We start from the raw sequence: 61109 nt of genomic DNA, 5'->3' as shown, positions 1-61109 counted from the left end.
TCGTACATTCTATGTTGTATATGCTCATCTATCAATGCATTATGCATGTGCAACATTTAATAATATTCTATATGATTAAAATGATGAATACATGTATATAGAAGGTTTAGTTCATATCTTAAAAAAAAAAAAATTGTGGAAGATATTTTAGTGTTTCATTATTAAAAGATATTTAATTTATGTTGATTTAAGTATATTATTATCATTATTACTTCATTGGGACATATGTATGGGACTTGGGCTCTGGAACAACTCAGGATGAACAGTGTGCTATTGCGACGAGATGGGCTCTAGCCTCTAGGCTTAGCCTAGATCCCTAGGAGAAAGAGGTCCAGTTCAATGGAAGCGTCTCGCTTGACTAGGAAGAATATAATATCAATTTAGAAAAATACGGTGATACTTTTATAAATATCTCAAATTAATATTACTCGTAATATAAACTTATACACTTAAAGTATAAGTATGTGCACTTCAAAGTTTTCCTTCATTAAGGGGCTTTCATTTGGACATGATCAATGATTGATATCTCACCACAATCTTTTACTTTAATGCTTCTTTTTATTTGATCCAAATTTTATAAACACAAACACATACATACATACATGATCAAATGACAACATAATATTTTTGTAAAAGGTGATAATTGATTTTAGTTGTCCATTAAAATTTATGAATGATTGATAATTTTATTAAGGAATAAGGTTCAAATGGGCCACTGAACCTAGCCTAAAAATGCAATTAGACCACTGAACGGAAAAAAAAATAATTAGGCCACTGAACACTTCAAAAGCGTGCAATTAGGCCACTGAACACTCTAAATGAATGCAATTTCACCGGATAGCAGGTTACCATCAATTTTAACAGATTACATGTTTACGTGGCAGCTGAGCTGGCATTTTAAATAATTTTTAATAAATTTTAATAATTAATTTTAATATAAATTTTAAAAAATTGAAATAAATAAATAAAATAAAATAAAATAAAAGTAAAATAATGGGGTGGCCGGCCGACGTTTTTTCCTTTTTTTAGTTTTTTTTTTTTAATTTATTATTAAAATTTATTAAAAATTATTAAAAATGTCAACTCAGCTGTCACGTAAGCAGGTAACTTGTTAAAATTGATGATAATCTGCTATCTGGTGAAATTGCACGCTTTTGGAGTGTTCAATGGCCTAATAGCAATTTTTTTTTTTCATTCAGTGACCTAATTGTATTTTCATGTGACGTTCCGTGATCAATTTGAATCTTATTCTTATTATTAAATAGGAGAATTAAGGAGAGATTGAAGAGAAAATTGTGGGGGGTAGGGTGTTGGCCCTTTCGTGGCCAGCCTGCCCATGTGATGTGTATAGCTGATGACGGATAAAACACACACCATTATCACACCCAAAACCACTTTTAGCTAGGAGCCATCTTTATATTAAATTGGACCACTTCAAATCATCATGTCATTCTCCAACTTGACAATGCCAAATTCAATGTGATAATGCCATATCACTCGTTACACTACTTTCTATATTATCACGCAATTCCAAGGTTTGGACTTAGTGTAGTTTTATAGTAAAACTATTTTTTTTTTTGGACTGAATGAAGTGTGTTGTTGTTGTTAGATATATTCACGTAAACATTAATATCTGCTAATTAGAGGTGACTACGTACCTAAATCATTGTTTTCTGGAGTAAAAATTTAACGTCTAGTGCTAGTACATTAGACTTTGCAAGTTTTCTTTCTCGCAGAGTTTATCAGGTAGTTGGTTTAGTAACTACAATGTTCTATGTTTATTCATTGTGAGAATTGACTATTGATTTTTTGGTCTGAGCCAGCCAATTATGTGCACCTAAGTTGGTTTATCTCCATATGATCATTTGCTGATTAGGGTTAGAAGGTTGGCTTCACCTAAAACGCACTCTCGAATAGTAGTTACAGGTTTTCTCGTAAATCAAAATGTAAACCAAAAAAGAATCTTTTTGCAAGAAATTACTCGTGATAAGTACCAAATATCTAATAAAAATCTTGGCGTAGATCAACTCATCCAACATGACAAAACCTCATTAGTAATTACACTTTATTACTCGTATTAATTATAAAACCAATAATGATACACTGAGCAAGGAGGTGATCGAATGTGAGCTCTGAATGAAACTCGCATTGTGATTCTAACCAGCAAATGACCACACTTATAACATTAAAATTACCGAGCTAAATTCTCTAACCATCTCAATTGGGATTGCCTCTAGATTCAAACAATCGAAATCCGATCCAGTAGTCCAATAAAAAAAAATACAAAATACCAATCAAACACCCACTATGTAAAACATCAAAAAAAAAAAAAAAAAAAAAAAAAATCTGCAAGCATATGTATAACAAGTACACATAAGTTATAATCTACCAACACAAGATTGAAATGTTGGATTCAAAATTATAGGCGGTCTTGTCACATGTGCATAAAAAGAAATGGAGAATATTTTAATTGATTGCACAATAAGTGCAATCACATGGCGCTGTGTGTGGTCTGTCGCGAAAACAACATGCCATTCCAATCGGCAATCGCCCATTGCCACACCCGCCTTCCTCTGCCAATTCAACGTGATTGATGAAGCAAGTACACTCTTCACTCTTCCCAATTTGAACTTCAATCCCAAATTAAATGACTCCTCGCTACTTCAGTCCTCTAAATAGATGGAGGAGGAAGTAAATCGCATAATATGCTTCAACTGATTTACGGGTCTTCAAATCTTATACATATTCAAATCTAGAACCACGCAGTTATTAACAAAGTAAAGCTAATAAATTTATTTCGAATTAATTAGCTAGTTAAACTGTGCCCTGATGAGCTACTTTATTCTATATATTCATAAGTTTGAATCAATCATTAAATATCCCTCACTATTCCTGCCCTAAAATAGGGTGGAGGAGGAGATAAATTGTGTGACGTGCTTCAGTCTACATGCTCCAAATAGTAACCTTACTTGGTCACTCCTTTTGGAGCTTAAAAATTATATTTATACGTAAGTTGTAACTAAATGATAAAATTAATCGAAATATTGAAACTATAATAATAATGATGATGTGAAATAGACCATTTAATATTTAATAATAATACAAAGCCAAATTGGTATTTTTTTTTGTTAGTTTCACCTTTTGTGCTTTTGTGCCTTTAGCTCTAACTACCACATCCTCACCGCCAATCTGCATTGCTGAATAAGTTTTGTAACTACATTCTACATATATACTACATGCCACTGCAAATATGCATGCGCATTGTCATTCTATATTTCATGTTTTTCTATATTTATAGTACTACCCTAAACTTTATATTAATGATAATAAAATATATTTGTTTTTTCCACCAAAAAGTGTTAATTTAAATAGGAATTAAGAGTTTAAGTCTGGTGAATTAACCCAAATAGGTTTCGACGGGAAATTAAAACTTAATTGAATTAATCTCATCTCATAACTTAATTAGTTCAAACGATCATTTTAAAGTTTTGTTCCAACAATAACGTGAGATTTAAATTTTATTGAAAACTTGAGGTCATTGAGGAGATCCCGTCATTTCGGTGTGCACTTTGTACATGCAGGGTGGGGATATGAGAATTGACGAGTGACCCATAATTTACTTCCTAATGTACTAAAAAAAATTGTACATTTTGTCCCTAAGTTATAGAGTAATTGTAGGATTTGTCCATATTTGTCGGTTATGTTCACTTATCGTCTCTAAGTTATAACTGACATTGCAAATTTTGTATTTTTCTAATAAAAATTAGAGGACGAAATTTACAACGTCATCTATAACTTAGACACGAGAGATGAGTACATATTACAAAAATGACGAAATTTGCGACATCAATTATATATAGCTTAGTAATGAGAAGTAAGCACAACCAAGAACAACACAGAGATGAAAAATGTAATTTTAACAAAAAAAAATTACTTTTTCTCCATTGTAACACAGTAACGGAATTCACCTATTGCATATGCTTAAAACAATAATAATAATAATAATAATAATAATAATAATAATAATAATAATAATAATAATAATAATAATAATAATAATAATAATAATAATAATAATAATAATAATGCACCGTCATGCCTCGTCTATCATATATACTCTAGAACTATAACCGCCCACACTCTGGACAAGACTGTTAACCAACCTCTCAAGTGGCGCGCTCACTCCCCCTTCTCTCACTCTGCCGCCGTGCCGCCCAATCGCCGACGTTCACAAATGCTACCGCCAAAATCCGACCTCCGTGCCAACTCGATGCCGCGTGTGGTTACGCCATCGGAGAAAGTGATCGTTGCAGTGAAGGCGGAGAAGGTGATCACCAAAGCCGCGCTGGCCTGGGCTCTCACTCACGTCGTGCGTCCCGGTGACTGCATTACGCTTCTCGCCGTTTATTCGGAACGGAAAACCGGTAACGCATTTTTCCTCCTAATTTTTATGTTTTTTTTAGTGGTTAACAACTAAGCAAATCAAACGTGAAATAAAAAAGTGTTTTCCGTCCATTTTCACTGTCTTTGCAGAGAGGAAGAGTTTTTGGGGGTTTCGGAAGCTGAAAGGAGACTGCCGCGGTGGTGACCGAGTCAACTCATCGCCGGATCGGATATGTCAAATCACCGACTCTTGTTCTCAGATGGTTCTTCAATTTAACGACCAAATCGATGTGAGTGATGAGTGAATTACTCAACTACCACTCCTTTAGATTCCATACTTTGAACTTCCCCGTTGACTTGCTCTTGGACAATAGAGTAATTTACCATTGCCTGAAATCTGTGAAAATGGTAGAAATGTGTACTTGTGTTTTGTTTTATTATTTATTTTAAAAAAATGAAATCTAGAATAATATTATAATTTCTATACTTTTTTAGATGCAAATGTTAACTTTTGGAGTACTAAAGACAGTGGAGAAAAAGCACATTTTCCATCTTATACCAGATAAAATTTTGAGTTATTTATTTATTTATTAACTCTTGTTAGAAGTGTATATTGTAAAATTATTTATATCGTTTATTCTAAAAAAGTGCATAACATTTTGGGACATATTAAAAAGATAATGTAGATAGTCATATAGCTTAAAATTTGTATTGTCAATTATTCTTTCCTATAAGACAAGCAGGACAACCTAGTCCTTCTGCTGATTCTAGGAAAGAGCAGAGGCATGTGTGCTCTGCTGTAATTTAGTTGTACAACAATTGTATTAGAAGCAAAAACTTGTAGTGTTTATCCTTGCATAATAAACATATCTAATATTTATCATCAAGTGACGAGATATAAGTTGTTGCAATTTGATTACAGGTCAGAGTGCGGATTAAGGTTGTGTCAGCCAATTTTGCTGGTGCAGTGGCTGCTGAAGCGAAGAGCAATGCGGCTAGCTGGGTCATACTGGACAAGTAATTAAATATAAATGTATTTTCTTTTTCTTAGTGCATATTAGCTCATGAGATTCCTCTTCCCAGTTGTGCTTTACATATTTTCTTGCTTTGCTTCCACATCCAAGACTTGGCGGCACAGCAATAAGTTTAGGATTAGAAAGCAACATTTTAACAGAACAGAAAAAGAAGAGTTATTGTAGCCTACTGGTCCTGCCCTCAGAGCCCACTAAGAATTGAAATGTTTGTCAGTTTTTAGATGCCGTTGTCTTTCTGTTGTTTGGTGTGAACTGTCATCAAAATATTTACTGTGTTTAATGTAGATATATAGGCATATTCACAAGTGCTTAACATGCTTGTCTTCTTTCTGTTCACCTATGTTTTATGTGAACTGGACGAAAAATTTCAAACCATTGTACAGTTCATGCAATGGTGCCACACCTCAGCTAGCAATTTAAGTTAGTATTTGCACTTTAGATGGTAGTTAGAGTTGGCAGAAATGTGCCTGAGTATATAATTTATTTTATTTTATTTTTTTATTTTTCCCTTTTTCCACTATTTGCTACTTTTTCATGCTTCTGATCTCATTTTTGGTTTATGTGTTCTCTGAAATTAAAACTACCAACTCAATTTCTTATTTTCTAAGACAGAAAATTGAAACAAGAACGCAAGTTTTGTGTGGAGGAACTTCGCTGCAATATTGTAGTCATGAAGGGTTCCCAGCCAAAGGTCCTTAGACTCAATTTAGGGTGCTCGGATGAACCACAAACCCCTTATGTTTCTGCTGAGGCTTCACCTGTTTTGGATAATCGAAATTCATATGGGCATAGGATGAAACATTCTACTCCTGTAAGCAGTCCTGAGGATCAAAGTCCTTTATACATGAGAACTCCAGTAGAAAATTTTACCAGACAAGACTCATTTCTTTTATATCAGCACAATCCACTATACGAAGGTCCTAATAAAGCAAAGTTCTTGTCAGCCCATAAAGAAAATGAGTATGATGGTCAGCTTAATGCAATGGATTCAGTTGGGGAAAGAATTATAACTCTATCATCTTTCCAAAAGTCTGAAACTGAGAGTCGTGAAAGAATTTTTTGGATTCCTCAGAACCACATAATTGATAAGAACCTTTCAACAGTAGAAAGCCAAATAAACACCTCTGGAAAGGACAAAAATACTATTACTTCCAGAAATGAACATGGTAATTTTTCCCCACACAATCAAGGTTTGATGAGGAGGGACCAAAACTTTGAGATAGATATTGTCAACTCCAGCATCAGGGAGGCAGTCTCTTTAGGTAGAACCTCTTCAAAACCTCCTCCTCTGTGTTCAATTTGTCAACTTAAAGCCCCATCTTTTGGGAAGCCCCCTAGACAGTTTCTTTATGAAGAGCTAGAGGAAGCAACAGATGGGTTCTCTGACACAAATTTTCTGGCTGAAGGAGGGTTTGGTTTGGTTCATAAAGGGATTCTGAGGGATGGATTGGTGGTTGCTGTAAAACAGCTCAAGTTTCTAGGTTCTCAAGCTGATACTGATTTCTGTAGGGAAGTGCGAGTATTGAGTTGTGCACAGCATAGGAATGTCGTACTTCTGGTTGGTTTCTGCATCCAACAAAACAGGAGATTATTAGTATACGAGTATATATGCCACAAGTCCTTGGACTTTCACTTGCATGGTACATTCTGTTTTTCTAGTATTTTTTGCCACTCAACCTACATGTTAGCTTCTAACTTTGAGTTAGCAAAATATAATAAAGATGTTCCAACATATGACAGGAAAAAATAGAACTACTCTAGATTGGCACTCAAGACTGAAGATAGCTATTGGCACAGCTAGAGGCTTACGCTACCTTCATGAAGATTGCAGAGTAGGATGTATAGTTCACAGGGATTTGCGGCCAAAGAACATCCTCCTAACTCATGATTTTGAACCTTTGGTAACTATTAATTGATGGCTCTTGGGAATCATTTTGTTTCTTTAATTAATTGTATCATGTTTGTTTCTAAAGAACCGTTTAAAAGCTATGTGTATAGAAAGACCTATTTAAGGAAAAAGGGTGGTGAAGTCTTCTGCTTTCATCGTAAAATATGTATTCCATAGAAATTGATAGAAATCACATGGATTTAATAACATGTTTCCTCATTTAAGGTTACGGATTTTGGGCTTGCACGGTTGCACAGTGAATGGGTGTTTTCTGATGACAAGCACTTTCTTGGAACTTCAGGGTACATTTTCAATACTAAAGCATATTCTGTTTTGCATATCACTTCAATAAATTATTGGCAATGTTCTCACCAAGCCATTGAAGCATTTTAAACTGGTTAACTTTGATAACATTGTTTCAATACCTTTCAAGGTACCTGGCACCAGAATTCTTCACTGATGGAAAGGTTACAGAGAAAGTTGACATATATGCTTTTGGCCTTGTGTTGTTAGAGCTGATTACTGGGAAAAAAACGAGCGACTTTCTATATTACAAGGGGCAGAGCCTTTTACTGGAGAATTCTTACCCTTCAGTTACGGTGGAACCAATTCATATTTTAGCACATAAGCATCAGTTGCTGGATTCCAATTTGGCGTCAACACAACTTCATAACTTACCCCGTGAACTACAGGCAATGGGTTTTGCAGCGTCATTGTGTTTACAACGAGAACCTGACTTGCGTCCTCCTATGTCCAAGGTTTTCCCATGTCTTTATTCCAAAACAAAAGTATTTACCCTCTGGTTGTTAAACCAGTTTCCTTTTGTTGCGCTAGAGATTTATACAACTATACGGAGTGACTATTCTTTAACTATATTTTTGGGATGAAAAGGTTCACATTTTTTTAATGTTCATATTTAGGTCCTTAGAGTACTAGAAGGAGGAGCTACAGTCCTGCCACTGGATTTAGACTCGAATTTGGTCAGCAATAGAAGTAGCCACATGCAGGGCGTGAACATAAGCAACCGTCCAGAACCAATGAGGCATTCTCGCCGACTTTCATACTGACACAACATTCTGAAAACTTGGTGCTACTCTGAAGATGAGTTGCCTGGTAAGATATCATTCATTCTTTTAGGGATCTAGTTAGGTTGTCATACTTCACTTCTTTTGCAATGCATTGGAGAAGAGGTATAAATGAAATGACTGAAACATTTTCTTTGTGACTAGGAAATACATGACAAAGATATAACTGTATAACTGTATGTAATATTCTGTTCCTGCTGTTTTCTTTAATAAATCCCAGTTTCCAGCCTTCATTACCACTGTGTACAAGTCATTTACACTACGGTCATTTTTTATCTGTGCTGACCAAGTTCCATTCTGGTAAACTAATAAGAGTTTAAAAGGAGTTATGTATATATATAAACATTAATATGCTATTTAGTCATTATCTTCTTGAATCACGGGCATCTTGTCAAATTATTTTATTGGCCCATTGTTGCAGGGGTGTTGTATGGCCCTTAAAATATTTGATCACATGCATCTTGACTTGTTGAGATTTTGTTTGGATATTGTGAATCTTTGACATTCTTCTCCTCTTTGTCTCTTTTCCTTCATTGAAAAAGAAAATGCATTCTTTAACAGCAAATTATGTGAGTGGAGAACCAGCCATGAATAATTTAAACACAGTCATGTAATATAGACATTATTATGTCAATGACAAGTTGTAGGGGCCTCATAGAACATGCTTGCATTACCAAGAATCACATTGACAAATCTGTATTTATTATGATTATAATTGATTGATTTGTCTGCTTTCTCTTGTTCTATATTTCTTCATTCATGCATGATTGTCAGTGTCAAAACATTCTTTAAAAAAAAAAAAAAACTATTACACCTAATTTTGAGTGTGTGCACTGGATAAATCCTGCTTTGTGACACAAAAGATCACAAGGAAACTTTGTGATTCAGTAATTATCAAGTCTGATAAAATTTGTTAGGGTTGTCGTTTAAGTCTGATAAAATTTGTTAGGGTTGTCGTTTGAGTCTGGTTCACTTTCTCTATTATAAAGTTTGGGTGAAAAGGTAAATTGTGAGATATCTTAATAGGTTAATATATACAAAATTAGTATTTAAAAATTGTAATGAAACAAGTATAATTAGAGGAACCAAATTACCTTATATACAAAGAAAAGAAGAAAAAAAAATCTCATATATATAATTCCATTGCATGAAATTACCTACCCTTCAATAATTATGCATGTAATTAGAGATTGACTATAGTACTAGTACAACTGGACGGTTGAATCTTGAGTGTGTACGGACCCAATTTTGAGTTTTGAGTTTTGAGTTTTGATGGAGAACAGAGGCGGTGTTCATGCCATTCCCATCTTCTGCAAATCAGTGGCGGCTTCAGAAACACTCCACACCTTCACAGACTTATCTAAGCTCCCACTGTAAACCACCCATTTCCCGATCGACTCCTGGTCCTCCTCCACCGTCAGGCACTTAACCGGCCCATTGTGACCGGTCAAGATGGAGAGGCACGTATGAACCGACCCCACCCTCCTCCAAACACAGATGGTCTTATCCGCTGAGCCGCTGAAAATGAGGTTCCCGGCCGCCGCGAGACACAGGACGGCGAGCTTGTGCCCCTTGAGAACGCCGCCGTGGGACAAGTGCTTGTCGTGTTCCCAGAAGTTGACGACCCCGTCGGAGGAGCCGCAGTACAGAACCGATCCCTCCTTGTTGACGGCCAGCGCCGTGACGGCGCACTCCTGGTTCAGCAGCGTCTGTAAGTACACGTGCTTGGTGCCCTTCCCCGCCATTTCTCTTCTCCAAACCTTGACGCTCCCGTCGGCGGAGCCGGTGTACACCATCCCCTCCACGCTGGCCACCACCGAGTTGACGGCGTCGTCGTGCGCGTTCACGGACTCCACGCATTTGGAGCTCTCCGTCTTCCACACCTTGAAAGTCCTGTCCCACGACGCAGAGTATAACAGCCCGTCCTCCGTATCCATGGTCAAACTGGAAATCGCGTCGGAATGTTTTATATACACCGCGCTCCGCTTCAACGACGCCTTGAAAATATCAAAGAACGTCGGCATCGTCCCCACCCGTTTATACACTCCCGGGTTCTTCTGGTTCACCTTCCACACCCGAATCTTCCCGTCCTGGTGGCCCGTGAAAATCCGGTCGCCGGATATCACGATGGCCTTCACCAGCCCACTGTTGGATTTGAAAGCCGCGAATTCCTTCATGTCCTTCCACACCCGAATGTTCTTGCTGTCCGACCCCGTGTACAGAATCTTATCCCGGGAAGCCAGAGAATATATATGCCCTTCCTCCCTAACCAGAGACCCAATCAGGCAGTTCTGCGGGAGATTCTGCGCCGCCGCATTGTTCATCCCCATCGCCCCCGCCCCCGCCGCGCTTTGCGATTGCGACCATGGAGACTTGGCGAACGGGGAGTTCTGGTTCCACGGCGACAACATGGTCGGCGACCCATCCACGCTCAGGCGGACGTTAGGATCGTACGCCGAGTAGCTGCTCTTACGCCCGTTAAAATCCTCGTCGGTTTGGCCCACCGGCATGTTGGGATCGGAATGCGCCATTTTTTAGGATATATCTTTGTTCTTCAATTCCTTGCGGTCTATTATCATATACTCCAATCCCAATGCCAATGCCAATTCCAATTCCACCATAGAAATAAAGACAGAAAGATTGCAGGGGAGGGAGGAAGAATGATTGAATGGGAGAGAGATTTTGTAGGGAAGAATAATATAGGACGGAGGCGGGAGAAGATGAATTTATGATGTCGTTGGCAGTTACGTTGACACCTGTAAAATATTTCGATTCGAATCTTTATCAACTAACAATCATCCAATATTTTTAATTTAATTAATGAATTCCAATCCAGTTTATGCACTCCATTTTAATTTGTCCCCCCTAAAGTTTAGTTTATATTTGTGAATGATTGATTTTAAACATTGGAAATTTATTGACCAACAATCAAGCTTAGCTTAGACCCTTTTTTCCAATACATATACACACAATAAATATCATTTGTAAGTCTAACTAAAATGTCCCATATATGCATGATGCATCCCAATCAATAATGTCGTGATGATCTTGTGGATTGATTAAAAATCTAGCATTGTATTTGTCCTTTCTAAAAATAGCAAAATTTGGCATGTGGCATTGTGGACTGGTTTCCGTTTGGCTATTATAGTTTACAAATCAAATTTGTTAAAAAAAATTATTTTAAAAAAATCATATCTTGTTACTTATAAATTATTACAAGTAAAAATAATCACGGCAAACTAATTGAGACTTGGACCTTCATAAACTAGTCAAACACTCATGACTCATGTAATCACAATATAATTAATATAAAAGTGTTTTGAGTTTTTATATTACTGAAAATGTACCATGCCGGATTCCTAATATAGAAGAAAAATTATTTAATGAGAAAGGTGCTTCTTTAATGAGAACTATATGGTAAAGTTCCTAGACAATTATGTTATCATCATACACCACAGGTCCACAACTCATCAAATGAGTACCCTTCCATTTTAGGAATTTGACACCGTGGTGTAGAATTTTCCTAAAGAAAAATCAAATTCATTGCCCCCTCTCCCCTCCACATGGGTCTGGAGACTTTTTTTTATTAATGCTACTGACTCTATTACATTGTAGTATTTGTTCAAATATACTTTCTCAACCTAATAAAGCACAAAGAGTCAACAACATCTCCACTGAAGTTCGATCTCATGACCTCCCACATAAGAAAAGTCAGTACATATCATCTGAGCACAAAATGTTTGGCTATGGGTTGGAGACCTACTTCTATTGGGTATTGGGTAGTTATAGTGAAATTTGGTTTCCCCAGGCACATGTCAGCAGCCAGATTAACCAGCTCCCCACTACCATCTCGTGCTGGCACGGTGTCCCAGGTAGCAAAAACCAGGTGCGACGTTCTAGAAAGACACACCAAAAAAAAAAAAAAATGTTCGTTAACCTGTCGCTATTCTGCCACACGAAAATGTATGTACATTTGACGACTGCTATCAGCTATCCTATGATCGGACGCCGCGTGTGGGGTTGATGACGAAAAGCATTATTGCAGGTACGATAATGGTGGTGTCATAAGTGTGAGATCTAAATATACAGAGCATAATCTACGAGAAACTTAACTCGTAGTAGCGGAAGCGGAAGCACGGTAGATCTCCAGCCATGGTTGATATCTTGTTGTATTGCCTCTTGAAGTAGATCTGTAGGGTTAGCCGTTTTGTCTTATACTTGACTCAGAACCCTAGATGGTGTATTGGTATTTTCTGAGCAGTATAAGTACCATATAATGAATCATGTATCTTGTATCCCATCAATACAAGCTTTATATAGGCACATTGGTGGATATAAGACTTAAACCTAAAGGTCCAACCCAACCAATTACTTAATGGGCCTAGTCCACTTGCACTACATAAGTAAGACCCATAATATATAATATATATTATACGGGAAAGTCTTACAATAAGAAGTAGAAGAAAGTGTTTGATTGAAGTCCGGTTTTGGGATCTTAGCAGTCTTTGTTTTTGGCAATGGGCATGTGGGGCTGTGGGGGTTTTAATCACTTCTTCATCTTTCACTCTACCCATGCTTCTTCATCAAGGAAGGTGAATATCGATCATGTGGGTGCCATGAAGACCTAGATAGCCTTTTTTTTTGACTGCGCGACGATATACAATTGATTTAATTGATGAATAAGTTTAGTGTAAGATCGTCTATGTATATGTAATACTTTTTTGATGGGTTCATAAAAAAAATATTATTTTTTTTTTTTTGAAAATTTTCTGCGGTGCTTCATTAGAAAAATGCTGAAATAATGTCTGGTGGGTGAGTATCCCAGTACATAGTATCAGGTTGCTGATAAGCCGTAGTGGCTAAAGCATGAGCTAAATAATTGTCCGATCTAGAAATATAATTAAAAGAACATGAGTGAAAATAAACGGCAATTTGCCTGCAGCTATCAATGGCATAGCCAACGTAAGAGCGAAACGCAGTGGTTGATGATGTAAGGTAGCGTTGTAGTGTCAAACAATCCGTGTAGATCTCAATATTCTGTTCACCTCGATCCTTTAGCCATGATAAAACTTCCTTACACGCCAAAGCCTCAGCGGCGCCGTACAGGCCGGTAGCGGCGCGGTTAGTGCCGAGAAATAGGCTCCATCTCCATCTAATAAAACGGCCCCTACAGTTGCATTCCCTGTCTCGTGTAGATATCCCGCATCGACCATGCATCTTCTCACTGGCGGCACAGAGGATCCGGCGGCGTCGGCAGCACCGCGGCCGGCGGTGGGACTCGCCTGGGCAGCGTGGCGGTTTTCTGTCGGCAGCGTAGCAGTGGCAGTGGCAGCCACGGCTGGGCGGGACTGAGTCCATGCGGTCTTGGCTGCCGCTGCGGCTCTGAGTAGGGACCCCGGGCGTGGTAAAAACGCCTCCCAAACTGCACCATTTCGAGCTTTCCAAATATTGTATAGAATTGATGCTGCATATAACATTCCATCAGAATCTAAAATATTTAGAAGTTCCCCAAACCAAACATGAAAAATATCCGTGACAATATTGGGGATTGTAAGGTTGGATTGATCCCAAATGTTTCTTGCAAAATCACACAAGACTAATGCATGCATTGTATTCTCATGTGATATCCCACACATAGCACAATATGGGTTCACCTCCACCCTCTTTAAAAGCAAGTTCGTAGTTGTAGGCAAAATATCACAAATAGCTCTCCAGAGGAACATTTTCCACTTTGGTGGAATTTTTAGTCTCCATAAAGCTAACCAATTAGTAAAGGGGCCTTGATTATTCTCATAATCTCCCACCAATCGTCTGTACCCGCTTTTCACAGAATATAATCCTCTCGGGTCCCCGTACCAATACCATGCATCATTATAATCCCGGGATACAGGTACTCTCATAATTCTCTCGACATCCGTAGGTTGAAATAAATCTGATAAAATTTCATTATCCCATGTACCAGTTTGTTGATCTATTAGCCCCACTACTCTGGCCTCTCGTAACTGTATAGGCATCTCTGTTTGTATCATAGGGTCCTGGTCATCCAGTAACCATGGATGGGTCCATATAGATGTAGTTTCCCCATTCCCAATTCTTCGTCTGACCCCACTACAAATTATGCTCTTTGACGCCATTATACTCCGCCAACAAAAACTGGGATTATTTCCTACCTGCGCATCAAAGAAAGTATCCCTGGGAAAATATCGGCTTTTGTAAACACGAGCTACTAAGGAATCAGGCTTAGTGAGCATTCGCCATGCTTGTTTCCCCAACATAGCTAGATTAAATGCACGTAGGTCCTTAAAACCCAATCCACCATACTTCTTAGGAACACATAGCTTGTCCCAAGCCTTCCAGTGAACTCGGTTGTCCGTCCCAGAACCCCACCAATATCTATTCATCATTCTTTCTATAGCCGTGCATACTGATATAGGTAGCAAAAAAACACTCATTGAGAAGGTAGGCATAGATTGTGCCACACTTTTCAACAGTATTTCTTTCCCTGCCTGAGACAATAGCTTTTTATTCCACGACCCAATTCTTTGGCGTATTTTATCCTCAATATATGCAAAAGCTGCCTTTTTATTCCTACCCACAAACGAAGGTAGACCCAAATACTTGCCAAAGTTTGGTGCCTGCTCCACCCCCAAAACTTGGGCCACACTTTCCCTATCCACATTACTCGTATTCCTGCTATAACAAATACTCGACTTGTGGTAGTTAACCACATGTCCCGATAGATCCTCATATACAGTCAGGCATTTCTTTATCTCATTAGCCTCTTCCACATTAGCCTTAAAGAATAAAAGGCTATCGTCCGCAAAAAACAAATGAGAAATCTGAGGGGCACCTCTTGCTACCCTACATCCATGAATTATTCCCGCTCTGTTAGCCTGTTGTAGTAACAACGAGAGTCCCTCTGCACAGATAATAAACAAATATGGGGATAGCGGGTCTCCCTGTCTCAAACCACGCGTGGGTATTATTGGGTCACTCCTTGAGCCATTTATCAGAATACTATAGGAGACTGTGGTCACACATTTCATAATCAAATCAACCCATCTATCATGGAAACCCAATGCCATCATCATATTACGGAGAAAAGGCCACTCCATTCGATCATACGCCTTAGCCATATCCAGCTTAAGTGCACCCCAGCCCCTCAATCCACACTGTTTTCGATTCAGAAAGTGCCCCACTTCTGCAGCTAATAGAATATTATCTGTTATCAATCTATCTGGGATAAAAGCACTCTGTGTCTCAGATATTATTCCTTCCATCAAAGGCTTCATTCTATTAGCCATCATTTTAGCTATTATTCTGTAAATGACATTGCTAAGTGCTATAGGGCGCAAATCAGTTACTAACTCTGGATTACTCTTTTTAGGGATCAACACAATATCTGTCTCATTCAAGCCAGACGGGAGGTCACCTGATTCAAGACAGTTTAGCACAAAACTCGCAACATCCCCTCCTACCACATCCCAGAAATGCTGATAAAAACCCGGATTCATTCCATCCGGTCCCGGTGCTTTATCCGGATACATTGCAAACAATGCATCCTTTACTTCCTCCAGATTAAATGGTCGTAATAGTGAGTCATTCTGCGCCTGTGATACCCTGGGTTCTATCCCCCAAAAAAATCATCTCCAGTTCCCGGACCCCCAGAGCTGAAAATATTCTTAAAATAGTCCAGAATGATATCTCTCATGGGATCCCCCTCCAACCAATCCCCATTGTCATTCATTAATCTAAGTAAAGTATTCTTTTTCTTTCGGTGAGAGGCATACCTGTGAAAGAATTTGGTATTGGCGTCAGCTTCCTTGAGCCAGTGCTGCTTGGCTCTCTGCCTCCAGTATGCATCCTCCTGGGCCTCAGTGCGACTCAGAAGTTGCTCTATTCGCTGAAACTCGACAAGAGAGGCCGAGTCAGTGCATCCTCTCAAACGTTGTTGATCCCGTTTCAGCTGCACAATCTGTTTCCCATACTTATGGAACCGATCCCCACCCCATCGTGTTAACCGGTTTCCACAGTATTGAACACAACCCTGTAAACCCTGCCCTCTCCCTTCCTGCCACGCCTGCTCCACCACACCCCTACATCCCTCATCATATAACCATGCCATCTCAAACCTAAAACCCCTTCTTCTAACCCCATCCCTCCCTACCTCCTCCTGAACTGTGAAAAAAATGGCTGAATGATCTGACTTCCTGGTTCTCAAATTCATAACCTTTACATGGGGAATTATATTGCGCTACTCGTTCGTTACTAGGACCTTATCAAGTCTCTCCTCAATCCAGTTTGCAGTCCCTTTCCCCTTCTCCCAGGTATATGGGTATCCAATCATTGGCAACTGGGCCAATCCACAATCCTCAATCGTCTCCCCAAACCCTCGAAGAAGGCTATTCGGATGTGGATTTCCCCCTCTCTTCTCATACTGGTATAGCAAATCATTAAAATCCCCCACCACCACCCACGGGAGATTCGATTTTGCCGCCAACATTCTCAACAAATCCCATGATTCAGCACGCCTATTACGGTCCGAATAACCATAGTAACACGTCATTCTCCAGGCCGGATTACCTGTCATAGTTACCTCAATATCAACGTAGTTTCTTGAGTAACTAAGGAGTCTCGCCGTATTATTCTTCTTCCACAATAACGCTAATCCACCACTCAAACCATCATTGTCAACATAAAATAAGCCTTCGAAACCGATCGTAACACGAAGACGCTCAGCATGATCTCGCGCTACCTTAGTTTCTATTAGAAATACAAAGTCGGGTTGCTTTTTGGACACCATGTCCACCACCTCTCGAACTGTCCGTGGATTACCCAAGCCACGGCAGTTCCAACTCAGCGTACTCATTAGCGTCGCCAAACAGTGATGATCACCGGAAAAAACGTAGGAAACCGTCGGAAACCTAGCAAACCCTAGGGGAGGAGAAAACTCTAGCAAACCCTAGAGAGAAATTTTTTATAAAAAAAAAAAAAAAACAATTGATGGGTTAGACGGTCTTACATTTTAGCTAGATAAAAAAATATATTACATTTTAGCTAAAGTATTACACATATCATATTAGACGGTCTTACAAGTACAACACTCATTTTTAATGGGTTAACATATTTATAAATTTTTTGCTAATTAGTTTTAACAATTCTATATAGTCATGGGTGAAAAGATCAAAGCTACTAAAGTAACAATTGAAGGGTGAAAAGTGGTTATGAGAAGAATCTAAGACCGGAGTCACTAATATGAAATAATTCAACGAATAAAATGTCATTTTTTTTGAATTATAATGTCTGGTTAATTTCAATTTTGATTTCTTAATTATTGTATTTTTACAATATATGAGATTTATTAAAGATGTTTTCCACTTTATACTCATCAGTTGATACTACCCAACACCTTTTCCACTCCTTAATCACAATGTGTAACTTTTAATCTCTAATTGTAGTTTGATTTACACTATCAACCTAGTTAATATATCATTGTTGGATTAAAAACAAATAAACTCAATCCATACCATTAACAGTTAATTAATCAATTAAATCTTATTTTTAAATAAATATTCGCTCAAGCATCAAAATGCCATCCAAAAAAAACAACTTCAAACTTACCTAGATAAAATAACATAGATAAGTTTCACAATAATAATAATAATAATAATAATAATAATAATAATAATAATAATAATAATAAATATATAATGGCCTCTCTCTCCCCTTTGTAAATTTGCAGCCACATGTCACCCTTTAAAAAAGTGTATGTAGGTTTTGTAAAGAGGGGAATCCCATAGATGCGAATGGCCTAAGCACTAGCTTTCCATGTGCTTCAATTTCCCATAAATTGGTCCAAACAAACTTGTCATATATACATTCCTCCTATATAATAGAAAATTATTTAAAATGAAAAAAAAATCAAAAATAATAAATATAATTAAAAAAAAGTGAGTGTAATGTTACTCACATGTAATGTTATCCTAATTTAAAAGTACCAATTTGAAAACATGGTACTTCACCAATTCACCTCTCCATAGGTTAATTATTAATTATACAAATATCAGTGTATAATAAAATCGTGTACATAAATCCAATAGGGTAGCTCAAGTGACAAATGAGCTCTCTTTGTAAGAGAGAATTCTGGGATAACCCGGGTTCGATGCCCAACTAGGAAAAAAAATCGTGAAATTTACCCCATTGTAATGAAGATCATACATAATTTTCATACCTGAAGATCATGAATTAGATTATATTATTTTCAACACCATTTCAATCAAACTCATGAAACTATTGAGATTTGTCTCTAGCCCATAATTTCTTGGATGAAGTTTCACTTTCACCGCCCCTTTTGATAATCTAATTACTAAATTAGAAAGGTTGTCTGTCCTCCATGGAATCTATCCACCGACCAGTCTGACACACTTACTTTCTTTGTCGTCTCCAACAAGATTCCTTATTTTTGTATATATCTATCTGCTTATATCCAAACCCAAACCTCTATGAACTACTATACATACTCCCACTAAAATCTGATATCTGATCTATAGATTATATTCTTCCATATCTTATCTCAGAGAAATAGAAAGATGAGCTCCATAGTCGACACCAAGAAGAAGAAGCAGATATCTGCAGAAGAAGAAGAAGGCGAAAACAACACCCAGAACTTCCGCGCCGCCGCCGCAGTGACAAGCCATATACAGTTGAAGCAGCCGGCGGCGAACTCCGGTGACACGCTGGACAAAGACGTGGTTCTCCGGCGCATCCGTCACCGGCGGAGAGTGAACAGGCTGAAATCCACCGTCAAAGCTTTTCTGGGCTTCGGGTCATCCTCCGCTTATAACAAGGATAAGCATAATAAGCAGAGTGGTGTTAATCCTCCTCCAACTTCTCAGATGATTAGCTGGGTTGATGATGCTTTTGCAGCCCCTTAATTAATCGTTCTTAATTATGTATCATAGTTAATTAATGTTTGTAATATATGTTTTGAGTACCCCTTGTTATGTTTTATGTGAGCATTTGTTGATTGTTAGTGGTAGGTATAGAACTCAAAAAGCTAGTTTTGTGAATTATGAGTAGTTAATTGTAAATTTATTTGTACATATAATTGTAAAACATATGAATAGATATTGTGAAAGGTGATCGGATAAAGTATGGAATAAGAAGGAAGAATAAAATAGTAATTAATTATTGGTCACTCGAGGTGAGCCAAGAACAAAGCATATTATTTAAGCTGGCAAAGTATTAGCTCCAAGAAAATTCATAGTTAATACTGGAAAGGTGAACTCTAGATGAAACTCGCATTGTAATTATAGTCGACAAAGAGTCATAAGGAGGTAAATCAGTATCTGTAGGTTGATCGGTTGTTGTTTCTTGTGAACTGTATGCTGGCCCAACTAAGTACATGAGTCTGGCCGGTGCTCTACTTCAGTACTTGATTGTTACGCAGCCTAATTTTTTGTATGCGGTGAGTTGGTTGCGTCAATATATGCATGCACCCACTGATGCTCATTGGTATCAGCTTAAGCGAATATTGCGGTATGTCAAAGGCACTCTAGATTATGGTTTGCGATTGCGCAAGTGTGTGGCTTCAAGCTTGCATGCAAACTGGGCTGGGTGTCCAGTTGGTCGTAAATATATCAACTAGTGGTTTTGCTTTGTTTTGGGATCGAATTTGATTTCCTGGGTGTGCAAGAAACAACGAATTGTTACTAGGTCGTCCATTGAAGCTGAATATAAAGCGTTGGTTGATGTGTCCAATTGAGCATTGGTTGTTGCTAGGTCATCCACCGTTCGGTTAATTCGATTAACCGAGATTTTGTAAATCCTTTAACCATTAATCGAATCGAAATTTTTTGATTAAAGAACGATTAGTCAAAATAATTCTTCGATTCAGTCGGTTAACCAAACTTTAACCGAAATTTGCACACTCCTAACTAGACGTTATCAAGAAGTATGCCATATCATGTGTAATACGATGGTTGTGTCTCACTGAGTCGCTGTAGACGTTTGTTTATGAGAATATAGGGGTTAGTTATAAAAATCTCATGTCTAAAGAGTAGTAAAAAGATTGTTTGGGATCAAAAGTCACGAGTAACATGATTCAAGGCTGGGGCACCTAGTTCACCTCATGGACATGATCGATTTGGGATAAAACTGATGAGTTTTAAGATTAATTGTAGATTTTTTTTTTATTTATTTCTTAAGTAATTAGGTCAAAAATTAATATTGAACTCTCTAAAATTTAAGATTTTGTGTTGTTACTCATCTTACACGGCCTAAAATCCGGTCATCGGTATAAATCAATCTTTCCTTCATACCAAGTGACAGTAGTGAATGATAATAAGTCCAACAAAGTGGGTATAATATTGAAAGAGGAAAGGGAATAAATTCCCACGGATGAAAGTTGTGATTATAATATATTTGTATAGGAAATCTGCAAGCAGTTTCCGTGAGTAATACCATAAATATTTTAATGATAAACATTTTATATTATACATTAAAGATTATAACAAAACACAAAAGAGCAATCTTTAATTTATTCTATCCAATCTGGAATTTGGGATTTGTCGTAATTAAGAATTTTGTGTTGACAAAGACTTCCCCCCTGGAATTTCGGGTCTGGTCGTCCTCCGACTTCGGAAATGTTAGGTTGCTGCCATTAAAGCTAAGCTTGAATTCTCAAGTTCTACAAAGAGCATTAAATATCTAGTCATACTATAGTAACTATACAGATGTATATTTCAAAAATATTTTACTCATGTCACAAGCGTATGCGTAGTGGTAAAGGGCGATCGAGTATATAGATTATATTCTTGTAAATTCACAATTAGTTCGATGTGTATCATGTTTAATGCAAAACGTCATAATTTTTTTAGTATTATCGGATGTATTACAAGTAATATATGTTTAATGTTTGATCCTGTGACATTCTCTCACGGAGAGGGACAAATGTGTCAATTGAGCACAAGGTGCTTACCAGAAAATGTTATAATTAATTAACTACAGAGTATTTAATTAAAAAGTACTCATGTATAATGATTTCACAAACAACATGGCATGTCAAATAAAATTTGTGTTCCCTAACTTAATGTCACGATTGAAGGTAGCAGTGTGAGCATTCAAATTTCACTGGAAATATGAACGAGAAAAAGGTTCACGATAATGGAAGGTGTGAATTAGATTCCTTGTTCGCACATGAAAATTAAGGTATGATTGGTTGGCTAATTGCACGACTCGTGATTTACCTCTGCAGTGACTTTAGGAGTAAGGGCATGTGGTCTATGGATTTAGGATTAGTTCGGCAAATTCGGGATTACACAAGTATAAAAATAAAAATAAAAATAATAACTACTTTATCATTTTTCGTTCATTCACTGAGCACTGTACAGAAAATGATGCATAAAAAGCTTTTGAAAAAAAAAAAACAAAAAAACATTGTTTTAATTAATATTCTTGTAAACGAAATTATATTAATTGTTCACCTTACCATACATTAACAACTTGTTTTAAGCATTTAGTGTGCATGTACTAAATATTCTGATTCGATTTAGGAGTCACAAAATATTCTTTAAAAATCTTCCAATTCATTCCCCTTCTCAAGCAAGATACCATACTCCTAACAAAATAATATTTTTTAGTAAGGCGTATAGTTTCGTGATGATATGCCTTATTTTTAACTCGAGATATATTTTTCATACGTTGTATGTATTTTTCTAATTAAACGTTAAATATTACACCCAAAATGAACTTATAACTAAACAATTATTTGAAACGTTGAAAAAGAAAATTGCTTGCTAGTATTATAAAGCCTTTGTGTAAAATGTATTTGTAATTCAGCAAAAATAAATTTTAAAAATAAAGAAATAATTTTTTACAAATACAACAAATAAAATAAAAGAAAGATCAGGCAAAGACATTACCCTCAAACAAAAGAGCACAACCCCACAACGAAGCCAATTAACAACAAAAATATACTTTGAAATGCTGAAAAAGAGATGTGAGCGCACGAACATTATACAATATTATTAAACATCATAGGACATGAGGTATCTTTTCCCAAAAGGTTGAATCTCCAACCCCAGTCCGACAAAGCATTTGGGAGAATGTAAATCATGGTGATTCAATGGCTAATCCAAACACACTGCCGCTGCCGAGGTTTGAAACTTGGTCTCTTCTCCCAAATACTGCCTACTGAACCTGTGAGCTAAGCCTGTGCGGGCAGAACATGAGATATCTATCATGATGTAGTGACTTAATTTTATTTATTTTTTAATGAAAAAAGTAGCAACTAGGGTAACTCCAGCCCACCCCTCGCCAAAAAAATAAAATAAAATAAAAAAATTCATGAAAGTGAATTGCAATTACCCTTTCCTTGAGGACAAGGTATTTGACAAGCCAAAGGTATTCACACCATATTTTCAACCTTTCCACACGGGTACAATTACATACATAAAAATTACAATCATCATTACAATTTTAGAATGTAAATCCACCTCTTATTTTTGACTTTGAATGTGACACAAACTAATTAATATTTAATCTAATATCCAAAAGATTAATTTCTCCACTTTTAATGTTCACATCTTAATTAGTTAGAATGATTTTTACTGATCCCAAAAGTAATAGCAACTCTTGTTTTTAATTGAAAATCTTCAATTTCTTACCACTTTAAGAATTTATAGCTGTTATTGACTACTTATGTATTATCGATCTGATGACTTCATCATGTGTTAAAAAATTAATACAGTAAAAGAACTTTAAAATGGGTAGTCAGATCAGTGCAACATTATTCTCGTACCAGAAGATTATGAGTGTGCTGTATTATAAAAACTTTGATTATGCATCATTATATATATAATTACGTAATGAATGAATCAAACGGTAGTGGGACACGACACAATAGACGACTATAGTTGTAGCCTAAATTTGAATGCGGTTTGGTCAAATGACCCATAATTTTGTTCTGTTACCCCTGTGATTATGCCGTCCATATGTTTCTGATTTCTTTTTGTCTTCTTCATCCTCTTTTTTCCTCCCATGACTAAACTGTTTCAAGAATGATACTAGGTTTCATCGTTTTCTTGATTTTCCGATCAAACGCCGTTTCCGCCGCCTGCAACAGATCATGCGGCCATGTTTCTCCTGCGGAGCTTCCGTCCCCGTTTGGGTTCTCCTCCGGCTGCGAAATCCGCCTGAACTGCACATCCCGGGGAACTATGGCGGTGGACGACTTCCCGGTCTACGACGTGACCGCCGACAGTATTCTGATCAACCTTCCGGCGAAATGCGGGCGGCCCATTGCGGCCGCGGGGGCGTTGTTCACGGCGAACTACGCGCCCACCAGGCAAAACGACATTCTCCTGCAGAATTGCAGCTCGCCGGAGACCGATTGCCGGGTCCCGTCGACGGAGATTGGGACGCGTTTCGACCTCCTCGATTGCGGGAGCGGAATGGATAACATTAGCTGTTATTCGGAGAAAACTAAACGCGGAAAGTTTATTCATTTTGACGGATTGATGAAAACTGGGTGCAAATCTCTGTTCTCCGCCGTGGCCGTGAAGTCTCTGGGCAACTCGCCGGCGGTGGCGATGGATATTCAGGTGGTTCAGTTGGAGTGGTGGCTCACCGGAAAGTGCCGGTGCTCTAAGAATGCTAATTGTACTAGAATCGGGCGGGTGGGTTATCGGTGCCAGTGCTTTGAAGGGTTCGCCGGAGATGGCTACCAGTCTGGATCCGGTTGCCGGAAAGGTATTTATAGCTCCCAGAGTCTAATTATTTTAAAGCATTTAATTTTGTGTTTATTCAATTCATTTCAATGGCTTAGGGTTGGATCTTGGCTTAATTAATGGATTAGTTGATGAATTAAATTAATTAATCCAGAGAATGATAAATACAATTCAATTAAAAATTCTAATATATCACAAAATAGGGTTAATTTATGTTTTAGTAGCTCAACTATTTTTGTATTTTCCTTTTTCATTTTTGGTTATTAATTCTAAAATCAATCAATTTTTTAACTAAATTTTGATTTTTTTTTAAAAAAGAAACACGGTCTAAAATTTAAATAAATATAGGTTTAACAAGCCGCAATATCTCGATTCTAGAGTAAGATGGTGTTTGATTTCTTAAGGAAGAGTCTCACAATCTAAAGATCATTAAGACATAATATTGAAAGTTGGACAATCAAGACTATTAAAAGTAATCAATTTTACCAAAAAGTGTTAACTTAAGTGGGAGAAATTTGAATCATTTAAATATAAAATCCATTCCCTTAGAAGACTAAGTTAAATTAGTCTTATTTTAGTGAAATGAGAATGCTAGTTATTTTTTTTTTTTTTTTGAATGTTACTGGCCCTATTACATTGTAGTATCTGTTCATATACTTTCTCAACCTACTGAAACACAAAGAACCAATAACACCTCCACTGAGGCTCGAACTCATAACCTTCCAAATGGAAGTCCAACCCGGGTACCATTAGACCACATAGTCTTGGTGAATGCTAGTTAATTATGTAAAGAATAATGTCATGAATGTATTTTATATAATAGGGAATACCAAAAAAACATATGACATGACTTTATTAATTGAATGGATGGTACAAGACTAAGGCAGAGCGGGGCGAGCCAACCTATTTTAGGCCCGTATTTTGACGGGTTTTTTATTCCGCCTTTATTATATGACGGGCTTTTTATCTCGCTTTTATTATATGACGGGCTTAGGCGGTCTATATGTCCGTTTCGATAGCTCTAAAGATATGTGATATAGTGTTACAAAAATTACGCCTAGACACCGATTAATCAGCGCCTAGGCGCTGGCCGTGCTGCCTAGAGTATCACCATAATCGGTGGTCTAGGCAGCTGACTGGCTAGGCAGCCGATTAGGTCGCCTAGGCGCTGACCGCTTAAGTCTCTTAGGCGCCGATTAGCTATTGTTCTCTTCTTTTTTAAATTGATTATTTCACTCAAAACGATATCGTTTTGAGCAAAATAACCGTAAACTGTTTAAACTCTAGATGTTTTTTAGGTTAATATTTAATATTTTAGTATTAATTATCAAAGTATTAAATAGTTTATAATTATCAAGTCTTAAAAATTAAATAAAAACTTAAACAATTTTTTTTTTAAAAAAAAGATACACAAGTACTTAGGAGTCGATTAATCACCATCTAATCGTTTTTCGAATGTCTAGCAATTTTTTCAACCATGATGTGCCGCGAAAGGCCTAAAGGGGTGTGAAAATTGGGTTAAGTTGACAAAAGGCTCATAATTGATTACAAAATTGGTGGGGCAAAAGCCGCTTTGGAAAAAAGATTGGGGAAAGGGAAATAGTTTTAAAATTGAGTGCACCACTATGCTCTTGTCCGTTTTTGGTACTCTTTTTCCCAAAAATCGTTAGAAAATGATGAAGCTTGGTCCCAAAGGAAAATGATGTATAGACTTTACAGGGGTAAGAAAAGGAAAAAGGATGAAATAAGCCTCTATAAGTGAAACAAAAGTATAATTATGTTCTCTAATTTTTTTTTTTAAATGTTTTATTGAGGCTCATTAAATCAGTAAAAATTTGTAATTAAATTCTAATATGACTTATTTAGCAAGTTATCAATGATTTGGTGTTTATTATACTTTCACATGAGTTATTATTTTGATGTGACAATTACTTGGCATACAATATGACAATGATTTGAAATAATTTAAAAAATATTAATAACTTAAAAAAAAAATAAAAACATTAAAAAAAAAGTTTTTAAAAAACTACCCGACAAAGACTTCCCGTCTTCATCCGGCAATTATTTTTATTACTCTTTTTATTTTTATTTTATTTTTACTATTATTTTAATCTTAAAATACTGTTAAGTAATTGTCATATTGCGTCACTACATCATAATAATAACACACGCAGAAGCTTACTGTAACATACTAAATAGTTAAAATTATAGTTCAATTGTACGTTTTGTATGTGTCACTTCGTAGTTAATGTGTAAATAGTGTTTGTAGTTTATCATTTCAATTATGTTTAACAATGTTTTACTCAAACTAAACGTGTGTTCTTGTCCAAACAGAGATCACAAAATGCAACCCTACTAAGTACCTCTCAGGCAAATGTGGAGGAACAACCAAAGTAGGTGTTCTAGTTGGAGGTAATTAAAAAACTTTCATTTCTTTAACATTCATATAGAGTAGGGATGACAATTTCAATCCGACCGTGGATATCCACCCGAACCCACCCCGCATGGATTGGATTTTTTTGGGTGATGGTGGGTGGTGGATCGAGGGTGGGTCTTAAAAAAGTAAACCCGCGGTGGGTCGGGTTGGATTTGAATTCTATGTACAAGACCCGCCTAGAACCCCACCCGACCCACCATGTGTGTGCGTGTATATATATATATATATATATATAATAGTAAAATAAGTACTAGTATATAGTTATTTATAAAAGTTTATATAACTTCGTGTATCTTTTTACTATTTTTTTTATATCAAAACTACTAAGTTTATTTTTAAAAATTAACAATTTAGTTATTATATTTAAATATTTCTATTATTTATATTTTAGTATCACTAATGGATTTTATTTTATTTTTTTATTATATGTAAATAATTTAAATATTATTTTTTGAAAAATATAATAAGATGATAAGTGGTGGGTACCCATAGTGGGCACCCGCACCCGGTGGAGGTGGGGGTGGGTTTTGAAAAAGTCCACCCGATGCGGGTTGGAGGTGGGGTGGGTGGAGAAAATATAAAGTGGGTCCGGTGATGGATGTAGCCCTCCCCGACCCACCCGACCCATTGCCATCCCTAATAGCAGTATTCTTGTATGCGCATGTTACAAGGTGTAATGAATAGACCCTAACTGTAGAAGACACATTTAAGCTCGTATCATACCCAGACTAATTCCCGTTCGCACCGGCCAACCCAATTAAGGGGCAAAGTGTTGGCAGATTGATATATACTGGATCATGCGGACATAGCTTCCCGTCTGGTCGATGCGGATTGCACCATCAAGTATGCATAAATACAATATATATTGTTCGAAAATGCAGCATAATTATCGTGCATTTTCGAACATTTTGTGGTGCATTTATGTGTACCGCATGGCTGCACGGTGAACTTGACCGTTTTAGATGGAATGATGGAACAAATTCTTTAATTCTACAGTGTTTCTAGCAGATCCCAAATCCTTATTTTCCCCTAAACCATGAATGCAAAAACACCAACATACACTACATTTTTGCAGCATTAACTTAAGCAAATCTTCTTTTCATGCTTTCCTGTGTTCCCAGGAGTTGTTGCGGGTGCTGTGTTAATGGTGACAGTAGGCCTAATCTGCTGCATCATTCGCCGGAGAATCACGCTGCACAACCGGAGCAAGAGGAGGCGGGAGCTAAGCGTGACGACGGGGATCACAATTCCGGTCTATCCCTACAGGGAAATGGAGAAAGCCACAGACTTCTTCTCAGACAAGAGGAGGCTTGGCAATGGAGCTTATGGCACTGTGTATTCTGGGAAATTAACAGACCAGGAATGGGTTGCCATCAAGAGAATCAGGCGTAGAGGCATGGACAGCAATGAACAAGTTATAAATGAGATCAAGCTTCTTTCTTCTGTAAACCATCCCAATCTGGTTCGCCTCCTGGGATGTTGCATAGAGAAAGGGGAGCAAATTCTGGTTTATGAGTTCATGCCTAATGGCACTTTATCCCAGCATTTGCAGGGAGAAAAGGGCAGTGGCCTTTCGTGGGCGGTCCGCCTTAAGATCGCCTCGGGAACGGCCCAAGCTGTGGCGTATTTGCACAACGCAATGCACCCGCCCATCTACCATAGAGACGTCAAGTCGAGTAACATCCTTCTGGACAACCAGTACAAGCCTAAAGTCGCAGACTTTGGCCTGTCCCGCCTAGGCTTGACCGAGCTCTCCCACGTCTCGACCGCCCCACAGGGCACCCCGGGGTACGTTGACCCACAGTACCACCAGAGCTTCTGCCTCTCAGACAAGAGCGACGTCTACAGCTTCGGGGTCGTTCTGGTCGAGATCATCACCGGATTGAAGGCAGTCGACCTCACCCGCCCCCAGGACGAAGTGAACCTCGCAGCCCTGGCGGTTGAAAGAATCCGAAACGGGTGCCTACACGAGATCATCGACCCATTGATCGAGCCACACAGCTGGTTCTCAGTGCACAAAGTTGCAGAATTGGCTTTCAGATGCCTGGCTTTCCACAGGGACATGAGGCCTTCAATGATGGAAGCCGCAGTCGAGTTGGAGCAAATCAGGCTAAGCGTGCAGGCGTTTCGCGAAGATTACAGCACTGCAGCTTCATCATCTGAAGCTTTATCCTCGCGTTCATCTTCATCAGACGACGCCAGTGATAAACCACTGAGTGTCAATGGAGAGGGCGAGCCTCGAGCATAACATATATAAATAATAAACGTGCAGTCTCACTATTGGTTTAACTTTTTAGTCGAGACAGAACGTATCCGATCCTTTAATTGCCAGTGTATATTTCAAGGTCTCAGTTTAGGATACATGGCAGAGTGAACAAACCTCTCCACAATCAACAATTGTAATACAACATATATTGATTGAACTTATGAACTACTATTTCCACTGCAAATTAAAGTTGTGCAGATTACTTGACTGCATTTGTGTTTGTAATTACCAATAATCTTCTTTTTTTCTTTTTATGACTAAAGAAAACTCGCAATTACTATCTGAAATTGTGCACGGGATAAATCCTGCCTTGTGACTCTAACCTGCCCAGGATACACCTAACTTCGCCTGGGTAGGATAGGCTGCGTGGCCCTATAAGAATGGGAGGTACAGTTTGAAATTGCACCCTTTGCTTCCAAAGGACGGCACTTAGGAGAATGTGGAGAAGAGGGGCACATATTCAAAAGGCTACAATGGGATAAGTGGACCAGACTAACCTACTAGTATAAATAGACCATTAGAGAATCGAGTTTTATTACATTTACTCTCAAATTCATTTGTCTATCAATCATATCGTGTAACCAAGAAGTGTAACATCAACCAATTGGAACTTGTTACATAGCACAAACTGATAGGATTTACTATAATATGCTCCACAATTTTGCTACCCATACATCTTCGTTAGATTCTAATCTACATCTCCACATTTTGTAATAGCTCTTTGCTAATTGGAGTAGTCCAACATCCTTGGTGGACTCTTCTCCTAGTCATCTTGTAAATAAACCTTACAAGGATTCTATTATTGTTCTTTAATAATAATAATATACTACGTAATAAAGAATACTTATTGATGGATGAGATACTAAGACCCAACTGACCAGTTAAGTACTGATCGATTAGACCCTTCTCTCGGTGGCTAGTCAGTGGCACGGGCTTTGGCTTAGGCATGGTATAGGCGACTTTAGAGGACTAGCAGGCTATGTAGGCAAGGTGAGGCTCACAGTCTATGGCCTAGTTCGGGCGAGAGTGGGGCAGTTCATACTAACGCGAGGTCTAATAGGACCCAACTACCTATTCCAATGTAATAAGGTATCCTAATGTGAAAGATCTTAGGAGTTAGCTTCCTTTTAGACCCCGAGTCCCCTTGTATAAATATCCTCTCTCAAAGGGTAAAAAAGATTTGATTTTTCCTAATAAACACCATTCTCTCGGTATTATTCTTATACACTCGCTGTATTAACTTTGGTGTTGGCCCATCATCGACTGTCAACACTTATTATCTCTTACATCTTGTTTTATTTATTTCAATCTATACATAATATATAAATAAGAACTAAATATGGCCATTAAATAAAAATATCTTACATGCATGTCTATTCTATCAAAATCTCTCATATAATACTCTTTATAATTATGTAAGATGCCCCTTAAAACCACTCATATATCACCCCATCTTACAAGACACCATTGGCAAAATATGTGCTGTAATCCTCACGACATGTATCATCATTGGCAAGATTTTTGATGTTATGTTTCACCATTCTTTCCAAATAATGTATAGAGATTTATCAAACGTGGAATACATGTGAAATGACTTTAGTAATGGGTCTAAAAGAGGATGGAGTTTCAGCCTTTGGTAAAGTATGATACCATCTTTTTCATGCCTAGTGCTATACCATTGAAGACATGAGGTAGACACTTCAAAATATTCACTTTCTTTGTACTATTCATAATCTTTATCCAATGCCTTTTCAAGGTATCTAATATTATTATCAAGGGAATGTAAGCTTTGAAATGTTACATTTGCATGTTCAATTCAGGTTATATTACTTTCTCAAAGAAATACAACATGCCCTCCACATCACATTTTGAAGGGGATGTGATTCCCTCCCAAACCTTGGTTTTTTAAGATTCCCAAAAACATTTACTAATTTTGCCCTTTTAATTCTAATCTTTATCTACTAAGAAATATATATTATATGTTAGCTTATTATATGTATCATATTTAATTATTTTTGCAATCATATGAGAAAGGTTATAATGCCAATTGGCACCATGTCTCTTTGTACAAAATCAAAGTTAGAAACTATGAGGATAAAAGTCATGGGTGCTGATCGATACCTTAAAATTTTTCATATACATGCGTGTTAACATTACATACTTCAGAATTAATCAAACACATTTTAATATCAAGAATGTAATCTGACATTTTGTGAACCAAAACTCTCTCAAAAAGCCTAAATCATTACATTGTGGGCTCAACCTCGGACCTTTAATTTGGGTTGCAAGACATAGTGGCACACTCATCCATCAATTCACATTACATGTGTCCACGAATGTCATTCATTCTTTTATACAATATCTTCAATACCATATCCTTAAACCTCAAAATCTTCCAATAGAAGAAGTATATAACTATTAGCTAGCCAATAAGGGCTTGTTTGGCTGCCAAGCACAAAAGTATCCATCCCCCATAAATCATTTTCCAGAAATAAGTAAAAAATAAATAAAATTATAAACTGACAAAGAAAAACGAAACAAAAAAACAAAAAAGTGGGCACCAAAAACCTTACTCAGTGAATTAGCAAACAAAATTTAACGTCACTAACAAGAGATACATAAATGTAATGTCTTTGCCAAATGCCAACTGAAGAGAATAAATTAAAACCAGAAAAGAAATGGTCAAAATGTAGTTTAGTTTTCCAGTACCACTGCCATTACCAGAGTACCAGATAGCTTATACTTATTGGAGGGCCCCGCCACAACCTCGAACCACCCTACTTAATGTTTGTTTCAACAAATACGATGTTTACCAATTCTCCCGCCCAAAAGAAGTGTCTATAATTCAGTTAGGGGATTTGTTACTGTGTCTGATAGTAAGTATATTAAAAAAAATTGTTTAACTTTTAGCGATTTATGAACAATCTAAGCTGATTTATTTTAATCACGTCTCGTTATATATAAAAGAAATAAAAATTATGATTTCATTAAAAAAAAAAATTAATCCCAACATATTACAACAAGGATAATAAAACTGTAGGCAAATATACCACGTCAGAAACTGGCTCTCTTCAGTGACGTTACGGTGACGGAAGCACCTAACGGCGACGTTCCCACCTCGATGTCGAAAGAATCGTACCGGAGGAAAAGTTCGACGACCATCAGCCGTGAAACCAAGACGACGAAATCCTTGCCGGCGCACTGTTTGTTGTTCACGGTGGGGCTCTCCGTTTCCGGGCCGTTAGACCATAACACGTGGCTCAAGAGTTCGTTTGCGTTCTCGCCGGTGAACCGGTCCGGCACGAACTCCTCGGCCCGGTCGAAGATCTTCGGGTCTTTTGTGGCGAACGGTTGGAACCCGAATAGCATCTCCCCTTCCTTGACTTCAAATACGGCGTCGTGTGACTCGACGACGAAGTCGCGTTTGGCCCGGCCGTATTGGGCCGGGACCGGCGGTTCGATCCGGAGGGCCTCGTACACCACCGACTTCATCAACGGCATCTGTTCCATCCCGGCCATCGTGACTTTCCCGCCGTTGGATTTCACGACCGACCGGATCTCCCGCGCCAGCTGCGCGTGCAGCTTCGCGCCGCCGCGGCCGATCCACTTGATCATGTTGGGGAAGAAAATCTTCATACCTCCGAACGAGTTGAAGCACGTGGCGAAGAGGAGGTTATGACAGGCCTCCTCACGTGACAGCCCGAGATTCTCGGCCTCGTCGAGAATCTCCGTTGAGTTGGCGTAGAAGAACTCATAGAGCCTCTGGTAATCTTTCTTCACCAGCGCCGCCGGCAACCGGAAAGTATGGAGGAGAGCTTCCTCTAAACCCTTAGGGAGCCCGAGAACTAATAAAGGATGGAGATTAAACACTACCCATTTCCCGACGAGATTAGGGCCGTCGTTTCCGATCTTCGTCCCCGCCGGATCAACTCCGAACCACGATCGGGCCAAGAAATTGAAAGCCGCCTGATCGTTAGCGGCATTCAAGCCGACTTTACCCTTGCTAGCTACCTCCTTCTCCAAACCCTCAAACATCTCCGTGAAGCTCCGGTGGAACTCCGGTATGACGTGGCCGCGCCGGGAGGAGAGGAGAAAGAACATCAGCTGCTTCAGTTGCGCGTGCTTCGGCTCCGACGGGTCCAGATACGAGAGGATCCGGTACCCGCCGGTGAGTTCCGTGGAGGGCATGAAAGTTCCGGTGAAGAGATCCCGTTTCTCGACCTTTCCCAGATCAAACAGCGTCGGAAAACTCTTGCCGTCGAGCAAAACCACGACGTTAGGGCTGAAGGAAATGAACGGGCCGGGTGGCATGTTCGTCCTGAAAACCGTCGACCCGTATTTCTGAACCCGAGACCGGAAAAACTCCTCTCTTCCTTGATTGTAGAAATAGTCCAGCCGATCTTTCCACGGCCCGATCAACGGCAGCCCATAGTCGCCGGGTATTTTCCTTTTTGGGAGTTTCTCCGGGACCGGGGACAAGGAAACCGACGGCGGAGTATCCGACACGGTGGCAGAAACAGGGCAAATCTTGAAACGCCGGCTAGAAGGCTTCAACGTTAAAGAAGATTTCTGAGAAGGGATTTGGAAGTGAACAGCTAATGAAGATGACGCCATTTTCTCTGTAAAGAACACAAGTGAAGTGAAGAAGAAAACTTATTGAATATGATGAATGCTTATTGTGAAATGGTGATTGCTGGCATGTTGCCCCCAGTAGAATATATGTTTATCTTCTGTATTATTATAATGCATTTATAAAGGTGAAGGTGACGAAGGATTCCATTTTAATATTGTTATTGGTGGGCCATTTTTAAAGTATTTGAAAATTATAATATTAAGTATCGTGAAATGTGTGCAACTAATTGCCATAGCCTCATTTTGGGTTTTAATGATATATTTCAAATGTTAGTGTTTGTGTAAGTTTGATTCAACGTTCAAAGTGAGAACTTTTCTGCATTTTGCAAGTTGGTATCATGTTATTTGGTAGCACAAACCAATCACTATTGATAGAATTTGATTGCTTTTAATATTAGAGTATAATAATATCTTGAGTTAATACCCAAAATGGTCCCTCGACTATGTCATAATTACCAATTTAGTCCTCAACTACCATTCTTACCCAATTAAGTCCTCAACTATGTAACTTTTACACAATTAAGTCCTCAACTATACAATTCTTACCCAATTTAGTCCCCAACTATACAATTCTTACCCAATTTAGTCCTCTGTATTAATTTGACTGTTTGTTGACTGTCAAAAGTCGGGATAAAATTATAATTTTACAAGATTTCTCCTTCCTCTCCATTTAGCAGCGCCAAACCATGCAACAATACACTCCGATCAGATTTCGATCGTCAAAATATCGTTGGAAATCAAATTCATGGGCTATCCGATGTATAACCACTACTTCGATACTGACAGGTTTAGAACCCAACCGGAGCTTATTGCTACATGGTTTGGCGCTGCTAAATGAGGAGGAAGGACAAAACTTGTAAAATTACAACTTTATTTCCACTTTTGACAGTCAACAAACAGTCAAATTGACAAAGGACTAAATTGGGTAAAAATTGTATAGTTGAGGACTTAATTGGGTAAGAATGATAGTCGAGGACCAAATTGGTAATTACGACATAGTCGAGGGACTATTTTGGGTATTAACTCTAATATCTTAATAAAAATATGATTTCTGATTTAATTCTTTAATTGTTAATTATAGATATATTTTTAATGTTTTAGGGAAGCAATATATTTAATGATGGCGCACAAGATTGATTTTTAAATTACAGTAACTCAATGACTCAGTAGACAAGGTCATCGTCGTCGAGGTTCGAACATCGGTCTCTTCTATCAAATAGTGCTTACTGAATCATTGAGACAAGCCGATGCAGGGCAGCAATAAAAACTCATAGTCGGAAACATGTTGGTTATGCGGAAACCATACTAGTTTCTGGCCGGAAACAAGAGTGGAAACAATGTGCGCGCGTGTGTGTGTGTTTTTTTTTTTTTTTTTGTTTTTGTTTTTGTTTTTGTTTTTTTGTTTTTGTTTTATATAAATTTGATCTATCTTATTATGTTTTCCATCTCTATATAAATGAGTGTTATGTGTTAGTGTGACTATTCTTTGTTATTATTATTTTATATTGTATAGTTACATTTTGTGTGGTATTAGAATAGCTGACTTAGTTTATTCTATTAGTTAGGATTAGTTAGAGTTTCATTCAAGATATATATACTCTGTTATCTGTGTTAATCTATCTTAGGAGACTTCTATAATCGGGTATCAGACAGGTTATCCGATCTCTCCAACCTCCACCGCAAAATTAACCCCCCCCCCCTCACCGTCTCTTCTCCAGCGATGTCGGCCTCCTCCGAATGCACAGTCTCCGCCGGCCGGCGCTAATACACTCGCCGGAGCGCATCATTATGTCATGATGAAGCTGACGCTGAAGAATTTCCTATTTTGGCGAATGCAACTCGTCCCCTTCCTCCGCGGCCAAGAGCTTCTTGGCTTCGTGGACGGCAGCCTCCCGTGTACACCGGAGACGATCCCCGGCCCACCGTCGACCGGCGATTCCTGGATGGTCTACAGGGGAGAATAGGATGAGCATATTTGTTTTCGTATGTGTAAAGAATATGGTTAATTAAACAGTTAAAATCTAAAAAATGAACCAAACATACCAAGACGGTTTTCTGAAATACAACCAAACACGGGAAAAGAAAATGTTTTCTATAAAATAACTCATATTTAATAAAACATTTCTCAGAAATCATTTTTCTACTTTTGAAATACACCCCGAGTGAAGATCAAAAGTATAATAAAATATTTATTTATTTATTTTAAACAATTATTCATACTTACATAGTTATACCAAGTACGATTCAATATTAATATCCATTAGTATCGTAAAAATACTAATTAATTAAATGGTTGCAATTTGTTTATTATTAAACTATTAAACCTTTTACCAAACAATCTTAACACCACGTTTCCGAAACACTAAAAACTTAACAAAACATATACAACTCTGATTATAACTTGAATCTTCCATTTCGGATTGAAATCCCTTGTCTCCCAACAATTATTAACTTTTTTTTTTTGTTATTAATTATTAGTTAACTCAATTCTTAAGTCATAATGTTATGGTTGCTGGCAATGCTCCCTCCTTGTTATGTAAGAAGTTTGACCACTGACAGTCAAAGATTATCCTAAAGTCAGCGAAGAAAAATGGTCAAAAGTATGAAAGTCAAAGTTAGGAACTTCTCCGACTATCCAGGGAACGCTTGCTGCTACCGCCCAAATTGCTGCTCCACGTGTGCGCCATTTTCCATTTAAAAGAAGAAAAAAAATCCCCTAGTTCAATTTCCTGGAAGTTTAATTTTAAATTTGGTTCAAATTTATATTACAAATATTTAAAATATAAAGTAAATTTGAACACAAAATCTTTTATGTAATATATAATTTTAATAAAATATTTTTAATAATTCATATTTAATTTTTATAATAAGAAAATTAAAACAAAAAATAAAATAATAAAGAAGTCATTTAATTTAAAAAATAAAATAAAATAATTTGGTAGCCGTTGCATATAGCAATGACCAAGAGTCCAAAACACAGAAAAAAAATAATAAAAAAAAAGATTCAGAGTTGCGGCCACTCTAAAGTGCTCATCGTGCGTGTTTGGGAAACACGCTCACTAAACGCTACATGTACTCATTTGACTTTTTTCTTTTCTCTCTAACAAAATATAATTTTTTACATGAGAAAATTTTTTACAAGATAAAATTTTTACAAAGAGTTCTGATCTATCACATGGACTCCAATCTCTGCTCTAAAAGAGTTACGGAGTATTATTATTATTATTATAACACACACAAATAAATAATATTATTCTTCCCAAATAAATAATATTATATTAATACACACACATAACACACACAAATAAATAATATTATTCTTCCCAAATAAATAATATTATATTAATATGGAAACGTGTTGAATTATAAGGAAGCGCAATAATTCTTACTTTCCCATTCTTTCCTTTGCCTCCACTTTTATATAACTTTCAACACAAACACGTCAGTACTGTACATTAGCAATATTGAGTAGCGGTTGGTTAAAATTAAACATTGAAATTGAAAGTTGATAAATATTTGTATACATTTTAGTAAGAGTATTCCTTATTGTTGGTCTAACGTAACAACGCCAACTTCAATTGAATACCACTATTGCTTGGATTTCTTCCCCGAAAAGGGATGCATTTTGTCTTATTGAGCATATAATAATATATAAATAATAAATATGCAATTCAATAATTAACTTAATTAGTTTTTTTTTTTAATATATGAAATGGAATAATTTTCTAGTACAATTTATATTTTATGTGTAGTTTCCATATTGTATATATAAGAGTTGTGTTTAATCCGTATACACCTTTCGATAATGGTAGTTAATTTCTCTTATATCCCAATAAAATATTAAACAAATAAAAATATCAATCCAAAGACCTTGTGCTTTAATGAATTGATAAAATATGTATGTGATGACAATATATTGTAACAGAGGCAATAGTACTAAAAACAAAAAATCAAAATCAAATTTGATAATAAAATCTGAAATGTGTCCTTAAAAAGTTAATAATATAGTATCTGCATACATTAATTTTGGCCCCACCAAGAAAGTAATTTGAATGGATCCACACACTGAAAGAGCAAGTGGAGCCATGCTCGTTATGACAAATAAACACCCGTTGTGGTTATTTTTCATTAATTAAGTATAATATTAGTTTTTCTTTCAAAAAAAAAAGTATAATATTAATTTATAAAATTTATATATTTATAAATTACTTTTTGGACTATTAAACACAAAAAATTAAATTTAAAAATAATATATAAATACAAAAAAAAATCAATAAATAAATAATTGAATTAACTAATAAATAGTAAATTACACATAAAAAATAAAACAAAATGGAGTGCATAACATGAAAAGTCAAATGGCAAATATGGTGAGCAAAAGAAGTTTTGTTGTTGTTATGATTTTATTTGCCCCATGTCTAATATACATTAATAAGTCATTTGTCTTTTAGCTCAAAAGATTTAGAAGAATTGAAGAGACATACTGACGATTATATTATACATGAACCAACTCGGGGTAGCATCACGGACCCGAAGCACCAAGGTGGAGCCCAAGACATCTCGACCCAAGGCACCTCGCACCTCGGAGGTGCCCCAGCCCAAGCCACTTGGTGGTGGGCTCGGGTGGAGCAACTCGGCCTTACCCGAGCTCGAGTCATAATGAGCTCGGGTAAGGGAGCTTGGTCCTGCCCGAGCTCAAAGGGCGTTGACCCAACCCGGTCTTGCCCGGGCGCGGTCAACGCGAAGATCTAACCTCCCGCCATTTTAGGGGGGTGGTTGAGGGGTTTTTGCCTGTATAAAAGTCCTTTTCATTGTCTTGTAAGGACACTGGATTTTCATCCTACACACTTTGTCCTGAATTATCGTTGTAATAGCTCGACTATTATTATAATACAATCTACGGTCTTCACGGCCTTACGACGTCGTATTATTTATCTATTTGCGTTCTTATCCGGATTTAGCGATTCGGGTGCCACCCCGGATAATTAAATCCATCACGTACATATATGATGATAAAGTAAAAATGTAAATAAAACAATTTTACATATAAACTGAATATTGAAAATTATGATTATTAATAAAAACAATGTGTGTATATATATATATATATATATATATATATATATATATATATATATATATGAGCGCTCATATGCGGCGGGGTCTTACGGTGCGGCGGTGCGGTCAAATTCCAGAATACACCAACAGTGTTAACAATATGCACCAACAGTGTAATAAAAACACACCCCAATGAAATGTAATCAAAAATCACAAAATACACCACAGACTCAAAAAAAATACACCATATAACTCACCACCCCCAATGGTGTATTTCCGAACAGTGTATGGTGTTTTTACTCACACCTAATGGTGTGTGTTTGGTGATGCAGGGCTCTGTTTACTCTGTTTTGTGTGGTGTATTTCCTAACGTTGATGGTGCATATTTGGTGAACTATTGGTGTTGTCGCACCGTAAGAAATAACCGCACCGTAAGACACTGCCGCACCTGAACCCGCATATATATATATATATATATATATATATATATATATCGTAATCATGTTATACCTTATCCAGTTATCTCATTCTATTTTTTGAAAAAATTATGAATTCGCAGGCAAAAAGAGAAAAAGGTCTTGCAAACTTGAGTAAGTCTTTGCGGGGGCCATGAGAGTTTTGCACGCAACAAAATTAGATCGAATTGGCATTGACACTTCAATTTTGAATAGTAGAAATGTAGAATGGTAGAATGTCAAATTGGTTTTGTATAACTTTAATTTCCAAGAGGACTAATCAATTGTTCTTCAAAAAAAAAAAAAAAAAAAAAGGACTAATCAATCATATCAATCGGATTTAACCTCACCAAGGCAAATGAGCCATGGTCAAATCAGTCCTCAATCCAAAATGACATATATGATGATTCAATTTTTTCTTTGCGTAATGCTTTGTGCGCTGGCCTGGGGTCACACTTGCCTTCAAGCAAAGCTGGTGCATCAAATTAAACCCCGAAAAGATGTTTGAGTAGGTAGAGTATGATTTTTATTCTTAAGGGGCGGTAAATTTATTAGGTAATGTGAGTCTAATAATATTATATTATCTTGTTTAGTTCAATTTATGAGATTACCTGATAGTAATGTTTCAAGGTAATGTGATTACCTCCATTCGGCACAATTTTGACGCATCGCACTTGTGCAGTGTGCATTATATATATTCCAATAACTCTGCACTGTAACTTCAACTTACATGCCGATTTTGACCCTTGTAAGTTCAGAATTTGAGTTTGTGTTCTTCAAAAGAGTTGTAGTCCTTGAGTTATCTTTCCAATGCTGCCAAAATCATTCCAATTAGACAATCCTACAACAAAATATGATCATAATACTAAACATATGTCTTTTTGGGAGAAAACTATAATTTTGCAATATTTTGCTTTGCTTTTGCAATGGTTTGCTAACATCAAAAGAACCAATCAAAACACATCAAAAGGTATTCAAAGCATGCATAAGGCTATCCTTCAATGAATAAATGATAAATTTAATTATTTAAGCACAAAAATCATGAAGCAAGCAAAGACTTAATCCAAAAAATAAAAATAAAAAAATGAGCAAAAGTGTGTTCATTACTTCCATTGCTCGATTTTGCTGTAGAAAATCTTGGTACGAAAATGGCATATTCTTCTCTTTCATATTTAAGTTTGAATTTGCGTGTTTTGTGCTTCTGCATGCCGTTCAATTTTGTAATTGGAATCTCAATACAAAAATTATTTTCATCTTTTTTTTTTTTTTTTTTTTTTTTTTTTTTGAGTTTGATTTTCTATGTTATTCAAGACTTCTACTGCTCAATTTTTGTTGTAGACAATATATGTAAAAAAGACTTTTAACTTTCTTCAATTTCGTTATTGAGTTAGATTTTCATGTGTTCTTGTGGTGAAATCACAATGAGAAAATTAGTCTTAAAATAAAAAATCAACAAGGTGAATGGAAACACAACTCATAGCAGCATTTTTTATTTCGATCAATTGTTTATGGCAAAAGTCAATAAAAAAAGTTGTTTTACCAAACACCAAATTTAGCTATTTAACTAAAAAAAAAAAAAAAAAAAAAAAAAAAAAAAAAAACTAAATCAAACAATCAAAGTTGGTCAAATAAGTTGAAAAATGGATAATCAACCATTTCTCAAACACTTCCTTTACATCTGGATATACCATCTATCACATTGATACAAATTTATACCACCTATCTAGGGGTGTGCAATCAGTTAACTGTTCAGTTAGCCGAACCCGTTTTAACTGAAGTTTTTAAAGGGTTAATCGTTAACCGAATCGAACTTTGTATTACCGAATTAACAGAACTAATTTTTTTTTTTTCAGATAACCGATTGACCAAATTTTTTAAGCTAAAATTTTAAATCTTTAAAATAATACTTATAATAATAAATTCAATTAAAATAATACTCATAATAATAAATTCATAAGAAAATATATAAATACAATAATGACAATACCATAACAACACTACAAATATAAAGTACAAATTATAAAGTCCAAACATCATATATATATATATATATATATATATATATATATATATATATATATATATATATATATATATATATATATATTTAATTATTTATATATATATTTAAAATTTCGATTAATCAATATTTTCGAACCAAATTAACCGTTAATCGAAATTTTGCAAACTCATTAACCATTAAGCGAATCAAAATTTTTCGGTTAAAGAACGGTTAACCGAAATTCTTCGATTCGATCGGTTAATCGAACTTTCATCGAAGTTTGCACACCCCTACATCCATCACATTGATAAAAATTTATGATTCCTAAAATTTGATCACTTATTAGAAATTCAAATTATAATTTATGATTTCTTAAATTAGATAACTTATTGCAAAAGTGACCCTAATTAACAGATCATATCTAATGCCGTGCGGATCTTCTCCATCAAGAAATTAATAATTCAAAAAAAAGAAAAAAAAAAAGACAATTTATAGACTGCAGTTGGTTCATAACACCTAAACTGAGCTGCAATCTGGTCTTCTGTGATTTTCATGACACTTTTAACTGTTTGCAATTGCCCCTCCCCAACGTTTAACACGAACATCTGCAAGACTGGCCTGCACATCCATAAAAACACAACATCATCTAATTAATGTTCCGGATTGGAATATCGAATATAAGATTAACCTAGGCCGATGCAATTTCAGCCCTATGCGACTTTTAATCGGCCGGCTGACCAGACGCTCTAAGTGCCAAGTTGGGCACCTAACTAGGTCGGGTCCGTGCCCAACTCAGTCGAGTGTTTTTTTTGCCTTCTGGGTTGCCCTCACGACTTTTAATCGGTCGACTGACCAGACGCTCTAAGTGCCAAGTTGGGCGCCTAACTTGGTCGAGTCGGCGCCCAACTCAGCCGAGTGTCTTTTTGCCTTCTGGATTGCCCTAGACGACTTTTAATCAGTCGACTGACCAGACGCTCTAAGTGCCAAGTTGGGCGCCTAACTTAGTCGAGTCGGCGCCCAACTCAGCCGAGTGTTTTTTTGCTTTTTGGGTTGCTCCTCTTCTATATTCATCCAGCCATGTACTCAACTAACCATCTAACATATGTAGTTGACTAGTTTGTAAAATTATAACAGTCTAACAAAATGGGGACGATATACTCAGATTACTTGGCCACTTAGATACTCTAAACGCTAAGAACCTGACTAGCGCCTAGCGTCTTCTGCAACATTGCGTAGTTTTACTTTGCTCTTCTCTTGTTAGATAATTGTACTTTGATCCTTAAACACTCATAATTAATAATATTAGCGGATTAAGTATAGGGAGAGGATTACCTCTTTATTCCAATCTGTGATTGAGACAATCACTATGAGTATGATGGTCTGCAAGCACACTCCTCCAATCATCCCACCCCAGATTCCCTGCAATCACGAAATTTATGTAACAATCTGTATGGACATACAAAAGACACAACTAGGATGTCTGTTAAGTGATTCCTAGGAACATAGTTATACCGTTGCACCAAAGTCAAATGTAAATCCCAACAGAATTCCAGCAGGCAACCCCACAATGTAGTAACATCCAATGTTGATATATGCTACAATATACTGCCATCCAGCTCCAACGGCAACCCCTGATGAACCATGAAATAAACCATCAATCAAGCTTGCATTCGAGTATTCTGATCGTCGAACATAATATATATAAATAATTAATGTACAGTCTCAATGTCAGCTTAGTCTTTTAGTTGAAACAGACCAGATAAGACGGGTTGGAGGCTGTTCAACAGACATGACAAGGCCAGCAAAACCGCGAGCTTTGTAGTTTCCTTAGCCACAGCGTCGCTGTTGGTGAAAAGGGATGGGAAAATATTCTTCGTTGCAAGCACGACGACCATAACAACAGCTCCAATCGCCACGGATGTAATGGAAACTACCAGCACTGCAAATTTCGCTATGCTTGGATTCCCAGCTCCAAGTTCATTCGACACTCTCACACTGCAAAATCCATGAATCAACAATGGGATCAGGCCATAAAGCAGATCAATTGAGGCATGAATGTTAATTAATTGCTAAAAGATTCACCTTATGGCTGCATTAAATCCAATTGAAATCATTGCACTCCATCCTAGAAGGTTCATGCTGCATATATAAAATCGCAGATCGTTATTATAATCTAAAACCAAAAAGACTGAATCCAGTCCATTAGCTAGTTTAACCCATGACCTAACGCATTACCAGATAGAAAGGGCATCAACCGGGACCAAAGGGTTCTCCAATCGACCCGCTATCACAATGATCACCATCAAGTACCAAAACTCCAAGCTGCAATTAATCAATTCCACGTATCGTTACATATCAAAACACAGATCATTTGACAAGAAACGAACAGGAAATGCCACTACTGGAAATTCTGAAATTTCCGACCACCTGTGATCTTAAATCAAGTTGAAAGCCTTGTTTCCGACCACTTTTGGTATCCGGAAAAACCTTTGCTGCTATTTCCGACCACTTTTTGCTTTCAACTTGATTTAAGATCACTTTCAGGTGGTCGGAAATTCCACAATTTCCAGTAGTGTACAGGTATGTACCAGAGCATGACTGCAGATGCCAGTGAGAGCTTGATGAAGGCGAACAAGTCGTGAAACGCCTGCCACGAGAACCCGGTCCAGGCGCCATCGGATTTGGTGACGAAGATGTAAATGATCTGCAGAATGACTATGAGCCACCATGAAGAGTTGAGGGTGACTGCTGCGCCTACTAGTCCCCAGTTCAGCTTGATTATGAGCAGCCAGCTGAAGAAGGCGTGTAGCAGAAGCACTGCTGCTGAAATCCATGCCATTACCAGAACTTTCCTCTGGGATTGCAGGAATTTCTGGACTGGGAAGTTGAGGGCATATGCGAATAGTTGTGGTATCATCCATAACGAAAATTTTCCTGCATTAACTTAGGATGTCAATTTTGCAAGCAAACATTATTAAACACTCAACTTTTTGTTTACAAGGTTTTATTTAGTCAAGGCATTGCTTTAATCTTTGATTTACCAGAAACCGAGAAGGCCAACAGGCCACTCCCACTAAGAGTTGAGTTTAAAACCTTTTAGTTACCAAATCCAACAATCTGAACAACTATTGGGTGTGTGCTAGATAGATTACCCTACATTACTTTGATTTGGTAGAAGATTGAGTTTGTCCGCTTTTGATCCTTCAAGTGTTTGTCACTCGAGTGGTCCAACCCATGATTTCCAATTTAAAGAGTCATTTCATGCCACTAGACCACAAATATATATATATATATATATATATATATATATATATATATATATATATATATATATATTTGATAGTTTATGAAATATATTTTATATGTATCTTTATCTCATTTATAGTTAAACTATGTCAATTCATTAAGTTTGATATCAAAGTTTTATTTAAAAGAAACTAAAATTCTTTGATTGGATCCACAAATCTTTGGTAGTCTCCACTTGTACTCATAATTAAATATGGAAGCAAAGGGTTAGTTGAGGTAGATATAGGTAGGCCACCAGGCTAATTGTAACCTTTGAAAAATTAAAGGGTCAAAGTATTGACTCATCTATAAATTAAAAGGTACATTAATTGGAGATTTAAAATTGTCATTTCATAACAAAAAAAAAATTTGTCATTCCATAAAAATATAGGAACAAAAACACTATTCTTTCGAGTTAGAAACTATAGTCATATGACCTGATTTTTGAGAAAGTTTATAGTTGATTAGTACAAACTGAGAAAATTAATAGACAATTCTCATAAGAAGTCAAATTGAACTTAAAAGTTTGTGGTTATCAAATTAAACCAGCTACCCTACTAATAACTCAGCTAGGTTACTCCCTATATAATAATCAATATGCTAAGTTAATAGGGAATGGAAAATGAGAGTGCATGTAATATAATTTTCGGAATCGAAAAAGAAGGAAATGAAGCAAGAACAGACCGGCGGCTTTGGAGATTTCTTGGGTCTGTCCAATAAGGTGGAGAATTGGAGGAGAGAAGACATAAATGGGAACCAAAAAACAGGCAGTTGTGAGCAATATAACCCATGATCTTTGCATGTATATACCCAACATACTCATCTTCCCTGCCCCATATGCTTGCCCACACAATGTCTCCAATGCACTTCCCATTCCCAGCTGCACATTCATTTACTATACATTAGGACTAAAAGTGATAAAAATTTGATCTTTAAAATCACTATTGAAAATTATGAAATTTCCGACCACCTGAAAATGATCTTAAATCAAGTCGAAAACTTTGTTCCGACCACTTTTGGTATCCGGAAAAACATTTGTTGCTATTTCCGATCACTTTTTGGTATCAACTTGATTTAAAGATCACTTTCAGGTGGTCGGAGGAAATTTCATAATTTCCAGTAGTGAATTATGATGAATAGAAGCAAAAATAAATGAATTTACCATGACCCCATAAGCAAGGCCGGCGACGACGGAGTTCTCGACGGAAACAGCGGCGAGTTCAAGCTCGCCGACTTGGCCGGCGAAGGTCTGGGTAAGAGCACCCAAAGAGTACTGACAAATGACGGTGAAAATGGCCGGCCCGGCAATCGTCCATAGCTTCTTGGATTCATCTCCGAACTCTCTGATCTTCTTCCCCTTCAGCCGTGCAGGCTGCTTTCCCACCTCGCCATTGTGGTTGTTAGTGTGCTCCAGAAGCGGCGCCGCCGCCTCGCTGCCGGCCATGGAGATGACAGAGAAAAGATCAAAGAGAAGTACAATAACAGTGCAGGCGAGGGTGGAAAGAATTGAAACAACGTGGGGGATTTTTGTATAGATTTCTTCGTCCCATTGATATCCTTTGGTTGCTTAGGACGTACAACGTTTTCTTCTCCAAAGATTAAACAAAGTTTACACGATGTTGCACGAGCAAATTTTTATAATCTTACAAGTTAAAACCAACCCATATGTGTACGCTACCTAGTAAATTAGTACACAATGCGCATAGAAATAAGTTCAAACTTTCGATATAGTGATTAAAATTCTTCCCTCTTCAATTAACATCTTTTAGCAATAATACACTTTTTTATTTGTAGTTTGGCTACAAGTATAAAAGTTTATTTAAATTTTTTTTAAAAAGAAAATTTATACTTTTAATTTTTGAGTTACAGAACAAGTGTAAAATTTGTCCCGGAATTGTAAATTTAACCATTAATTAGTCATTAGTTATTTTGGTCCATCATAGATATATATAGAGAGACCAACATTTCAACTTTGATGAGTGGTTATTTCGGTAATTCAAGAGACGAAAATAATCACATTTATAATTAATTCAGCCTTAGAGATTAAACTTATACTTGTTCTATATTTCAAGAAGTACTTTCAAAAAAAATATTTCAAGAAGTAAAAGTGGATAATTTTTTTTTTTTAAAAAATCATTTTGGAAATAGCGAATAATAGTGGACCTTAAGTAAATACACTTAAGATGACATCTATGGGTTCATGTTTGGGCCTAAGATCCAAGAACAAAAAAAAAAAAAAAAGAAAAAAAAAAAAGGTTGGCCCGGCAAGCTAGGCAGGACTATTGGCCTAACATAAAACTAAAGTCTCAAGACATCCTTGAAGACAAGACATTTGGTGAACAATTGTTGTCAAGGCAGGCGTACGTTTATAAGTGTTTGTTAAACAGTACAATTTGTTTTTGCGGTTCACGCTTAGCCTGCACATTCTTTAGCTTTCTTGTCTTCCGTTTCTCAAATAATTGCGTCTCCCTCGTGCCTTCTTAGGTCAAAACAATTGAGGACTAAAACTTCAACACGACTTAACAACTTTGCTTAATTATTATTCAAAACTCAAATTCTCCATAAAGTTCTGTTAATCTCATTTAATGATATGAACAATCGTGTCGAACCAAGACTTTGACTTCTCCATTAATGATATGATCAATCGGTAAACTCCATTGTTAAGCTCTAATAATACAATCTTACATCATTTCTAGAACAAATCACGGAATGATATTTAAGTTTAATATATGTGTTCTTCTACTTATTGGACTAGTTTTTTAATTGAGTCTTCTAATTATCACTAGTGTTTTTGGTATAGCAAAGGGCATCGAGAGGAGTACAGAACATGATAACTCGCGGATCAAGTATACCCCTCATTATTGGGTCAAATTAATTGACTAGTTGTCTTGGTAATCAAAAGATTCCAAGTTTGACTCTCTTTGCGGAAAGTATGAGTACGGAATATGATAACTCGCGGACCAAGTATACAACTCATTCGGTTAATTGGGTTAGCCCCAACCACATGTAGTAACACAATTAACAATTGCACCCAAATTTGTCAGATAGTTGTCTTGGTAATCACGATTCCAACTTTGACTCTCTTTGGAAGCAGTTTATTGACATTCTTGATTTGAGCCAATCAGCTATGGTCATCCTAGCCAAGTTCGTCGGACAATTAGGGTCTTAGCAGTGCAATATCAATAGTGCTTTCTCCCAGCCAAGTTGATCAAACAGTTGAAACCACAATAAGGCCGGTTTCAAATTGAATTCTTGTTGTGAAATCTGTTTATTACTTATTAGCTTTCTTAATTTGACCAGTCAACTATGAAAATTCTAGAGCACACCTTCGGATGGGATTGCGGCCTGCCTGCGGGCTTTCCCATAAATCAAAGGAATCAACAATTGTCCTGGGATACAACTCATCTAATCGACCAATTCAAAAGTAAGTTGATATTTCTATATATTTTGCTAGATAGACACCCCAAGAGTCACATTTTCACTTTTTCAAGGGATGGAAAAGCCAAATTATTCAAACTGTTGAAGATGTTTGGTTGCTGATAACGGAAAAAAAGTGCGTGTGGGGTTGGCGGATCGCTAGATCATTCTTGATTTAACGCTCTACACATAAATGTCAACCCCTCCAAACCTAACGTTGTTTCGCAGATACAAGTAAACAACTAATAATCAAACCGCGCAAAACATCCTCAGATCAGTTTTCCACCGCCCAAGACTTCCTGCATGCATTCATATATAAACCCCTCCAAACCCTCTTCTTCATATCAGTTCTGCAGTTCCATTGAAGCTTTCTCAGTTCTATAATCGTCAACAATGGAAGGGCTATGCGTTAAACTATTCTCATCAATGTATGTATATTCTGCAGAATTCCTGTACAGTCACTACTGGAAATTATGAAATTTCCGACCACCTGAAAGTGATTTTCAAGTCCAAAGCCTTGCTCCGACCACTTTTGATATCCGGAAAAACCTTTATTGCTATTTCCAGTAGTGAGTATGCATATTAATTAAGGTTGTCTGTACATTTCTCTTGCAGAAGAAAGCACAGGGTGAAGAAAAAACCGGCAATGGGAATCCTTAACAGCTCCGATGATGCCAGCCATGAAGGTATAAAGACGGTCGGAGTCGACAACCGGTGCGAATTCTCCGGCAGATCGGATCTCTGCATGTGCATCATTACTTGGAATATGAATGGACAGGTTTGCATTATTATTTTTTTAAGGTTGTTTATGTATTTATTTATTTATTAATTGATTTATTCTGCTATGGTGAAGGTGAGTATGGAGGACATAGAAAAACTAGTGGAAGGGAACAGAGAATTTGATCTACTAGTGATTGGTCTGCAAGAGGTTCCTCGGATTAATATTTCCAGATTGTTGAAGAATGCCCTTTCTGATATTCATATGTAAGCTAAGCTTTCTACCTCAATCATTTTTCTTAATTGCTTAATTATATTGTCTTTATATTTTTTAGGAAATTCTAAGGTGATTATATTCATACATATATATGCTCGATTTTTGGGCATTAAGGGCCGAGATTCGCAAAAGATTAGTGTCTTTAATGGTGTACTAGAGTTCTGTCCCCATGTCTACTCAAATGCTCGGCTCGAGGGTTAGTAGTCAAGCACTCTGTTTGAGGCTCTGTTTGGCAAACTTAACTGAAAAGATGGAAAAAAAGTTAAGAAGTTAAGAACTTATTTTAAGTTACGAGCTTATTTTGAGAACATTACCAACCAGAGTTTATAGCTTATTAGGAGCTTAAAATAAGCTATAAGCTCCTAAATAAGCTCTGCCAAACAGAGCTTGAGTCCAACTGATTAATTACTTGGGGATCAATTGATTGGGCTTAGTATCTTAGTCATTTAGTGCTAATTGGCATCATATAATTTTTATTATTTTTATTGTTATTATAATGTTTTATTATTAGATTAAGTTATTAGGGAAAATGTGTGGACAATATTAGGCCGGCATGGTTGGTATAAGATGAAAACAGTCAAACTTTCCAATTGAAACAAAATATAAAACAAAATTCTCTACCCAATTAAGGCTCTCTTATTACATAATTAATAATACGGAGTATATAATTAAGGTCATTTTCATCCATGGATATAATATACATGACTTCTCCTATAAGTTAGCTTTTCATTAAACTTTACGTACTAGATGGGTTTTTGAAATTAGACTCACACAACATGCCAAATCAATGTTGGTCTATAGTGGGTCCTTCTCCACTATTTTTTTTTTTTAATATAACGTCTAATATTGTCTTTGATCATTAAGTTTTTTTCATTAAATTCAAATTTTTAGCTATAACACAAGTTTTAATTTTGTTTACCCAATTGGTTGATATGATGAAGGCTAATAGGAAAAGCAGTGATGCAATCTCTGCAGCTCTACATTTTTGGACCCAAGAATTTGGCGCCAAACATCGGAGGTAAAATATGTGTATACATATTAGTATTTTAATTATTACACTAATTTTTTTTTTTATACGGAGACAAATTCACAATCACTATTTAAGATTTTGCATTGGATAAACACTGGCCCCGCCTGTATGATAGTTCACAAAGAAAAAATAAAGCGAATCATGTATGATAAATTTGACCAAAAGAGTATTGGCGAGAATATAGAGTAATAATTTAGTGCTTAATTTGCAGAGTTAAAAGTGGATATGCACAGCATAGGAGGATTTGGAGGGTTGATAAGGAGAAAGAAAGGAGCTGTGGCTATTAGAGTTAGCTACAAGGGAATCTCCATGGTCTTCGTTTCTTGTCATTTATCCGGTAAATTTTTTTCAATATTTTATGATTAAAACGTGACAATTTATATCATCGACCAGGTCCACATAGCATTATGGGTTCTAAATCGAAATAACGAAATACAGAATTCAAAACACAAGACATATACACATGTTATATGTTTACTTATTTTTAAAATCTGATTTAGGTACAATAATTTGTGTTCGGCACAAAACTTTCCAACAGACACAGAAATTCATAACAGAAGATACAATTACTAATTTGTTTTAGGTACAGAATTTCATTACACAAGATACAAAAACTCACAACATAAGACACATACACATACACCCGAGTTCAAGAACAGATCATTTAACATTGATGCATGAAAACTAGATTAAGGTTATTAATTATTTAAATGTGAGGGTACTTTGATTATATTGTAGCACATGCACACAATGTGGAAGAGAGGAATTTGGAATTGAAGAAGATATCAGACTCCCTCTTCTCCAAGAATTGGAACCCATATGCAAGGCCTGCCAAAGTTACAGTATGGTTGGGAGACCTAAACTATAGATTGCAAGGAATCAAGACTTATCCTGCTAGAGATTTGATTCACGGAGACCTTCACAAAGTAAGTAGTACATACCACAACACCTTGAACCCCCTCTTGTACCGAAAAACTAATCTGGCCAGCACTTGTAAACTGTGAACTTGTGAAGGATTGCACCGCAACTACTATACGATTGCACTGTTACTGCTGCCAGACATGGACGACCTTGGAGTGCAATCTTGTAATTAGTGTGGTGTAATCCTTCACAAGTTCGCAGTTCGGATATTAAGATTGTTCTCACTTGATTAGAAATCTATATATATAATTTTTTTTTTTTTAATAATTGTTGTAGATGCTAACTAGCAGAGACCAATTATTACAAGAGGCTGAAAGAGGGGAGATTTTCAATGGATATTATGAAGGGGCATTGGCTTTCAAACCTACTTACAAATATGATATTGGCAGCAGCAGCTATGATACCAGTCACAAGGTCATCATCTCTTTCCAATTTTCATTTTACTTTTAATTTAATTTTTTTTTTTTGATTTACAAAGGAAAATAACTGTAGTCACTAATCGAACGTGTATATTGGATAAACCTCTCCCCACGACCTGTAGTGATGTCAATACAAACTGCTGTGATTGAAAGTTGAATTTGGAACCTTGTGGTTATCAAGAGACAATAATTCGATCAATTTGACTGGAATTTTTAATTATTTTACATTATATATATATAGTTTGAGTATTTATGAATGTATATTTTAAATAAGTGCAGGTTAGAGTACCATCATGGACCGACAGAATATTGTTCAAGATACACAGCAGTGACATAAATGCGACTTTGCATTCATATGAATCCATAGACAATATCCACAGCTCTGATCACAGGCCAGTTAAAGCTCATCTTTGCTTAACACTGAACAGTAGTTCAGTATCTACAAACCAGCAAGAAAGCTCACAATAATTCAACTCCAAAAAAGCACTACTTTTTGGTTATGTAAATTCATGATTGGAAAAGGAGTCTAAGGTGCCAATCAATACCGTGTTAGTTTGCATCGAGTATAGTTAATGGTACAACGTACAACTTGTGCAATTAAAAAAAAAAAAAAATTGGTTAAGTTTGGTGCGAGTTGGTATGGTGCTGATCGACACCTTGTATGCTTCCCTTTTGCTTAGATTGGCCATGACCCAAGTGTTATTTTTGTCACTATTATTCATTCCTTTGTACATTTTTTGTATTTATTTTAAACCCTTTAGTATGTTTGTATAGATCGAAATTTGTATAATACATATATGGTTTTAGACAATGAATCTTGATTGTGTAACGATAACGAACAACAAAATACAATTTTCACTTTAATTTTACAACTAAGAGTTATATGTCAATTACAAAACCCAAATTATTCACGAATTATATATATATATAATTTTTGTAGCCATTTTGTGTTTTAGTACTAAAAATATATTTAATAGGCCCCAAAGTTTGTAATAGTTACACTATTTTCTGGGTGCCGAAGTCCCAAAGTTAGGGACACGTCACCTGTCGCCGGAGTCCCGAACCCACCGCCACAATCCACCACCGGAGCCGCCGCTGCCGCGAAAGATAGGCTCACAGGGGGCGGCACGGCGGCGGTGTTACCATTAATCATCGTGACTTGGTTTCCCGAGGCGGCGTACTGGGCTGCATAATTATTGATGATGTTAGTTCGTGAGGAGTCGTTTTCCGTGGCATTGAATTGGCATCTTTTTGTCGCTGCAGCCGACGGTAACGTTGTTGTCGTCGTCGGCGTAGTCGATGTTGTCGCAGTAATTTCCTTACTATTATCATCATCGTCGTCACGCGGCATCGGTGTCTGTGCGTTTTCTTCTTCTTTAGTTTCTTGTTCGTACATTTCTTCCACCATGGGTTTCCACAGCCTTACCCTAGCATTAATAAACCAATTTGAAACCTGCAGTAAATCAAACAACAACCCATCATCATTTACTGCCGTCTAGAAAATACTACGTGTACTCCCACTCTATATCCTCAATTTTTACTCTTAAATACAAAATTTTGATGTAGTTACTGGGAAAAAGAATAACTTATTAGAGTCCGCCCTACTATATATATATATATATATATATATATATATATATATATATATATATATATAGACTCGTGTTCAGGTGCCAATGGCGTGCCCAGGAGAGAACTGCAAACTATCCGGTGCACGAGGCAAAATTACATGCAGGTGAAAATAGGTACATTTTTAATTGATTTTACCTGCACTTTTTACTTGTAAAGGTGTGACCAACTACTTGCACATATAAAACATTTACCGAAAGACACGTGACGTGCACTAGATAGTTCCCAGTTCTTAAAAGGACCATGGTTGGTGGTTGGTTAACCAGTTGTGGTCCTCTTGAAAGGACCATGGTTGGTTAAAATTTAATAGTTGAAGGATCATGAGTGGTTAACTTAAACTAGAGATGGTTAAATTTGAAAGTCGAAGACCGGTCAATTTGAAAGTTTAGGATTAAACGTGGCAAAACCATTATACTCGGAAGAGTGTTAATACCATCTGAGGTCCTCCGAGTATAGTGGTTTTGCCACGTTTTTAGTCCTAAACTTTCAAATTGACCATCTGTGGTCCTTCGACTTTTAAACTTAACCATTCGTGGTCCAAGTTAACCACTTATAGTCCTTCAAGTTTTGAAATTTAACCAGCTGTGGTCCTCTTGAAAGGACCATGGTTGGTTAAAATTTAATAGTTGAAGGACCATGGGTGGTTAACTTAGACCATTAAATTTGAAAGTCGAAGGACCATATATGGTCACTTTGAAAGTTTAGGACTAAATGTGGCAAAATCACTATACTCAGAGGACCTCAGATGGTATTAACTCATATATATATATATAATGAAGCTATAAATGGGGTTCATCATACAGAGATATGTGAGAATTAATGGGCACCTGATTTTTGGACAGACCAGTTTGGCGAGACAACAAAACCTTGTCTGCTTCACTCGGATACCTGGAAGACCACATTACAAGAATCCTTAATTTTCACTTCTGGGAATCACACAAAAACAAGATAGACAGAAAGAAAGACTTACGGGTTAAGAAAATGCTCGAAAAGCCACGATCTCAGGACGTTAACGGACCGGTCCGGCAGCCCTCTTTGCGGCCGCCATGGCTCAGAGTCCAGAAGCATTCCCATCTGGTTCAAAGCACCTTTCTGTTGCCTCAGCTTCTGGTCTAGCAGTTTCAGCCTCGGCGTTTCCCCTTTCGTCAACCCATAACTCCCTGCAACGCCGCCTTGCTTCTTCTCCCCCAGAGCTCTGTAAGTCTCCCGGAGCTGACTCACTATACCGTCCTTCAGGCACCGGAAATGCCTCGACATCGCCGTCTGCGCAAACCCCATGTACGGCGCCGCCGCGCCGCATCCCATCACCGAATCGAACGAGCTCACCATCACCCCCATCTGCTCCCGGTAACGCACGTACCGATCTTCAACCTGTGTTTTTATTTTTGTTTTTTTCACTGTTTTAGTTAGCATCATCATTGGTTTAAAGCTAGCTAGCAAAGTGATTAATGGGTTTTTGCAGAGTAATGGTGGTAATGATTCATGCTTTTGATTAAACAAATGAGGGGATATGTTAAAGATAATTGGAAAGACCCATGGTCCCCCACGGGCTGATGATGAAAGTAATGAGATTTATGCAGGAGATTAGCATAGTTTAATGTTAATCCAGTACGGATTAATGTTTGCTGATCAGGATCCTAGTTGGTTCCCAAACAACCTATAATGGGGGCATGTTCTTCCCACACTCGACATGTACCCAACCTTACCTGCAACCTTTCAAGTTGGGACAACCAATAAACTTGCAGTTACTATCTGATGGTCTGCACTGTACATGATAAATCTTGACAAAAATGAGGTGACCAGCTTAAGTTGTCCATAACAGACTGACTCAAACCAATGGTCAATAGGTCATTATTACTACTGGGCAGAACTTGTAACTTTGTCGTTACTGAGTCAACAGTTTGATCTGAAAATGTTATAATTTGATGGCCTGGATTACTTGTCATGTCCATTATTTTAAGATCAAACCAACTTTCTTTTGTTTGATTATCAAGTTTTGTGTGTTTTTTATAGTATATATGCATAAAGAACTTTAATTTTGTCCTCTCCATGGGTAAAGTTTGTGTTCACATGATGGCATTATTGCTTTCATTTCAAAAGGAGGAGAATATATATATAATTAATCTAGTAAGGAAAGGCTGAAAGAGCGGCGACTTGCCTCTTCAAGCATAGCTAACAGCTTGATCTTCTTTCTCTGAATCTCAGACCTTTCTGCAGCTGATAATGGCGGCCGCTCAGCCGCCGGAGAGTTACCGGTTTCCGTGTCGCCGCAGCTAGGGTTTCCACTCCCACTCCTCTTCTTCACCCTCCCGCCATTCTTGAAGTGAAGCTCTCTTCCCAGGCAGCAGAATTCTTGAAGCAATTCCTGGGCAGCCTTCAGGTACCTCGGATGTCGGACCTGCATAACGTTCATCACCTCTATTTCCCTTCTGGGTTCTTCAAGAAAATGAGTGCCCAAAGGTAATAATTCTTGGTTAGTGTAGTAATTATTGTTAATCCCTCCATTTCTTGTCTGAAACTCCTCCATTTTCAACGACAACGAAAGCCCTTGATGAGCTTCTTCCATGGTTATCAGCGGACTAACAACTTGGAATCCTTGATGGATAAGGTTGGATTCCGGTGATAGATCGGTGCCGGCTAACGTAAACGGTGCAGTACGAGGTGGTGGGGAGGAGCTGGGTTTGACATGGATAAGATTCATCAATGGAAGCTGCGAAAATTGAAGTCAATTTGTTGAGATTAACAAGAACAATAAAACTGGTAACAGTTGCAGAAAAATAAAGAAGACAAGATTTATGTGTATATATTTATTATTATATACAACCCTAATTTCTTAAAGTTTGATCCATATGAGACATATATATATATACATGTTTTAGTATAGTTATTATTAATTACTCACTGCTTGGTTTAATGAGAGTGGATTATCTTTCTGAGGCCATGATCTGCCGCCATAGCTGGAAGCTTGGATCTGCTCTTCCAGAACTTGTGCGGCGGATTTCCGCCACGCAGACCGGTAGTTGTCCACCATCTCCGCCAGCATTCCGCCGTTGGAGTCATCACATCCCGGTGGCGCGTCTCCTTCAAACCCTCCATGAATTCTCATCATCATCTCTCTGCAGGGATTATTGTAGAATTCTTGTTGAGAGTAGCTTTCAGACATGGAATTTTGCAGAATTGCAGAACCAAAAAAAAAAAACCTGAAAATGGAAAGATCAGATGATCAAAATTGAAGACTCATAGCTACATGAGAGAGGAGTTTGAATAATTTGGAACCCTTTAATTCCTATTTTCTTTTGGGTTCATTTTCGATCTGTTCTTGAAGTTTTTGGTTGTGTTGATAACAATTACCTGAGAGAGAAGAAGCAGGTTAGATGGAGATTGATGATACAGACATCATTTGATCATGGATAAACAGCTTTCTGGGCATAGAGAGTTTGATGATTGATAGATCTTTCATGGAAAACTTTTCTCTCAATCAAACAAGAAACAAAGCTTGCAGGCAGCTTGGAGGATGGGATAATGAAAGGAGAGAACCTCTTAAAGGGTCACTCTCAACTCCACTTCTCCTTTATTTAATTCCATAATATCTTCTTTCTTTTGAATAATATTAATAAATCATAAATCACAAAAATATTATCTTAAAAATAAGGTACAAACTCATGTCGGAGTGCTTTATCACCCTAAATAAGGTAGTGAATATTAAAAAAAAAATGTATCCTAGGGAGTGCACAAGGTAAACTCCGAACCTATGTAATAACTTGCGCAAACCACACACTGGAGAGGTAATCCACACTAGAAAGACTGTTTGTGACAGGCTAGACCAAAGAAGGTGCTTGCCAGGGTGAATATTAAACTTTTTTTTTTTTAACCTAAGGAAATGTACTCGGTAAACTTTGTTAATGTGTAATAGCTGACAAACTATACCAGAGAAGTTATCCACATTAGAAAGACCTTGTGCGACGGGCTCGCCAGAGAGAGTGCTGACAAGAATTAAAGTCATTACGACCAAGTATGAGAATCATGCTTCACTCATTCGCACACCCTACAGCGCCAGAGAGGGTGTGGCAAGTTTTTCATGTATATATATCCATGTGGATATAAAAGAATAGATAACCAATCATATTATAGTATGTTGTGAAATAAAGAGAAAACCAATTAAACTTAAAATGTAATGCTGATGAATGGAAAGGGACAAGTCTGCCATTGTCGAAGCAAGCCATGAGGTTTTGTTCTTTGCAATTTGGAAGATACAACTGTGCAATCGCTGGCTGGGAGATGATGATAAAGTTAAGGTTATTATTTACTTTGTGGGGGACTACCCCAGTTTTGAAAATTCATCTCAGACCTCTATGGATCTCATTCTCACTGCTAACATTATCTACTTATCCATCAAATCAATTTTTTGAGAACGAAGAAATTATATAATAATAATATATTCAAATTTCATACCGTAAGACATTAATCTATTAGATTAAAAGTTTATTTAAGACTTACATTTAGCGCACGATAAATTCCTGAGTTTATGCATGGGTCCATAATATATTCGGACCCAAAAAACATGATTTACAATGTTACCCATTTCATTTTCAACAAGTGGCCTGGCACCAAGAAAATCGCAAATTATGCTATGGAATCGTGTTCACCGAGAATGGTGAATACAAGGCAAAACGACGTCGTTTTTAGGCCAAAAAAAAAAAAATTTCGCGGATGTGGAGTTAACGGCGCGCGTTTGATCAAATTATGAATTTTCTGTTATGAGATTATGAATTTTATGAAAATTCATAATCTCATAACAGAAAATTCATAATCGCATAACAGAAAATTCATAATCTCACAACTGAAAATTCATAATCTCATAACAGAAAATTCATAATCTTATAACAGAAAATTCATAATCTCATGGTTCCAAAGTGAATGTGTAGGCATGGTTCCAAAGTGAATGTGCAGGCATGGATTCATAATTTATGAATGTCCGTGATTTCGGACGGGAATATATAGGCATGGTTCCAAAGTGAATGTGCAGGCATGAATTCATAATTTATGAATGTCCGAAATTATGAATGTAATGAAAATTCATAATCTCATAACAGAAAATTCATAATCGCATAACAGAAAATTCATAATCTCATAACTGAAAATTCATAATCTCATAACAGAAAATTCATAATCTTATAACAGAAAATTCATAATCTCATGGTTCCAAAGTGAATGTGTAGGCATGGTTCCAAAGTGAATGTGCAGCCATGGATTCATAATTTATGAATGTTCGTGATTTCGGACGGGAATGTGTAGGCATGGTTCCAAAGTGAATGTGCAGGCATGAATTCATAATTTATGAATGTCCGAAATCTTTGTTCACCTCAAATTAAAGTGAAACCACAAAATGTAAAAATAAAGAAGAAAAGTCACTGCAATTAATTATTAAAAAAAAAAAAAAAAAAAAAAAGATAACGGTGTACTAACACCGTTAGAACCGTGTTCACCATGAATGGTAAACACGGTTCCATGGCATAACGTCTGCAAGAAAATTTGCATAAATGTTATATTTTATTTTCTAGGTTTCCCATTAAACTAGGTACTGAAAATGCTTCCTACCCCTACAATTACCATTCCTAAATATATATTTTTTTAAATTATTTATTTCCATGAATTACTAATGAATTAATTGACCTTACCTCGAGTTAATTATGAATATGCGTATCCAATAAAAAGATGACACGTCAATGAGTGGCTAATAGAGACTAGGGAGTGTTAATTGTTTGGGTTTCTACCTCCATGAACAATAATGTATGTTTCTAAGATTGATAGTGCATATAAAACAAAGGGAAATGATATAATGTCATACTTAAAAATACCGTATTTTAAAAATACAAATGGATGCATATTCAACTTATTAAAAAAAAATTCTACGTACTTTCAAATTTTATTTCCTCACTTTTACTCCATATATGATGTACACACAATGATATAGGCTATTTCTATTATGTGGGTCTTAAGAAAAATATCTACATCAATATATAATTTGAAAGTGAAAGTATAACTTGAGAGTTCACATAATAATTTTTAACTTGAAAGTGAATATATATATATATATATATATATATATATATATATATATATATATATATATATATATATATATCCTCCTGTCATTTTCTAGTTTAATAACACGTCACTTTTATGTACGGTATCAAAACATTATTTCCCATAATAAAACAAAACAAGAGTAATTAATTAGCTAGGGTTTCAGCATTCAAAAAAAAAAAAAAATTAGCTAGGGTTTCACAGGTGTTATACGTACAAAATGAAGGATATAATTATAATTATAATTATAATTATAATATAAAAATGTAAAAATAAAAATAAAGATGAATGATTCATATTGCCGCAGCCACACCCACTTTGCATTGTTATCAATTAAAAAATGTGTTATCAACAGGTCGTTATCTAATGATTTCAAAAAATAAGATTAAAAAACATCCTAAAAAGAATGACGGAATAAGTGAAGCATAATTCTTATACTAAAATGTTACAAATTTGACTATCATTTATATCTTTTTAGTCGAATTCAACACACAAAAGTCTTCTTAGTGTGCAAAAATGAAGTTTATTTAAAGTATTCTCTCGAATAATGATGGTAAATTTTTCATTTGCATTGATGCACAAAAAACCCTAAATATTCGTTCCCAAAACACATTTTTAATTATTATATATTAACCTAATATAATATTATTAGTGAAGTATGAAACCTAATTATTTTAGTAGCTAGCTAGATCGGAGCCGTACCTTAATACCTGTTGAGGCCATTAAAGCGCCAATTCCCTTTTTATATTCTTACAATTTGTTAGTTTTATTGAACTTTACCCCACATAATTAAATTCTAAATTAAATTTTGTGACAAACTAAATTTCAGGAATTGAATCTATGTCCTCTCCTTCTTTCTTTCCAATACTTATACAATTATACATATTAAAAATTAGCATTGCCTACTTTAATGGAGACACACACACAAAAAAAAAAAAAAAAAAAAAAAAAAAAGGATAACAAATTCAAAGAATGGGAAAGATAATGAGAACTACTCTTATTTTAGTCGGGTTGGGGATATAGACGAGGGCATGCTCCTCACCCCGCCTTCACCCCATTATATTTGAATAACTAAGTAATATATATATATATATATATATATATATATATATATATATATATATATATATATATATATAGAGAGAGAGAGAGAGAGAGAGAGAGAGAGAGGTCTATTTTATTGGCTGTTGTTGTTTTAATTTGGTGTTAGTAATGAGAATGGAATTCAAAATTAAATTAGAAAGATAGAGAAATATTCTGAAAGAAGGAATGAATTGAAGGGATTATATATATATATATATATATATATATATATATATATATATATATTATAATGGGGACTCAATATCCTCGAATAATAATCCATGCCTAAACAGGTCAAGATGACAAAGGAATTTCTTTCAATTCTTTCCCCAACTTAGATGAGGGTGGGGTGGGGTGGGGTGGGGATGGGGAGGAGAGGACAAGTGATATATTCTATATTTTTCCAAGTACATATCAAATATGAATTATTAGTTTATTACATTCATTAACTCAATCTTAACTTTTAATAAGCAATAATCAATACAATAGTTACAAAATGTCACATTAAAGGACTCTTCAATAGAGTGTTACGTTGAAGATCAGAATCAGAAGATTATTCAAGATCTTATACCCACACCTTATTGATACTTATTGTAATCATGGAGTTTAATATATAAAAACTCAGAATTATTTTTTGTGCTCACATGCACAATCAAAGATTATATCGAAGAGGTAAGAGTAGTTTGGAGAAGACAATAATCAAGTTGGAGGGGGGGAATGAGGGAGAAATTATTGGAAAGAGGCAAGTGGGACAAGAAGCACTAAGCAACCATGTAAAAGGGCAAAAGGAAAAGGTAACAAGAAAAAGGAATTAATGATGATTTTTGATATAGAGTGGGAATGGAGGACTTTCCACACCTCCTTTACATTTTTTTTTTCTTTATACATTTAATTAGTGATGGAATTAATTAAGCTAACTCAAATTAATTATCTGAATATGACTACGAATAATGTATAAACAAGGTTAGTAGCTATGTATAGAGTTGTAGTGCAATTGTTATATTATGGACCAGGTTCACCATACATTGTTGATCTTAGTCTAAAAATTATGTGTATACAGTTAATATATTGTGTGTCTTCATATTATATATTTTCAATTTATTTATAAGAATATAATTTGTTAATTGTAGACGTACACATAATTTGAATATCATTTTTAATCATGTTGCACAATTCAAGATGAACCATGGTTCATGATATAATTTGATGTCCTAGTGTATCGTGATTGGAAAATCATGCAATTATTATTCTATATATGGACCATGGTCCACAAAAC

General features: G+C 36.5%; 7 protein-coding genes across 13 annotated transcripts; 3 read left to right on the top strand and 4 right to left on the bottom strand.

Annotated features, from left to right (window-relative positions):
• Positions 1 to 4121: 4121 nt before the first annotated feature.
• LOC109152953 (inactive protein kinase SELMODRAFT_444075-like) lies at positions 4122 to 9762 on the top strand. Of its 4 annotated transcripts, none has more exons than XM_019300657.1 (9): positions 4122 to 4424; positions 4534 to 4673; positions 5306 to 5400; positions 6030 to 7057; positions 7158 to 7318; positions 7531 to 7607; positions 7739 to 8063; positions 8226 to 8418; positions 9674 to 9762. In XM_019300657.1, exons 1-8 carry the CDS (start codon positions 4235 to 4237, stop codon positions 8370 to 8372), a joined length of 2163 nt encoding a protein of 720 aa, XP_019156202.1. In that variant the 5' UTR covers positions 4122 to 4234; the 3' UTR covers positions 8373 to 8418; positions 9674 to 9762. The 4 variants fall into 4 exon arrangements, with proteins under 4 accessions (XP_019156202.1, XP_019156203.1, XP_019156201.1 ...); XM_019300658.1 differs by lacking the exon at positions 9674 to 9762 and adding an exon at positions 8812 to 9252; XM_019300656.1 differs by lacking the exon at positions 9674 to 9762 and having other exon boundaries at positions 8226 to 8767.
• LOC109152750 (myosin heavy chain kinase B-like) lies at positions 9683 to 11247 on the bottom strand. Its single transcript, XM_019300398.1, has one exon. The coding sequence runs from the start codon at positions 10919 to 10921 to the stop codon at positions 9683 to 9685; it is 1239 nt and encodes a 412-aa protein (XP_019155943.1). The 5' UTR covers positions 10922 to 11247.
• Positions 11248 to 23295: 12048 nt separating this feature from the next.
• LOC109152954 (wall-associated receptor kinase-like 14) lies at positions 23296 to 29005 on the top strand. Its single transcript, XM_019300660.1, has 3 exons — positions 23296 to 24140; positions 26453 to 26530; positions 27677 to 29005. Exons 1-3 carry the CDS (start codon positions 23450 to 23452, stop codon positions 28801 to 28803), a joined length of 1896 nt encoding a protein of 631 aa, XP_019156205.1. The 5' UTR covers positions 23296 to 23449; the 3' UTR covers positions 28804 to 29005.
• A 2775-nt stretch (positions 29006 to 31780) lies between these two features.
• On the bottom strand, positions 31781 to 33536 carry LOC109152956 (allene oxide synthase 1, chloroplastic-like). Its single transcript, XM_019300663.1, has one exon. It carries the CDS (start codon positions 33433 to 33435, stop codon positions 31876 to 31878), a length of 1560 nt encoding a protein of 519 aa, XP_019156208.1. The 5' UTR covers positions 33436 to 33536; the 3' UTR covers positions 31781 to 31875.
• A 7753-nt stretch (positions 33537 to 41289) lies between these two features.
• Positions 41290 to 45820, bottom strand: LOC109152957 (protein DETOXIFICATION 33). 2 transcript variants are annotated; one of them, XM_019300665.1, is made up of 10 exons: positions 45749 to 45820; positions 45416 to 45715; positions 44938 to 45133; positions 43557 to 43902; positions 43204 to 43290; positions 43051 to 43107; positions 42725 to 42963; positions 42481 to 42599; positions 42301 to 42387; positions 41290 to 41586 (listed from the first exon to the last, which is right to left on the bottom strand). In XM_019300665.1, exons 2-10 carry the CDS (start codon positions 45695 to 45697, stop codon positions 41530 to 41532), a joined length of 1470 nt encoding a protein of 489 aa, XP_019156210.1. In that variant the 5' UTR covers positions 45698 to 45715; positions 45749 to 45820; the 3' UTR covers positions 41290 to 41529. The 2 variants fall into 2 exon arrangements, with proteins under 2 accessions (XP_019156210.1, XP_019156209.1); XM_019300664.1 differs by lacking the exon at positions 45749 to 45820 and having other exon boundaries at positions 45416 to 45726.
• A 1908-nt stretch (positions 45821 to 47728) lies between these two features.
• Positions 47729 to 51748, top strand: LOC109152960 (type IV inositol polyphosphate 5-phosphatase 11). 2 transcript variants are annotated; one of them, XM_019300668.1, is made up of 8 exons: positions 47729 to 48098; positions 48289 to 48448; positions 48524 to 48654; positions 49606 to 49682; positions 49906 to 50031; positions 50433 to 50620; positions 50892 to 51029; positions 51314 to 51748. In XM_019300668.1, exons 1-8 carry the CDS (start codon positions 48064 to 48066, stop codon positions 51500 to 51502), a joined length of 1044 nt encoding a protein of 347 aa, XP_019156213.1. In that variant the 5' UTR covers positions 47729 to 48063; the 3' UTR covers positions 51503 to 51748. The 2 variants fall into 2 exon arrangements, with proteins under 2 accessions (XP_019156213.1, XP_019156212.1); XM_019300667.1 differs by having other exon boundaries at positions 47730 to 48098; positions 48286 to 48448.
• Positions 51749 to 51870: 122 nt separating this feature from the next.
• LOC109152955 (BEL1-like homeodomain protein 2) lies at positions 51871 to 56279 on the bottom strand. Of its 2 annotated transcripts, XM_019300662.1 has the most exons (7): positions 56014 to 56279; positions 55566 to 55857; positions 55335 to 55373; positions 54822 to 55283; positions 53634 to 54034; positions 53491 to 53551; positions 51871 to 52487 (listed from the first exon to the last, which is right to left on the bottom strand). In XM_019300662.1, the coding sequence occupies exons 2-7, from the start codon at positions 55824 to 55826 to the stop codon at positions 52005 to 52007; spliced, it is 1707 nt and encodes a 568-aa protein (XP_019156207.1). In that variant the 5' UTR covers positions 55827 to 55857; positions 56014 to 56279; the 3' UTR covers positions 51871 to 52004. The 2 variants fall into 2 exon arrangements, with proteins under 2 accessions (XP_019156207.1, XP_019156206.1); XM_019300661.1 differs by having other exon boundaries at positions 54822 to 55373; positions 56014 to 56278.
• Positions 56280 to 61109: the final 4830 nt, after the last annotated feature.

Source organism: Ipomoea nil, unplaced genomic scaffold (assembly GCF_001879475.1).
Source record: "Ipomoea nil cultivar Tokyo-kokei standard unplaced genomic scaffold, Asagao_1.1 scaffold2480, whole genome shotgun sequence".
Lineage (NCBI taxonomy): Eukaryota > Viridiplantae > Streptophyta > Magnoliopsida > Solanales > Convolvulaceae > Ipomoea > Ipomoea nil.
Note: the sequence above shows the minus strand (reverse complement) of the source record. Positions and strands in the feature narration are given on the sequence as shown.

Excerpts from the sequence above, each read along its gene's own strand:
- LOC109152953 (XM_019300657.1), top strand. The coding sequence starts at position 4,235 with ATGCTACCGCCAAAATCCGACCTCCGTGCCAACTCGATGCCGCGTGTG. Across the intron at positions 4,674-5,305 it reads AATTTAACGACCAAATCGAT|GTCAGAGTGCGGATTAAGGT; the intron begins GTGAGTGATGAG and ends ATTTGATTACAG. Across the intron at positions 7,608-7,738 it reads CACTTTCTTGGAACTTCAGG|GTACCTGGCACCAGAATTCT; the intron begins GTACATTTTCAA and ends ATACCTTTCAAG.
- LOC109152750 (XM_019300398.1), bottom strand. The coding sequence starts at position 10,921 with ATGGCGCATTCCGATCCCAACATGCCGGTGGGCCAAACCGACGAGGAT.
- LOC109152954 (XM_019300660.1), top strand. The coding sequence starts at position 23,450 with ATGATACTAGGTTTCATCGTTTTCTTGATTTTCCGATCAAACGCCGTT. Across the intron at positions 24,141-26,452 it reads TGGATCCGGTTGCCGGAAAG|AGATCACAAAATGCAACCCT; the intron begins GTATTTATAGCT and ends TTGTCCAAACAG. Across the intron at positions 26,531-27,676 it reads AGTAGGTGTTCTAGTTGGAG|GAGTTGTTGCGGGTGCTGTG; the intron begins GTAATTAAAAAA and ends CTGTGTTCCCAG.
- LOC109152956 (XM_019300663.1), bottom strand. The coding sequence starts at position 33,435 with ATGGCGTCATCTTCATTAGCTGTTCACTTCCAAATCCCTTCTCAGAAA.
- LOC109152957 (XM_019300665.1), bottom strand. The coding sequence starts at position 45,697 with ATGGCCGGCAGCGAGGCGGCGGCGCCGCTTCTGGAGCACACTAACAAC. Across the intron at positions 43,291-43,556 it reads GCATCTGCAGTCATGCTCTG|CTTGGAGTTTTGGTACTTGA; the intron begins GTACATACCTGT and ends GATTAATTGCAG. Across the intron at positions 42,600-42,724 it reads CCTCCAACCCGTCTTATCTG|GGGTTGCCGTTGGAGCTGGA; the intron begins GTCTGTTTCAAC and ends ATGGTTCATCAG.
- LOC109152960 (XM_019300667.1), top strand. The coding sequence starts at position 48,064 with ATGGAAGGGCTATGCGTTAAACTATTCTCATCAAT. Across the intron at positions 48,449-48,523 it reads CTTGGAATATGAATGGACAG|GTGAGTATGGAGGACATAGA; the intron begins GTTTGCATTATT and ends GCTATGGTGAAG. Across the intron at positions 48,655-49,605 it reads GCCCTTTCTGATATTCATAT|GCTAATAGGAAAAGCAGTGA; the intron begins GTAAGCTAAGCT and ends GATATGATGAAG.
- LOC109152955 (XM_019300661.1), bottom strand. The coding sequence starts at position 55,826 with ATGTCTGAAAGCTACTCTCAACAAGAATTCTACAATAATCCCTGCAGA. Across the intron at positions 54,035-54,821 it reads TGTTAGCTATGCTTGAAGAG|GTTGAAGATCGGTACGTGCG; the intron begins GCAAGTCGCCGC and ends ATAAAAACACAG. Across the intron at positions 53,552-53,633 it reads TTCGAGCATTTTCTTAACCC|GTATCCGAGTGAAGCAGACA; the intron begins GTAAGTCTTTCT and ends GTGGTCTTCCAG.